We start from the raw sequence: 72,089 nt of genomic DNA, 5'->3' as shown, positions 1-72,089 counted from the left end.
ACGCGTTGAATGCGGCATCATGGGAGAGATTGTGGGTGGTTTCTTTATTCGGAAGGGCGAAACGTCCGCCCCCTCCCTCTTTATAAGCAGGGGAAACAGGGGCAGTTTGCCTACTTCGCCGGTTGCTACTTCATTCTCGAAAATCTCCGCCGCTCCCCCCTTCTTCCCGAAGCCGAAAGAGAGCAGCGCTCCGCCCCCCATTGCCACCGGCGCCACCAACGCCGTCGACCTCCCCCGCCACCTCCGCCATGGCTCCGAAAGCCGACAAGGGGAAGGGCGTGAAATCGGTCAAGGCGCAGCGGCTCGTGGCGTTGCGGAAGGAGCGGGCCGTCTTCCCCCCTCAGCTTGACGCAAAGGAGCTGAGAGAGTACTACTACCTTTTCTGGTCGACGGAGACGCGAGCACATCCGCGCACGAAGGTACTCCCGGCTACGGCTTCAAGATTGGCTCCGAACGGGTATCCCTTCTTCGTGTTGTTCTTCTACTGCGGGCTCTGCCCGCCCTTCTCTGAATTCTTCTGCGATATCATGAACACCTACGGGTTCCGCCTCCTTGATTTCACCCCCAATGGCGTTCTGACCATGGCAGTTTTTGCACATCTGTGCGAAAACTTTGTCGGAGTCCACCCAAACGTAGCCCTTTTCCGCCACTTCTTCATGCCTCGAGTCGAGAGAGGAGAGCCCCTTGCCGGAGGAATCGCTTGGATCTTGAGGGTCGGCAAGAAGGAAGCCTATCTGGAGGGAGAGCTCCGCAGCAAATGGGATGAATGGAGAGCAGAGTGGTGCTGGGTCGTCGAGGAGAACCCGCAGCCATTTACTGCCCTGCGCCAAGCCCCAATAGTACGCGGCAACGATTGGAGTAATGTGGCCCCGGAAGATGATAGGCTGAAGATTGCCGTCACCCGCATCCTTCGCCTCAGGCTTGCCGGGCTCACTGTAGGCGCTGTAGGCGCAGATTTCCTTCGCCGCCGCATCGCCCCCCTGCAGGAGAGGGGGAGACCCGCCTGGGAGTTCCAAAACTCGGCGGATATCATGAGGCTGCGCCCAGGCCTCAACTTCAACTTCACTGTTCTGGAGCTGGACGCGATGCTCCTGGAGCTGTTCAAGCGCGATCCCCAGCATCCATTCATGTTGCCGCGGGACGTCGTTCCGCTGTGCAACAATTCTTCGCTTGACCGCATCCGCGCAATGATGCCGCTGTGCGACTCTCACGGAATCGTTCCAACCTGGCAAGAGCCGGCAGACGCCATCGTGCAGGAGTTCTTCGACGGCTTGGTCGAAGTGCCGGTCCGCGCTGATGAGCAGAAGAGCCTCACCCGCGACACCACCGATGCGGAGATGCAGCGCATCGCCACCAGGCTGGAAGAGGCGGCAGCAGCCGCTGCCGCGGGCGTGTTTGGGTTCACCGTGGAGGAGGCAGAGGCAGCAGAGGCGGCAAGCCTTGCCGAGCGAGAGGAGTTCGCCGGCGAGGAAGAGCTCGCCGGGCCTGAAGCTGAGCCGAGCGAGCCCGGCGAGGAAGAGCTTGTCGGGCCCGAGCCTTCAGACAGCTTGCCGCAGGCGGAGCCCCCGGCCCCGCCAAGAAGGCGTCTTCGCAAGGCCAGGGACGTAGCGGGGCGGCAGACGAGCCAACAGCCGCCGAGCCGTGCGACACGCTCTACCGCGGCAAGCACTGTTGCCGCGGGAGCGCCTCACGCCGCTGCGGCAACTGGAGCGGGGTCTTCCCGGTCCACCGCCACTGCTCCTGCCAAGCGGGCGAGGGAGCCTACTCCTCCGCCTCGTCGCACCGGAGGCGAGCCGGACTTCGATCTCTCCGCGCTCAGCTCCGACGAGGAAGAAGAAGAGTAAAATCCCTTGCCGTTCTTGTTGTTCTTCGATCTTTGTTGGCTTTCGTCTTGTATCTGACTTGCTTCGATCTGAATCCATTCCTTTTCAGGACGCTGGCCCAGAGAGCGGCGAAGAGAGCCAAGGCCCCGGTGATTGTCATCGAAGATGATCCCACCGTGTCAGCAGGGGGTGTGTCTGAGACCACCTTGACGGACCCGGCAACTACTCCCCAAAGCAGCCCCAGCGCAGCCCCCAGCGTAAGTTTATAGTTTACTTCCTGCCGTCAGGCGTGCATGGGTGCTCTTTTCTCTACTGATATCTTGACTGTTGGATTTGTGTAGGAGCAGAGCAGCCTCACCAGGAGGGCCCGGAGGCCGCTCCCGAAGTGCTATCTGCTTCGACTACGCCGCCGAGGGAGAATTCCCCGGCAAGGGAGCGTTCTCCGGCAAGGGTGAATTCTCCGGCAAGGGGCAGTTCTCCGGCAAGGGACAGCGCCAGTGATCCTTCGGTGGTTGAGACCACGACTGTAGATCCTAGCACAGGTACCCCTTTTGCCTGAAAACTTCCCTTGGGTTCTTCTTCTTCTGATTTTCTTTTTGAATATTCGCTTGACCTTTCTCCCCTCTTCGGTCGTCAGATCCACTTGCCACGGAGCCCATGGAAACCGAGGCCGCCGGTGAGGAGAACATGCGTGGCAACAACGACGACGCCGCGGCCACCGAAGAAGAGGCCGATGATGATGATCCCGCCGGCGAAGAGGCCGCCAAGGCTGCCACCGCAGAAGCAGGCGAGGAATCCGGCGATCGCATTGACGGCCCCGAGGCCGCAGGAGTGCTAGGCGCTACGCCGACCGCCGATCCCTCCGCCGATGCTGCAGCGCCAGGCTCCGAAGAGCCCCAGTCCGGCGCCTACTTGAAGGCCAGCGACGGTATCTTCATCAAGCTCCCCTGGGCATCAAGCTCCAGGGCGCCGGTCGAGGGAGAAACCTTGGATGGAGAGGTGCTCGCCTCAGCAGGGTTGACGGTAGTCGACGCGCCAAGCAGCAGCAGCGACGAGCCTGAAGAGGAGCGGCTGCTGCGGAAGCTGACGTCGCTCTACCGTGCCCGACAAGCCAAGCTGGCCTCCCGAGAAGCGCTTGTCGCGAAGGCGGGAGTTGATATTGAGAAGCGCGCGGAGGAGCTCCGAGGCCTCAGGCAGGAAGCTCTCCGGTCCTTGGCGGAGGAGCGGGAGCAACTTCTCAAGGAGCGGAAAGCCTTCCTCCCCGAGAAGGTTGAAGCTGAAGAGAAGCAACGGCTTGTCGCCGAAAGCTTATTCGCGCAGGAAGGAGAGTTGGCGCAGTGCAAGGTCAATCTTGACAGCCACGAGGAGGAGCTTGCCGCGCGCGAGCAAGCGATTGGCGGGGCTCTCAAGGAGGCAAAGGATGCTGCCGCAGCTGCCGAGGCCGCCAAGAAGGAGCTGGAGACAAAGGTGGCGCAGCTGGAAGCCGATCTCCGGGCGAGCGGCGAGGAGCTTGCCGCTCTCAAGCGTGAGCGCGAGAAGGATGCTGCCGCTCATGGTGAGCTGCAAGGTCTCCTCGCAGAGAGGAGCAAGGAGCTTAGCGCCGCCAAGGACTCCAATGCGGATCTTGAGTTGAAGTTGGCTACTTTGACTCAGACGCTGGACGGCGCCAGGGAGCGGGAGGTGGCCTTGTCGGAGAAGATCAAGGCCGACGAGGCGCTGCTGGCGAATGCTGCTGCCGCCCACGACGCCTTCAGGGAGACTGTGGAGCACTGGACTGAGGGTCTGGTGAATATTGCCGCCGCCATCGACGGGGAGCTGGCGCAGCTGGGGATGGAGGAGCTCGGGTACTCCTCCGACGAGCACCTCCAACCCAGCGCCAAGCTCAGCCTGTTCTTCAAGGGCGTGGCGACGGCCCTCCAGCGACTCCGGGAGAAGATCCCAAAGCAGCTGGCCGACGAGTCGCGCAGGATCTGCGCGGGGGTTCTTCAGAAGGTGCTGGTGAAGGTGGCCTTCCGCAATCCAGGCCTCAACCTCACCAACGTCCTCAAATCCTTGCCGCCGGATGCTGATCTGGATGCGCTCAAGGCCCTTGTCGCACCCATTGTGGACAAGGTGAGCGAGATCAAGAGGGTTGAGGGCGATCGCGTAGATTAGGCCGCCCGTTTTCTCTTTGTCGCTGCTGGTCATGTTACGAGAACATCTATTAGAGCCGCGACAAGCTATCTTGTAATATAACTCTATTTTGGGTAGAGATTTGCTATGTTATTCCTTTTACTTGATTCCTTCCTTTGTATGTTTTTACCCTACGCTTTTAGGGAACTTGTCGGTGCAGGCACCTGGGCCGCGAGCGCTGAGTGCGGGACGTCAGCAGCCTGCTGGCGGTGCTGCTTCCGACAAGAAACCTTGTCGCAACTAGTCGCAGCTCACTTAAATTGTTGAGCGGACTCGAAACAAAGTAAGGGCGCAACTAGCTACGAGTTGGTTCCTTCGCGCACAGGTTTTCCATACAAAGTACGGTCGTTCGAGGAGATAACTTAAAAATTTAAAACTGATTGCTCAAACTTTGGCAACTTAGCTTTTCTGTCGTTTGCTTCCCGGTAAGGCGAAACTTCCTTGAACGATGCCTGGTCCACACCATTATCTTCTTCATTCCCCCCGGCAAACTTGTGTGCGAGGGAATCTTCCTTTCCTTTTTGAGAAAAAGAAAGAAGAGAAAATATAAAGGCATGGAGCCTTATGGCTCGTTATTGCTTACCAGGGGTAGGTGCTGCACAAAGTGTCAGATAACGCATGCAAATATAAAGTAAAAAACATGAAATTGACAAGATGTGCGGAGCACATGAGCTTTACTTATGCACGGGATCTGCGCCCGGCTTTGTACAAAGGATTACATGCAACATCGGCAAGACTTGTACAAAAGGTGGTTGCCGGAACGGGTTCCGGCAACCGCGCCCTACGGGTAAAACTTACGAAGATGCTCAATGTTCCAGGAGTTGCTCACCGGTACGCCATCTTCGGTCTCAAGGCGGACAGCGCCAGGCCTAGTGACTCGTTTCACCCGATAAGGGCCTTCCCACTTCGGCGTCAACTTGTTGGAATTCTTGGCGGACTGAACGCGCCGAAGAACAAGGTCGCCTTCCTCGAAACTTCTGGCGTTAACTTTGCGGCTATGGTAGCGGCGCAAAGCTTGCTGGTATCGAGCAGCTCGTACAGCAGCCTGAAGACGGTCCTCCTCAAGGAGCAGCGCGTCATCTTGTCGCAGCTGCTCTTGCTCAAGCTCATCATAAGCGAGCACTCGAGGTGACCCGTATACGAGTTCCATGGGGAGAACTGCCTCTGCTCCATAGACTAGAGCGAAAGGTGTCTGGCCAGTGGCTCGATTTGGCGTCGTCCTGATCGACCAAAGAACCACCGGCAGCTCCTCAATCCAGTTCCTTCCGCACTTGCGCAGCCTGTCGAAAGTTCTGGTCTTGAGCCCGCGCAGCACTTCAGCATTTGCCCTCTCCGCTTGACCGTTGCTTCTCGGATGAGCAACAGAAGCGAAGCAGACCTTGGCGCCAAGATCCTGGACGTACTGCATGAAGGTGCGGCTCGTAAATTGCGTGCCGTTGTCGGTGATGATCCTATTAGGGATCCCGAAACGGCAAACAATCGACTTGAAGAACTTGACTGCTGGCTGTGCTGTCACCTTCCTCACTGGTTCCACTTCTGGCCACTTCGTGAACTTGTCGATTGCAACGTACAAGTACTCAAAGCCCCCGACAGCTCGGGGGAAGGGGTCGAGGATATCGAGCCCCCAGACCGAAAATGGCCAGGATAAAGGGATCGTCTGGAGAGCTTGATCTGGCTAGTGTATCAGCATGGAATGGAACTAGCACGCTTCACACTTGGTTACTTGTGTAGTTGCATCCTGGAGGGCTGTCGGCCAAAAGAAACCTTGCCGGAACGCTTGCCGGCAAGTGCTCTTGCGCCAATGTGGTGACCACATATGCCTACATGTATCTCTGCCAACAGCTTTTGTCCGTCTTCCCGGTGAATACACTTCAATTTCACACCGTTGAGTCTTCTTCTGTACAGTATGTTGTCGACAAACTGGTACATACTTGACTGCCGGGCTACTCTTTCCGCTTCTTCTTGCTCTTCGGGAAGTTCTCCTGTCTGAAGGAAATGGACAATCTGCTGTGCCCATGCTGGAGCTTGTGGCTCGACAACAAGGACTAAAGGCACATCTACTGCTGCAGGAACATCCGCTTCTACGGCAAGAACTTGTGGCTCTACCGGAGCTTGATGTTCCCCGGCAAGCTTGCCGGAGCAAAACTTGTCAGGAGCGTCTGCTTCAACGGAACAAACCCTAAGGTTTGCCGGAGCAGACTGCTCCTCAGCACTCTTGGTGTTGATCCTGAGGAACTTCCTGGCGGCGGCTTCGGGAAGCTCTACCGGAAAATAGTCACCAGAAAACAACTTCCTCTTCTTGCTCTGTCCAGTTGATGGCGTTACGGATGGTTGAGTCAGCTTGAGCACAAAGATCCCTGGTTTCACAGGTAACTTAAGTGCGGCGTACTTTGACGGGCCGTCGGCAATGTCGTTCTGAGCTCTTGGAACATGCTCCATCTGCAGACTGTCAAAGTGCTCTTCTAGTTTTCTCACTTCATCAACGTAAGCTTCCATTAACGGACTCTGATAACTCTTGTTCACTTGGCGGACGACAAGCTGTGAGTCACCCCTGACAATGAGCTTCTTGATCCCAAGGTCTGCTGCGATCCTGAGGCCGGCAAGCAAACCTTCATACTCTGCAGTATTGTTCGTTGCTTGCTCCTTGGGAAAGTGCATCTGGACTACGTACTTGAGATGCTCTCCGGTGGGTGCAACAAGTAGCACGCCAGCACTGGCGCCTTGCAGCGAGAAGGCACCATCAAAGTACATCAGCCACTCTTTGCTTGCTTCCTTGATGGGGATGCTCGTCTCTGGAATTTCTTCATCTGGTGTTGGCGTCCACTCTGCTATGAACTCTGCCAATGCTCTGCTTTGGATAGTTGAAGTGCTCTCAAACTTGAGGCCAAAGCTTGACAGTTCTAGTGCTCACTCGACAATCCTGCCTGTTGCTTCTGGATTTTGCAGTATCCTCTTCAACGGAAAGCGAGTGACAACTATGATCTCATGTGCTTGGAAGTAATGGCACAGCTTTCTCGAGGCCATGAGGAGGCTGAAAAGCAATTTCTGCACACCAGAGTACCTTGACCTCCGCCCCCCGCCGAACCGAAAGGGGCTTGGTCCGCCGGTATGTTGAACCAGCATTCTTCAAACCGAAAGGCATCCGTACGAAACAGTATGTGCCACATGGGGTAATGAATGCGGTCTTCTCCTCATCCTCTTCTGCCATGAAGATCTGATGATATCCTGAGTATGCATCAAGAAATGAAAGCAAGTCACATCCGGCCGTGGAGTCAACAATCTGGTCGATGCGCGGCAAGGGAAATGGGTCTTTGGGACAAGCTTTATTAACATCGGTAAAATCAATAGAAAGCCTCCATTTCCCGTTTGCCTTGCGCAGGCTACATGATTAGCCAACCACGTAGGATGGAGCACTCCTCTAACAAGGCCTACTGCTTCCAATTTCTTGATCTCTTCTGCAATGAATTCTTGGCGCTCCAATGCCTGTTTCCTGACTTTCTGCTTGACGGGCCGCGCATGAGGATAGACAGCAAGATGGTGCTCGATTACTTTCCTGGGAACACCGGGGATGTCAGACAGTTGCCATGCAAACACGTCGACGTTCGCCCGCAGGAAAGCAACGAGCGCGCTTTCCTATTTAGGGTCGAGAGTGGCACTCATGGTGAAGGTACCACCAGTGCCGTCCTCCTTGGCGGACACCTTCTTGGTCTCTGGTGGAGCTGACATTGTCTTCTCACACTTGCCGGTGGAGCTCGATGGTGCGTCCTTGACGGTAGCGCAGCACTCTGAAGAGGTGCGCTTCCCGGAGTGGGCATCAGAGCTCTTGCCGGACTTGGTCTTCTTCTTCCCCCCGGGAGCTTCAGCGGCAAGTGAGTTGTGATCTGTTGCGGCTGCTGCTTCCCGATAGATCTTGTCGGCACAGATAAGAGCATCCTTCTTGTCGCCAGGGACAGAGATGACACTTATCGGGCCTCGCATCTTCAGTACGTTGTATGCATAATGAGAGGCTGCCATGAACTTGGCGAGTGCTGGACGGCCAAGTATCCCATTGTAAGGCAATGGAAAGTCAGCAACGTCAAAAGTGACCCTCTCAGTCCTGAAGTTTAGCTTGCTGCCAAATGTCACTGGCAATGTGATCTTTCCCTTCGGCTTGCTCCTTCCCGGATTGACTCCTTGGAACGTGCCGGTCTTTTTGAGCTCGCTATCAGGGATCTGGAGTTTCTGGAGTACCGCAGAGGAGATCAAGTTCAAGCCGTCCCCGCCGTCAACTAGCATGTTGGTGACCTTGAGGTTGTGGATAGTTGGTGAAACCAACATCGGCAAGCACCCGACCGCAGTTATGCGATCAGGGTGATCCTCAATATCAAAGATGATAGGCGTGCTGGACCATTTTAGAGGCTTGCATGACTCGATGGGTGGTTCTGCCGCATTAACTTCCCGCACCCACTGCTTGAGCTGGCAGTGTGAAGTATGCAGAGAAGCACCGCCGTCAACGCACAGGACCTCTGTGGCTTTCTGGAACTCCTGCTCATCGGCCTCGTCATCATCCATATCTTCATCGTCGTCGTCGTCTTCATCCTTGTCGCGGCCGCGGGGAGGTCTGTCTCCTTGCTGCTGCTTGGCCTTGCCGCCGCGTACTCCTCGGCCGGGACGTTTCTTGCTGGCTCCTCCAGCACCTTCATGGGCCTTCTCCTTGTCATGCCGCTCGTATTTAGCCTTTTGCTGTTCTACAAGCAGCTCGACCTTCTTGCAGCTCTGGAGATCATGGCCCTTCGTGCGGTGGATCTTGCAGTATTGCTTGTTGGTGCCGTCCTGCTTGTCGGCGACCGCCACATCTGCGGCAACCTCCTTGCCGGAGCTACCAGCTTTGGGCTTCTTGCCGGACTGCTCAACGACCAGCACCTCTTTGCCTCTTTTCTTCCTGTTGTTCCGCCGCCGGTTTTTCTTTGCCGGGGCAGTCTCCTCACTATCAGACCCTCCTGCTCCTGCATTCTCTCCGAGGAGTTTCCTCCCTTCCTCAGCACGCGCACACTTGTCGGCCAGGGCATATAGCTCACTGACGTCTCTGATCTTGCACATCGCCATCTCCTCCCGCATCCTGGGTTTCGCACGTTCTGATGGAACGCGCTAATTACCGCAGCAGGGTGGACATCTGGGATGTTGTGCTGTACACGGCTGAATCTCTGAATGTACTTGCGCAGGGGCTCTCCTTCCTTCTGGGCGAGCAGATGAAGGTCGCTCTCTTGGCCATGAGGCTTGTGGCCGCCCGTAAAGGCACCGACAAACTGATGGCACAGGTCAGCCCAGGAGGATATGGAGTTGTCCGGCAAGTGCATGAGCCAGGATCTGACATTGGACTTGAGTACCAGCGGGAAGTAGTTGGCAAGGATCTTGTCGTCCCGTCCCCCGGCAGCTTGCACCGTGATGGTGTAGATGATGAGAAACTCCGACGGATGCGTCTTGCCGTCGTACTTCTCTGGTACATCTGGTTTAAAATTCTTCGTGCTGGGCCACTGGACCTGCCGCAGCTCACGAGTGAACGCAGGGCAAGCTACCGCGTACGGCAAGTCGCCTGGTTCCCCTGGCGCATGCATGTCAATAGAGGGCCTAGCGCGCTTATCGGATTGACGTCGCGCTTCTCTTTGGCGCTCGATGCGAGTACGAGCGTCTTCTTGCTGTCGTTCGTGAAGAACTTGGCGCTGATCGCGACGAGCTCGTGGATTCGATGACGCAGTGGAGTCGCTGTCGAGGTGGATCCGGCGAGTTGGCGATCTTGACCTTCGGGGTGGAGAGTGCATGGTGGTTGCACCCCCACCGGTTTCGTCACCACCGGCTCGTGCCTGGCAGTCCTGCCGCGGCTGCGATGCAGTTGGCTGCCGCGGAGTGTCGCCGTTGGCAAAGCTGATGAGACTCTGAATGGTGGCCCTCCATTGGTCGATCTTGTCTTCCACTGGAGGGTAATCCAGGAGCAGCTGAGCTCGCGCCAAAGCTTCTGCTGGAGTGGTGGGCGACATTGGCGAACGGTGCGAGGAGCGGGATATGCTCGGACTTCTAACTATGTTAGAAGGAGCAGCATCCCGTCCAGGCGATCGTGTCTCGCTCGTGCCAGCACGTTGGCGTGCATGCTGGTCTTGAGCACCCCGAGATCCACCAGCTCGATCTTGTCCCAACGAATGTATGGTACTGCGAATACCATGACGCTGTCGGTCCTGCGCCTCCTGAGATGGGCGTGGGACATGTACGGACGCCGAGGTCTGTGCAGCCTTGTCCTTGGACCTGGCAGCATCGTGAGCTTCCTCGTCGACGTCCGTTCTTCCGCCAGCGTCTACTCCACCACCCGTTTGCTCCGGTGGTGGTGGAAGCGACGTGGACGGAGTAGCAGCCGCCGAAGTTTTCTTCTTCGGTGGCATGTCGATCAAGAAAATGAAGATCTAGCTCGTGTGAACGCCGGATCAGGTTCACGCAATCTCGACGCCCCCTACCTGGCGCGCCAAAGATGTCGGGGAAACTGATCCACGAACACCTATGGGACTGGCGGACCAAGCCCCTTTCGGTTCGGCGGGGGGCGGAGGTCACACGAAGAGCAGATCGAGGCGAAGCACATGAGCAGTTTACCCAGCTTCGGAGCTCTCCGGAGAGATAATACTCCTACTGCTGCTTGTCTGATTGTATTGTGTTCTTGCTCGGGAGCGCTGATTGCTACAGTACACTCTAGCTGCTAACGAAACCGAGCGTGTGTGATATTCTGGGCTCTAACCCCCCCCCCCCCTATGTCGCGCATGGGCCTCCTTTTATATGTTCAAGGGGTCACCCACAGGTGGCAACGCAGTCGAGGGTAAAAATGGAAAAGAAGTTGCGCTTGGTACAACCACCTGCACAGTGCATCCTACCTAACCCTGACGGCAGGGGACAAAGGCATTAAATGCCCGTCTGCGTCGCCCAAACAGTGTAAAAAGGGACCGTCAGGGGTGCTGTCACAGCCCTAGAATATTGTTTGTAAATAATTGCATCTTCATCCAGGCATCATGTTTAAATTCAAATGAAATTTGAATTGAGGAATTTTCAAAGCCTCAGAAACCTCTAAAAATAACCAACAATTAAATCTTCTCAAATGTGTCCAAGAAAATGTTCCTGATATCCTCTGGAAATATTGGCAAGAGGTAAAATCCAAACCAATATTTTTGGTGTCTCAGAAACATTTAATTTGGGCATTTGAATTAAATCAATAATTATTTGAATTGGATTTATATCTACTATTAAATAAATATAGGTCCAATAATTCTGAAATATTTTGTGGAGCATTGTTTTAATTCTTTTAGCTCCTAAAAATATTGTCAGAAGCAAAATAAATTGAATTGGTTTCAAAACCAAATTCAAAACAAACCTGCAAAATAGAAAACTGAAATAAAATAAAAAGAGCAAAGCCTACCTGACTTTACCTGGCAGCCCGCTGGCCGGCCCAGCACTGTGCTGGCCCGTGCCAGCCACCTGCTTCCTCCCGCCAGAGCAGGCAGGCAGCTGCCTGTCGGCCGCGCGCGCCGCCGTGCGCCACCTCCTGCCTGGTTGCCTCCCTCCTCGATGCGCCTGGAGACGCCACGACACCCCTGGCCTCTCTCTCACTCTCCCTGGAACCCCTCGCGCTCTTCCTCACTCCTCCCCCTCCTCTGCTCTCTCTCCCTCACGCGCCCGAGCGGAGCCCATCGCCGCCGACGCCGTTTACCGGGGCCACAGCCACCCCCTCGCTCCCACTATGCATCCCTGAGCTCCGCCCTGACCCCGTGGAGCTACACACGCGACGCACGCGACCAGAGGAGGCCGCAGTCGACCGGAGCGTCGTCGTCTTCATCTCCGGTGCCCGGAGATCGCCGTCGTCAATTCGCCGTTGCAGAGGCTTCCCCGAGCCCACCGAGCTTCTCTCCCGACCCCTCGTGAGCCCCTGTCCATTTCCCCTCTCTCCCCGTGTCCGTCCGTGCCTTCTAACCACCCCGACTGTCGGAGCCGACCGTTCCTCGCCGCCGGCGATGACGCAGACGGTGCTAGAGCCACCGTAGCTAACTCCCGAGCACGGCAACGTGCTCAGCACCCTTCCAGGAGCCGAGCGCGCCCACCCGTGCGACCTGCCGTGCCCCCAGCGCCAACCTCAACTTCGCCGTGCTCCGGCCGCCGCCTTTGAGCTCGCCGCCGTCGACATAGGTCGCCCCCGGCCTAACTGACCGCACCACTCGACGCGCGGGATCTTCAGCGTCACGTAGCTGCCCTCCGCCGGCCATTTGGTCGCCGGAGGAGGAATTCCGACCCCCTCCGCCGTCTCGGGCTTCACCGGCGACGAGCCGCCGGCGTATTAGCCTCGGCTGACCAGGGGTTTGACCTCCCCTGGGTCCATGACAGGTGGGCCCGGCCCCTGCTAACTTTGGTTAAGTTAATAACTACTTTTAGTTAAGCCACTGACCCACTGACAGTAGGCCCCACCCCTGGTCAAACCCCAGTCAGCGCTGGGTTTGACCGGGATTAACTCCTGTGACCCTGACATATGGGGCCCACAGGTCAGATTTGACCTGGACAACGGCCGTTGACTTGCTGACGTCATTGTGACGTCATGCTGACGCAACTAAATCATTTCTGGATTTAATTTAATTCTGAAATTCCAGAAAATAACTAAAACTTCAATAAATCATAGAAAATTAACCGTAACTCCAAATTTAATAAATTATATATGAAAAATTATCAGAAAAATTCAAGGAATCCATCTGTACCATTTTCATGCATGTTAGAACAACTTATCACTACTGTTTAGGACAAATGAAGTGAATGACATTTAAATAACCCCATATGGAGTTTGAATTTGAATCTTGGATTCAAACCAACTTCATTTAATCTGGTTTTAGGTGCATTAGCCCAAAACACATTCATATTGCCATGTCATAGCATGCATCATATTGTGCATTGCATTGATCGTGTCTTTTCTGTATTTGCCGGTAATTGTCCCCTCTCGATAGACGTGACACCGATGATGCGATCGTTGACACTGACGAAGACTCAATGTTATCTTCAGAAGTGCCAGGCAAGCAAAACCCCCTTGTTCATTCCGATACAATCCTACCCTCTCGCTCCTGCTCTCTTTTACTGCATTAGGACAACACCGATTCAACTGTTACATGCTGCGGTAGTTGAACCCCTTTATCCTTTGCATGACCTGTCATTGCCACAGTAAATAGATGAAACCCACTAGCATGAGTAGGAGTTGTTTGAGCCCTGTTGTGCCTACTCATTCATGCTTGTTTGTCATGCCTGCTACTGCTTAGAGTTGAGTCAGGTCTGATTCATCGGGGATGAATCAGAGGCGTGTGGACATGTCCTACTGTGTGAGAGCTAAGTGTGTGAACACGATTTGGTAAAGGTAGCGGTGAGAGGCCATGTAGGAGTACATGGTGGGTTGTCTCATTGCAGCCGTCCTCAGGAACTGAGTTCTGTGTTTGTGATCCATGATTCAGCTACTACCATACATTGGGCCCTGCAATATGACCCCGCTCGACTTCTTATTCACCCTAGCTCTCTGTCCAGGAGTTGCAAGTAGTTTCTGGTGTTTGTAGCCTACTGGAGGCCGTGGACAGCGCTGACCGTAGGGGTGGGCTGTGATGCGGTAGGTACGTGGCACGGTGTACTGAATACCCGTTAGGTATCTCGGGAACCCTGTTCACATCGTTCGGGGCCGTATGGGAAACCTCGGCCGGACTCCCTGCGGATGGAACCTGAATAGGCGATAAACCTGGACTAGAGGCTTGAGTGTTTAGGTAGGTCGTGGTCTACACCCACGTCGGCTTTCGCTTGAAGTCTGCCGAGCACATGTCGTGTGCAGACGCTAAGTGGTGGAAACATGTATGAAGAAGTACACCCCTGCAGGGTTAACATCATCTATTCGAATAGCCGTGTCCGCGGAAAAGGACTTCTGGGTTGCTTATATCAGTTCATAGACAAGTGAAAGTGGATACTCTAAAATACGCAAGATAAGCGTGAGTGCTATGGATGGCGTTCTCGTAGGGAGACGGGAGCGGATCCATAGTGGTGTATTGATATGGTGAATATGTGGACTCGTGTGCGCCACCTCAAAAAAGTTACTCGCAGTCGTAGTTCAGGATAGCCACCGAGTCAAAGCTGGCTTGCTGCAGTCAAACTCCACCATCCCTTTGTTGATAATGATGCATATGTAGTTAGTTCTGATGTAAGTCTTGCTGGGTACATTTGTACTCACGTTTGCCTATTTTATGTTTTTGCAGAGAGACTTCAGTCTCACTAGTAATTCCGCGTGGTCTTCGACGTTTAGCTTGATACCTCAGCTACGATCTTGTGCCCTCGGCAGGATCTGATAGATAGTCAGGCTTCTCAGCCTTTTTCATTTATAGATGTCTGTACTCAGACATGATAGCTTCCGCTTGTGCTTTGATTTGTATGCTCTGAGTGTTGGGTCGTGAGACCCCTGTTTGTAATATCTCGCTCCTCGGAGCCTATTGAATAAACTACTTGAGTCGTAGAGTCATTTTGTGATGCCATGTTGTATTGCACATATCGAGCATATTGTGTGTATGTTATTGAAATGCTTGGTATGTGTGGGATCTGACCATCTAGTTGTTTATCTTTAGTAGCCTCTCTTACCGGGAAATGTCTCCTAGTGTTACCGCTGAGCCATGGTAGCTTGCTACTGCTCTGGAACACTTAGGCTGGCCGGCATGTGTCCTTCTTCGTTCCTGTGTCTGTCCCTTCGGGGAAATGTCACGCTTTGAGTACCGGAGTCCTGTTAGCCCGCTACAGCCCGGTTTACCGGAGTCCTGCTAGCCCAGTGCTACAGCCCGGACCCACTTGCTGATGACCGACACGTTCGAAGCTGGGTCATGGATGCCTGTCCCTGTAAGTCTGTGCCACTTTGGGTTTACGACTAGTCATGTCAGCCCGGGCTCTTTATCATATGGATGCTAGCGACACTATCATATACGTGAGCCAAAAGGCGCAAACGGTCCCGGGCAAAGGTAAGGCGACACCCGTGGGAACACCGTGCGTGAGGCCGCAAAGTGATATGAAGTGTTACCGGCTAGATCGATGTGACATCAAGTCGGGGTCCTGACAGCGTTGGTATCAGAGCTTGACTGCCTGTAGGATTACCAAGCCAAACTGGTCGAAGTTGAGTTTAGAAATTCTTTAGTTATATAAGGGAATTGATTGTGGGATGGAACGTAAGGCTCTTTTTACTCCTTATACCTCATGCCCTTCTGATCTGAGTCATCTTATCTTTCCTGCGGGGATTAAGAAGTAGGCTATCTCTTCTTTCTATTAGGATCACGTGTTACTAATCAGTAGACTTATAAGATTGTTGGATTTAAGTCTCAGTTCAGTTCCTACTACTTCCGTATGTTAATTGTTGATCTCGGAACCTTGATATTGTGCTTCTGAGTGGTTATGCCACCATTTTTGTGATTGTCTCAAATCTTTTTGAGCAATTATAGCCGTTATGTTGTCCGAGTCATCCCAGGTTTCTATACAATCTGATGCAATTTGCAAATCCTTTCTTCCCGTTTCGATGTTCCTTTGGGCCAGATTAGCCACACTAGTCAGTGAGTTGAGATACTTTATTGCCTTGACATATATGTTGGAGCTAGTATTATGACCCTAGGTATCTTAGGGGATCATCTAGTAATTTAGCCATGATTTGTGCTCCCAGTGTGAGGATTCTGGCCATCATTCTCGAAAGCATTCCGTGATGCTACTTAGTAGTAGGTATTCTATTCCTGGGTTCTTGAACCCGAGATTCACTCTACTTACTTCATGTCGATAGTAATTGCTAGCTCCCTTAGGTTATTAGTAACCTTTGCGATAGTCCTTGAAGCCCGTGGTATCTTCTTCTTCCAGGTACCATGAACTACTTATGGCAGAAGTTCCTCGTTGAACTGAAATATCACAACAGGATTATTCTTGAGGAGTTCTCCATTCATAAATCGTGACTCTGCCAGTTTTACCTTTCTGCATGGGTTATCCGGAAGAAATATGTTGAACTTGGTTCTACATACTAATCTATGCATCCACAACTCAGAAAGTTATATGTTCCTTTGAGTTGTTCTCTTTAGTTGCATTCTGACCCTCGTCTATCAATTGATATCAAGAGTATGCATGCATTCGTTTATCGATGCCTATTACTCTTGTGATCCGTCAAGCCATTCTATTGCGGAATGACTAGGAGAAACAAACTCCAGTACCTCATCCATATCTAGGATTGGGTCAAAGTAGTTGTATTCCGCAGATCAAATGCCAATCCAGCTTTTGGTTCTGCTCTACCTTGGAGTATTACATATTTGATATCGAGATTATTATAGGAATTGCACACCATCCCATGAACTCTTGGTACAGTGATACTTCTTGCCATCACTGTTCATTCCTCGGCCCTCGTGTTGATGCAACCGGAATACCGACAAATGAATTGTGATGTGTGAAATCAATACTGCTAGCAACTCTGTTGCTTGGTAGTTAAAGGATAATAATTTCATTCTTAGTATGTTGGTTTTCGAATCATCCTTCTAAGACTGATCGTGCTACCTAGTCCTTATTTCGGTGCACCCTTCGATTGATGAGTTAGGATCTTGTCAAGTCCTCACTCATTTGATCATATCGTCTTGCCCTCAAAAGCAAGATTGTTCTCGAGCTTAGTAACATACCGGTGGTTCGTGACTTTCCAAATATCTTCTTGGAGGTGTTACCAGGTTGTCACCCGACCGCTATGTTGAGCTCGTGATCAAGTTGGTTTCTTGTGAACCACCCTTTCTCCAAGAATCGGTGTTAGATATCCCTGAGCTAGTTGGTTAAGCTAGACAACAACTTGGAGAGTTGGAAGATAAAAGCTTGCCTGACTTAGTTCGTTCCAAAGGGATATTCTTGTGTAGTGTGTGTTGAAGAAAGATGATATCTTCATCGATTGGTCCCTGTGATCAGTTGCTGGACCTATTGTCTTATCAATCCTTTGATTTGAGTGTGGGCTATCGTCAAATCAAGTCAGAACCAACGATGTTCGTAATGTTGTCTTACTCGTGGTTGATCCCTCGAGCATACACCATTATATCTTTGGGGCTGACCAATGCTATCACCGTGTTCACACGATGGTGGAAGTCCAGTGATATGGAAATTCTGATGAGTTGTTGTTGAGCCCATTGACAACATTCTTATCTCCTCCATGATGTTGTTGAACATTAAGTTAGTGTAGGAAACTTTTGAAAGCATTTACTTCATGCCCCGTTCATGAAGTATATGTTTGGATAAAAGAAGTGACTTCCTTTAATTCATGTGCATCTGATGCAAGTTGCCGCCGTGGATTCGAGAAAGTCAATGTTGCTTTCTTTGGAATCATTCCAAATCAGTCATGCACACGTGCGAAGAATGTTGTGGTTTGAAGACTTGCAACCTTCAATCTATATGTATCCCTAGCACACCAAGCCACTGATTGATTTGTTCAAGGAGAAGGAGTTCCTCCATAAGAGCTAATCCGGACTTATGAAAGAACTTCGATATCCTCGCTGATGGTTCCCAACCTGAACTCGGTAGTGTTTTATTATAAGACTACCACGTGGTCATGCTTGTCTGGGACAACGTGTTCACATGTTTGTAGCAGAACCAGCTCATGTTTTGGAGCTTGCTATCATAGTTCATCTCCCGAGAATCCCGCAACGTCATTTCGTCGATTTGTGTTGCAAACTTTCGTTTTTCTTCCTAGACTCGATGAGTCTAGAATATCCTGACACCAACCAGATCTGAATCTCAGGCAGACTTGATGGTTGGAACATTCCCAAGAACTATAATATTGGCCCCTCGATAACCGGTAAGGTGGATGTCGTGGCCAACACACCCAGCCGGAAGACCTATTATTGTAGTATCTTGATTGATGAAGTTGGCCACCTTCCCATAAGGACTTCGTAGGATTTACTCTCTAGTTGTGCCTTATGATTTGTTGTGTTCCCGAAGTCCGACCTTTACTTGATGTTCTAGTTATCAAACCGTATCTATGAATGGGATACACTAGCACATCAAGGAGAACATTAGAAGCGGAGTGCTAAATGTCTCTCGGTCGATCATCCAGATTTTGTTCCTTGGCTTCGCTAAGGTGTAATCTGAGAAGGTGTTATCTTCCTTTGCATCTGCATCCTCCATCACCATTCATCATGGTAGTAAGTTGTGTTACCGGACCCTTGACACGGATGTTGGTAAAACCTTGATGAATATGGAAATGCTCAAGTTCTTGAGAGCACGCACAAGCGCTACGTGTTATCATTGGCACTAACCGGGATTGCTCCTAGTCTCTTCGGTTATGCTATAACCATTCCAATAGTGGAATAACTCCCTATTGTTGAGCCTCTCCCCAGTTACTAGAATCATTCCCAGCATTTGCATTTTGTTCCCAGCTTGCACCGCCAATGTGTCATTCTACCATGGGTCCCTTCCATTTCCGGTGATAAGCAAGAATCATCCATTACGTTGTCTTCAACAAGGTAATCCACATCATCCAAGTTTGAGTATGCCATTCTACCGACCCCCTCCAAACGATCGCTCGAGAATTGTCTTAGGCTGGTTTAAAGAGTTTCAATGATCTCTGAATCAAAAGTAATTCTTTTTGCCACTTAAGGGGATATCTCTGCGAGTCACCTTCCTTAAGGTGTATCGTTATGGTATTATGGCAACTCAACTCCTCGCTACGTTGACAATCGTTTAACATCTTCTTAAGTGTGGAATTGTTGTCCACCTAGTGAACCTTCGTCATCCGTTTCTTTCCACCCCTCTTGATGAGTATCTCGTGTCTCAACCCGAGAGATGGTCCTATGTCTCATTCCGTGAGTTGTTCGATCTTCAAGAAGATCGACCCTTCTAGAGTCTCCTTCTTCCCTCCATGTCATGTTGGCAGGATTTCCCAAAACAAGACATCAAGACAATGATGGTGAATGAATCAACGTTCAACTGAAGTGCACCCTGGATCGTGAAGATTGTACTAGTTTGCGCTCCCCCTTCACCTTACCCTACGCCTGAATCTCGGGACGAGATTTTTGTTTAGTGGGGGTGAGTTGTCACAGCCCTAGAATATTGTTTGTAAATAATTGCATCTTCATCCAGGCATCATGTTTAAATTCAAATGAAATTTGAATTGAGGAATTTTCAAAGCCTCAGAAACCTCTAAAAATAACCAACAATTAAATCTTCTCAAATGTGTCCAAGAAAATGTTCCTGATATCCTCTGGAAATATTGGCAAGAGGTAAAATCCAAACCAATATTTTTGGTGTCTCAGAAACATTTAATTTGGGCATTTGAATTAAATCAATAATTATTTGAATTGGATTTATATCTACTATTAAATAAATATAGGTCCAATAATTCTGAAATATTTTGTGGAGCATTGTTTTAATTCTTTTAGCTCCTAAAAATATTGTCAGAAGCAAAATAAATTGAATTGGTTTCAAAACCAAATTCAAAACAAACCTGCAAAATAGAAAACTGAAATAAAATAAAAAGAGCAAAGCCTACCTGACTTTACCTGGCAGCCCGCTGGCCGGCCCAGCACTGTGCTGGCCCGTGCCAGCCACCTGCTTCCTCCCGCCAGAGCAGGCAGGCAGCTGCCTATCGGCCGCGCGCGCCGCCGTGCGCCACCTCCTGCCTGGTTGCCTCCCTCCTCGATGCGCCTGGAGACGCCACGACACCCCTGGCCTCTCTCTCACTCTCCCTGGAACCCCTCACGCTCTTCCTCACTCCTCCCCCTCCTCTGCTCTCTCTCCCTCACGTGCCCGAGCGGAGCCCATCGCCGCCGACGCCGTTTACCGGGGCCACAGCCACCCCCTCGCTCCCACTATGCATCCCTGAGCTCCGCCCTGACCCCGTGGAGCTACACACGCGACGCACGCGACCAGAGGAGGCCGCAGTCGACTGGAGCGTCGTCGTCTTCATCTCCGGTGCCCGGAGATCGCCGTCGTCAATTCGCCGTTGCAGAGGCTTCCCCGAGCCCACCGAGCTTCTCTCCCGACCCCTCGTGAGCCCCTGTCCATTTCCCCTCTCTCCCCATGTCCGTCCGTGCCTTCTAACCACCCCGACTGTCGGAGCCGACCGTTCCTCGCCGCCGGCGATGATGCAGACGGTGCTAGAGCCACCGTAGCTAACTCCCGAGCACGGCAACGTGCTCAGCACCCTTCCAGGAGCCGAGCGCGCCCACCCGTGCGACCTGCCGTGCCCCCTAGCGCCAACCCCGACTTTGCCGTGCTCCGGCCGCCGCCTTTGAGCTCGCCGCCGTCGACATAGGTCGCCCCCGGCCTAACTGACCGCACCACTCGACGCGCGGGATCTTCAGCGTCACGTAGCTGCCCTCCGCCGGCCATTTGGTCGCCGGAGGAGGAATTCCGACCCCCTCCGCCGTCTCGGGCTTCACCGGCGACGAGCCGCCGGCGTATTAGCCTCGGCTGACTAGGGGTTTGACCTCCCCTGGGTCCATGACAGGTGGGCCCGGCCCCTGCTAACTTTGGTTAAGTTAATAACTACTTTTAGTTAAGCCACTGACCCACTGACAGTAGGCCCCACCCCTGGTCAAACCCCAGTCAGCGCTGGGTTTGACCGTGATTAACTCCTGTGACACTGACATATGGGGCCCACAGGTCAGATTTGACCTGGACAACGGCCGTTGACTTGCTGACGTCACTGTGACGTCATGCTGACGCAACTAAATCATTTCTGGATTTAATTTAATTCTGAAATTCCAGAAAATAACTAAAACTTCAATAAATCATAGAAAATTAACCGTAACTCCAAATTTAATAAATTATATATGAAAAATTATCAGAAAAATTCAAGGAATCCATCTGTACCATTTTCATGCATGTTAGAGCAACTTATCACTACTGTTTAGGACAAATGAAGTGAATGACATTTAAATAACCCCATATGGAGTTTGAATTTGAATCTTGGATTCAAACCAACTTCATTTAATCTGGTTTTAGGTGCATTAGCCCAAAACACATTCATATTGCCATGTCATAGCATGCATCATATTGTGCATTGCATTGATCGTGTCTTTTCTGTATTTGCCGGTAATTGTCCCCTCTCGATAGACGTGACACCGATGATGCGATCGTTGACACTGACGAAGACTCAATGTTATCTTCAGAAGTGCCAGGCAAGCAAAACCCCCTTGTTCATTCCGATACAATCCTACCCTCTCGCTCCTGCTCTCTTTTACTGCATTAGGACAACACCGATTCAACTGTTACATGCTGCGGTAGTTGAACCCCTTTATCCTTTGCATGACCTGTCATTGCCACAGTAAATAGATGAAACCCACTAGCATGAGTAGGAGTTGTTTGAGCCCTGTTGTGCCTACTCATTCATGCTTGTTTGTCATGCCTGCTACTGCTTAGAGTTGAGTCAGGTCTGATTCATCGGGGATGAATCAGAGGCGTGTGGACATGTCCTACTGTGTGAGAGCTAAGTGTGTGAACACGATTTGGTAAAGGTAGCGGTGAGAGGCCATGTAGGAGTACATGGTGGGTTGTCTCATTGCAGCCGTCCTCAGGAACTGAGTTCTGTGTTTGTGATCCATGATTCAGCTACTACCATACATTGGGCCCTGCAATATGACCCCGCTCGACTTCTTATTCACCCTAGCTCTCTGTCCAGGAGTTGCAAGTAGTTTCTGGTGTTTGTAGCCTACTGGAGGCCGTGGACAGCGCTGACCGTAGGGGTGGGCTGTGATGCGGTAGGTACGTGGCACGGTGTACTGAATACCCGTTAGGTATCTCGGGAACCCTGTTCACATCGTTCGGGGCCGTATGGGAAACCTCGGCCGGACTCCCTGCGGATGGAACCTGAATAGGCGATAAACCTGGACTAGAGGCTTGAGTGTTTAGGTAGGTCGTGGTCTACACCCACGTCGGCTTTCGCTTGAAGTCTGCCGAGCACATGTCGTGTGCAGACGCTAAGTGGTGGAAACATGTATGAAGAAGTACACCCCTGCAGGGTTAACATCATCTATTCGAATAGCCGTGTCCGCGGAAAAGGACTTCTGGGTTGCTTATATCAGTTCATAGACAAGTGAAAGTGGATACTCTAAAATACGCAAGATAAGCGTGAGTGCTATGGATGGCGTTCTCGTAGGGAGACGGGAGCGGATCCATAGTGGTGTATTGATATGGTGAATATGTGGACTCGTGTGCGCCACCTCAAAAAAGTTACTCGCAGTCGTAGTTCAGGATAGCCACCGAGTCAAAGCTGGCTTGCTGCAGTCAAACTCCACCATCCCCTTTGTTGATAATGATGCATATGTAGTTAGTTCTGATGTAAGTCTTGCTGGGTACATTTGTACTCACGTTTGCCTATTTTATGTTTTTGCAGAGAGACTTCAGTCTCACTAGTAATTCCGCGTGGTCTTCGACGTTTAGCTTGATACCTCAGCTACGATCTTGTGCCCTCGGCAGGATCTGATAGATAGTCAGGCTTCTCAGCCTTTTTCATTTATAGATGTCTGTACTCAGACATGATAGCTTCCGCTTGTGCTTTGATTTGTATGCTCTGAGTGTTGGGTCGTGAGACCCCTGTTTGTAATATCTCGCTCCTCGGAGCCTATTGAATAAACTACTTGAGTCGTAGAGTCATTTTGTGATGCCATGTTGTATTGCACATATCGAGCATATTGTGTGTATGTTATTGAAATGCTTGGTATGTGTGGGATCTGACCATCTAGTTGTTTATCTTTAGTAGCCTCTCTTACCGGGAAATGTCTCCTAGTGTTACCGCTGAGCCATGGTAGCTTGCTACTGCTCTGGAACACTTAGGCTGGCCGGCATGTGTCCTTCTTCGTTCCTGTGTCTGTCCCTTCGGGGAAATGTCACACTTTGAGTACCGGAGTCCTGTTAGCCCGCTACAGCCCGGTTTACCGGAGTCCTGCTAGCCCAGTGCTACAGCCCGGACCCACTTGCTGATGACCGACACGTTCGAAGCTGGGTCATGGATGCCTGTCCCTGTAAGTCTGTGCCACTTTGGGTTTACGACTAGTCATGTCAGCCCGGGCTCTTTATCATATGGATGCTAGCGACACTATCATATACGTGAGCCAAAAGGCGCAAACGGTCCCGGGCAAAGGTAAGGCGACACCCGTGGGAACACCGTGCGTGAGGCCGCAAAGTGATATGAAGTGTTACCGGCTAGATCGATGTGACATCGAGTCGGGGTCCTGACAGGTGCCACCGCTCGCCATGATGGCAGTCTTGTCAGCTTCGCATGCCACCGCGCACCGCTGGCTGCACAGCCTCTCACCATGCGCGCCTGGAAAGGCCCCCAGAGCGACACGTTGGTGGATGTGCTGGAGCGTGGGTACAGAGTGGTAGCCTGCCGCGGCAAGCGCCTTGCCGCGGCTGTTGTCTTGTCGGGTCCGGAAGCTTGTCGCTCACCGGGCCTTGCCGGGACGCGCGGCGCGGCGCGGCAAGTTCCTTGAAATGCCTTGGTTGGCCTTCCCGGCAAGCTCCTCTTGCCGGGACCTTGTCTCCTGAGCTTACATACTTTGTGCCTGAATGGCTCCAAAGGAACCATGGAGGGCCTCGGCGGTTATCCGGCAAGCCTTGCCGCGGGGCGCTGCAACTGCCCATGCACAAGTTCGGGATACTAGGGTACCCCTACTCTAGTACACCGACAATGTTCAAGCTGGACCTGCCTCCTTGCTATGATGACAGCCCCGACCCTGCGGAGTTCTTGCAGCTCTACGAGCTGAGCATCAAGGCGGCCAACATAGATGAGAAGGTCATGGCAAACTGGTTTCCCATGGCGCTCAAGGACGGCGCCCGCTCGTGGCTCTTGAACCTTCCTCCCGGCTCGATCTCCTCTTGGGATGAGATGCGCAGCCGCTTCATCACTAACTTCTAGGGCACTGCCGATCGCCCCCCCGGCCACGGGTGACCTGCGCCGCATCAAGCAACAGCCTGGGAGACCCTACGAAAATACATCCAGCGCTTCAACAGCGTCCGCCTCAAGATCCCCAAGGTGACGGACGAGGCCATCATCTCAACGTTCTCTGGTGGTGTCTGTGACATTACGATAAAGGAGGAGCTCGCCATCCACGAAAAGTTATACACATCCCTGGAGCTGTTCAACCTGGCGACCAAGTGCGCAAGAGCTGAGGAGGGATGCCTCTCCCTCCTCGAGCTCCCAGCTGCCGACCCAAAAGAAAAGAAGACCAAGGCCAAGGACGTGAAGCACAAGGGAGCAGCCGTGCTCGCAGCGAAGCCAGACATGAAGCACGGCAGGGACCAGCCGGAGTCGTCCAAGGGCAGCCGACCATTCTGTGCCTACCATAATCTCCAAACCCACAACACCAATGATTGCCAGGAGCTTAGGGCCGTTTGAGAAGGACGCTTCGATCGACGCCCCGAGTGCAACGACCGGGGCTATGACCGAGGAGGAGGACATGGCGGAGGATGATGGGACGACTGTGGCCCTCGCCAGGAGTGGCATGACTGACCTCGTGAGGATCGTAGGCCGGACTAGCCTCGCAAGGGCTCCTGGAGGGACCAGCCTCCTGAGGGCGCCTGGAGGGATCAGTCTCGCAACGACCGCCCCAGGGCAACGCAGGCCTTCCTCCGCTGCCGCCGCCAAGAAGGAATGACGACCATCACCAGGATGAGAGTGCTGGGGGCTTCCAGGAACCACGTGCTATCGCTTGCATCTTGGGCGGAACCCAGGACCCAGCCTCTCAGTGCATCTTTAAGGAGTTTTCTCGCGAGGTGAACGTAGTCCTCCACAAGCTCGAGGCCACGCGCCCGCTCAGGTTGTCCAAGTGCGCCATCACCTTCAGCTCGGCAGATCAATTCAAGTTCGCGGCTACTTCTGGCGTCCTCCCGATGCTCTGTTCACCAGTCATCAGCAATGTGCAAGTCACCAGGACCCTCATCGATGGTGGCGCAGGGCTTAACATCCTGTCCGTCGAGATGTTTGACAACCTTCAAGTGCCATATGATCTGCTCCAGCCTACCAAGCCTTTCTCGGGAGTTACCGACGGTTCCACCACCCCGATAGGGCAGGTTCGCCTCCCTGTCACCTTCAGACATCACGACAACTACCGCACTGAGCTCATCGACTTTGACGTCGCCCACATCCACCTGCCGTACAATGCCATCCTTGGGTATCCAGCCCTGGCCAAGTTCATGGCGGTGACCCACCACGGTTACAACGTCCTCAAGATGCCAGGAAGCGGCGGAATCATCACAGTCCCCTGTGAAGAGAGAGATGCGGTGTGCTCCCTCGAGTGTGCCTTCCAAGCTGCAGCAATCGAGGACCCGGACAGCAAAGGCGAGAACTCTCCTGAGGCCATCCCCAAGAAGAAGAAGCAACCGCTCCGCTCAAGGCCTCATGAGGTCAGCATCTCGGGTGGCCCCGTGTCAGGATCAGCTCTCGCACTTGGGGCACCTCCTTCCATCGCATAGGAAGGCGCGCCCGGCGCCCTCCTCAGGCAGGGCTTGGGGGCTCTCTTTTGGAGGGCCTCAGACCTCGCCAATATCACGAGGGAGGCGCTCGAGCACGACTTGGAGGCGTGCTTTGCTGCACGTTTCCCTCAGGAAGGCACAGGGCGTGGAACGCCCAACGTTCAAGAGTTCATTGCCAAGACCACTCAGGACCTTCAGGAAGCAAGGACCATGTGCGGCGACCACCGCCTACCTGGTGCAACTCTTCGTCAAGGCGAGGCTGGTGGGCTGCGGATCTGCGTTGACATCCCAGGGATCAACCGAGCCGCATCTCAGGAGCGGCTCTGGCCTTCGCACGTGGGATGCTACAAGGGTCCGCTACACGACTACGTTCGCATGCCCTTCGGCCTGCCGAACGCGGCTGCCACCTACCAGCATCACCTGCGGAGCATTCTGGCGGCTCAGGAGGCCAGGCACAACGCGGTCCTAGCGAAGTTGGAGACGGTCCTCAAGGAACCACCCGGACCCCCAGAGCCTCCCGAGGCTCAGGGCCTCGGTGGCTCATGAGGGTTGGCCCCTTCGCCGTGCATCTTCAGCTACTCCAACACCTCCTCTACAACGGAACCAGGTGACATCTTCCAAGTTCATTTCAGCTGGAAGCACCCTCAGGGCTGCACTATTCCCAGGCCATGTTGGTCCATCCCTGTGGCATGTATCTCTTTTATGTTTTTAGCTTACCTTGCTGGGGGCGCCCCTTGGGCTGCATCATCCCCAAGCCGCTTGGGTCCGACCTAGTGGCATGTATCCTTCCTACATTTACCTAAGCTAATTTTCCTTTCATGCCTAATCTACCTATGATCATCACGTGCTTGATTGCCACCTACCACGTGAGACGCCCATGCTGGCACGGTGCTTGTGCACGGGTCCGTCCCTGCAACACCGACAAATCTGAGTGGCCGAGCTCTAGCCCACGGCAGCCCCGCGCGCTTCACCTCACCAGGCCCTTAGTTCCCTCACCCTTCTCTCGGAGCAACCAATAGCCGGCCGGCAATCATAATGGCAACCCGTGCCCTTCTCATGCTAATTTGCAGTAACCTCCCGAGGACTACAGCAGGCGGCACCGCGAGCTCCCTCTCTTTCCCATGTGATCCGCTTGCGCGTTAAAAGGGGGGCTCCTGAGCATCGTAACTTAGGAGCTGTTACTGGCTCTCCAGCCCTCACCCCCTGGCCTTGACCACGGCATCGCGACCTAGCATACCAGCGCGGCTGAGCTTGCTCGAGGGCCGGGAACTGAGGACGTTGAGCACGAAGGAGAGTGCGGGGAAGAAAGGGGAGGCTCGCACGGGCCTAACCTAGCTGCACCACGGCTGCTGATGCATAAGTCTGGCGCAACGGAGGGAAACGACTCCAGATCACCGAGATAAGTTCCACGATGGGAACAGCTAATCGATATGACATGGAATTCTCACTTGATGCGGCTCTGTGACGGCAATGTTGCCTTCCTTTCTCACCTCTCGGCTGCTGCTTGCATGCTAAAGGGGACCTCCTGACCATCGCGCCTCAGGGGCTCTTACTGGACCTCAGGCCGCTCACCTCCTGGCCTTGACCACGGCATCGCGACCTGGCATACCAGTGACTCCTGCAGCCTGCCTGGGGACCGAGACCTGTCAACGTAGAGCGGCAAGTCATCACGTGGTTAGAAAGGGGGAACCAAGCCAGGATAGGACAAGCACTCGCCTGATTTCATAATAAGGATAACATCGACAAAAGACATCACAGACCCTTTACACGCCCCTGCGGGGTGTTTTCTAGATTCCTTGCAGGGAACAAAAGATGAGAACTCTGAGGATCCCTAACTACACGCGCCTCCGTGGCCGACACCATCATCAATAGTAGGCCATGGGCGACCGGCGCCAACCCCATCCAGATCAGCAGCGGCGACGGCCCGATGCTGCCGCCTTGCTTCGGGCACGGCGAGAGCTCGGGGGTACATAGCTGTTGTCGCTCGTCTCCGAAGTCTCGAAGAGTTCAGGAGAGTCGCTGGACTCCCGAGCGTCACTGCTGCTGCCTAAGGAGACGATGGAGGAGCGGACGGCAGGCCCAGCCCTTGCCGCGTCGATGTCTTGACTACCTCCTCCGGGGTAACACTCCAGGCGGCCTTCCGTGTCGAAGACCTTGAAGGAAAATAAGGAGGCGCCATCGTATTCAAAATGGATCACGAGGGCGCTGCCCCATTCGGCAGACTCGGGCGACCTCGCACCAGGCTCGGGTCATAAAGATCTTGCCCGGGGAAACGACCTCAACCTCCGCTCCGGTCGCCGGGGCACCATAGTCGGCGTGCTGCAGCCAAAGCGCGAGGGGCCCCCTCGGCGGCACCTCGGTGGAAAAGAACAAAGGGAAACGGATCCAGGTGCTCGGAGGCATCACTAGCTCACAAGAGGAATCCACGACATGGATTCCAGGAGCGACGGCGCGCGCCACCACGGCACGCCGACCGTGGCTGCGGTGCAGGCGGTGCTGCTCGCCGCCCCTTTCTCGAGAGCCCTTGGTTGGGGCGTATTGGAGTAGCGGGAACCGACGAGGTGGCCGCTCGCACCAAGGCCTTGTTATCTCCAGCCTCGCGGCCTCGCCACGGCGGTGGACGGGCCTCTTCTTCGGCGTGAGCGGATCGGGTCCATCCCGGGGAGCCTTCCGACGTCCAATGAGTCATCACGTGTCGACCAAGGCAGCAGGCTGTTGGGGCCCGCGGCGCTCCGCACTTCCCTTTGGCTTCGCTGCTAAGCCAAGTCTGAGCGCACCTTGGGCCCGGGGGCTACTATCGGCGTTCTGGGAACGGGGCTCCCCATAATTGCCTACCTGCGGCCCGCGGCGTGGCTCCACCAGTGGCCCAGTACGGCCCGACTTCATCAACCAACACTCAAGACCCTCGCGAGGGTCCAAGCCTCAAGGGGCGCATGACACGAGGCTTCCTCAGGGGGGCTCACCAGGAAAGCTCGCGAGGCAGGCAGAGAGATCAAGGCAAAGGGTACCTCATGAGGTTCCTGTGACGCAAGCCATGACGACCAAGGCTAGGCGGGCGCCAGCCTGCACAGTGTCCTTGTTTCCTCTTTGGTGCTAAGGGGGCAAGCGCAGGCGTGGAGTACCGAGGCATCATGCAAAGGATCCCATATCAGTGCAACAAGACCAAGACCAGCAGGACGGCAGGAAGGAGGTCATCGTGGAGCCCAAGACGGCGTCATCACCAGCGCCTTTGGCAGGCAAAGACCACCTTTAGTGAAGATAGCTCGTACTAGCTGTCCCCTTTCAAATTGGCTGTTGTGGAATCCCTTCCCGCTCAATATTTGGGAAGAGGACTGGGGCCTCTATAAATAGGGCTAGCCACCACAGTAGAAGAAAAACTGGGCAACTGATCGGAGATCGATTCCTCCTCAAGAAAACCACCCACCAAGCACAAGAACACCTCTCCTCAGGAGGCTGTTCTTCCCTTGTGTTGTTCATCAACAGCCCAAGAGGCAATCCACCACCACCACATAGGAATAGGGTATTACACCACAACGGTGGCCCGAACCTGTATAAATCTTGTGTTTCTTGCATTGTGAGTTCATCTAGCTAGCTTAGGGATCGCGGAAAGGCTGAGAGCAAGGTTCGGTAGGGGGGAATCTTCGTGCGCACCCCAGTGTTCGAACCTCAAGGGTTTTGCTAGAACCCGATATCCGACATGGGTCCCATCACCCAACATTCAGGGCATACAAGCTAAAAGCACATGCATAAGATTAATATGTCTGAGTATAGACAACTACAAAAGAAAAGGGCTGAGAAGCCTGACTATCTACAAGATCCTGCAGAGGGCACAAGATCATAGCTGAGCTAACAACCTAAAGGTCGAAGCCCACGTGGAACTACTACCGAGACTGAAGTCTCTCTGCAAAAACATAAATTAAGCAAACGTGAGTACAAATGTACCCAGCAAGACTTACATCAAAACTAGCTACATATTCATCATTATCAACAAAGGGATGGTGGGGTTTAACTGCAGCAAGCCATCTTTGACTCGGTGGCTATCCTGAACTACGATGACAAGTAACTCTATTGAGGTGGCGCACATGAGTCCACATATTCACCATATCAATACACCACTATGGATCCGCTCCGATCTCCCTATGAGAACGCCATCCATAGTAGTAATGCTTATCTTGAGCATTTTAGAGTCTCCACTTTCACTTGTCTATGAACTGTATAGGCAACCCAGAGGTCCTTTACCACGGACGCGGCTATTCGAATAGATGATGTTAACCCTGCAGGGGTGTACTTCTTCACACACGCTCTGACCACTTATCACCATTTACACGACATGTATTCGGCAACCTTCAAGCGGAAGCCTAGCGAGGTTGTTGGGCACAACCTGACTAACCACACAATTCTCTAGTCCAGGTTTATCGCCTATTCAGGTTCCATTCGCAGGGAGTCCGGCCGAGGTTTCCACATACGACCCTGAATGATGTGTACAGGGTTCCGCGACACCAAACGGGCGCCCGACATACCCGGCCACGTGCCTACCGCATCAAAACCCACCCCTAGGGTCAGCGCTGCGCACGACCTCCACCATACTACAAACACCAGAAACAACTTGCAACTCCTGGACAGAGGATAGGGGTGTTAATAAGTCGAAAGGGGCACTTAAGCATTCCAATGTGTGGTAGTAGTTGTTCATGGATCACAAACACAGAACTCAGTTCCTGAGGACGGTTTCAATGAGACAAGCTGCCATGTACTCCTACATGGCCTCTCACCGCTATCTTTACCAAATCGTGTTCACACACTTAGCTCTCAATAGTAGGACATGTTCACACCATTCCAATTCATTCCCGATGAATCAGACCTAACTCAACTCTAAGAAGTAGCAGGCATGACAACAAGCATGAATGAGTAGGCACATCAGGGCTCAAACAACTCCTACTCATGCTAGTGGGTTTCATCTATTTACTGTGGCAATGAGAGGTCATGCAGAGGAAAAGGGGTTCAACTACTGCATCATGTAATAGTTGAATCATTGTTGTCCTAATGCAGTAAAAGAGAGCAGAAGCGAGAGAGTGGGATTGTATCAGAACGAACAAGGGGGTTTTGCTTGCCTGGCACTTCTGAAGATTGTATAGCTCTTCATTGGTGTCATTGAACTCATCGTCGGAAGCAAGTTTATCAAGAGGGGAGAAATACTGGCAAACAAGGAAGAACACAATTAATGCAATGCACAATATGATGCATGATCATGACATGTTAATAAGCTATGATTTGAGCTAATGCATCTAGCAATGATTTGAATGAAGTTGGTTTGAATCAAAGATTCAAATTCAAACTCCATATGTGATTTCTTAAATGCCATTTAATTGAATTGTCCTAAACAGTAGTCATAAGTTGTTCCAACATGCATGAAAATGGTATAGATGTATAGACTAGATTTTTCTGATCATTTTTCATTTATAACTTATTTCATTTGGAGTTACGATTAAATTTCTATGATTTTTAGAAGTTTATAGCATTTTCTAGAATTTCTAAATTATTTAAAGATTAAGCTAAATTCCAAGAAAGGAATATTGTGACAGCATTGCATCAGCTCTACGTCAGCAGGTCAATAGTGGTTAGTCGGGTCAAATCTGACTAGTGGGTCCCACTGGTCAGTGACTCAGGGCTGGTTAGGGTCATTGACAGGTGGGCCTGGTCAACGCTGACTAGGCAAAAGTCAGAGCTGACACATGGGGTCCATGGGATTAGCATTAAACTAACGGGGAGGTTAGGCTAACCTAAACAGGCACATGGGACCACTTGGCAGTGGCTCAAGGGGGTGATTAGTGTGGCCATTAGCAGCTAATGACGACGCCACGTCATCTCATCGGAGTTGAACGCCAGCGAGCACATTCGATGTCGTATGTTCATTGGCATCGACCTACGGGCAACCATTTGCCTCGTTGTTTGTTTCTACGGGTTCCTCAGGTTCGCGCGCATCCAGAGGAGCAGGAGATAGAAGCTGGGGTGAGCTGTGGCATCGGCAGTGGCGTGCGAGGCGGCGGCCGAAGCTCGGGTTTGAGCAGGCGCAGGGCTGCGATGCGCTAGGGGGGCAGCAGAGGGGCTGGAAGGCTCCCTGTGAGTGCCCTGAGCACAAGTGCATGCTCGGCTTCGAGATGCAGCGCCTGTGGCCACGGCGGCGACTTGGCCAGTGACGGCATCCTTCGGGAACGATGGGGATCGATGGCCGCGGCATGAATTCGACGAGGGGAGCAGGGGAAAAGTGGTCAGGTGCTCACGACGGAGACGACGGGATGGTCCGCGTGCTCGGGGAAGGCCTGGAGGCGACGGGACAATGACGGCAATCTCGGTCGGCCATGGTTGAAGATGATAGCAGTGCCGGCGAAGTAGGCCTCCCGACGACCTGTAGCACGATGGAGAGGGCGAGGGCTTCGAGGCGGAGGCTTTGGTCACTCTTGTGGAGCGGAACGACGGTGGTGGCTACGACTGCGACGAGCAGCGGCGACGAGCTCCGCTCGGGTTGTCACGGGAGAGAGGCAGCAAAGGGGGAAGAGGCCCAGAGAGAGAGGGGAAAGCAGAGGGGGTCGAGGGCGGCTGGGACACGTCGAAGCAGGAGGTGGCGGCTGGCGATTCACGCTCTGCGACGACTTGTCCTCCTCGTGAGGGGTTGAACATAAACCTGCCCCTCACTAGGTTGGGTTGGGCCGGCTCTGGTGGACTGGGCTGCTAGTGGGCTGCCAGGTAAATTTCTTTCTTCTTTTCTCTTTCTTTCTGTTTTTTTCCTGTTTGTTTTATTTTGCCACTGTTTAAATTCAAAATAGAGATTCAAATCAGTGCCAAACTTACTGTAAATATTCATGTGACTTATATGGACTTTTCGAAATGCACACCAATATTTCTTAGACATTTGAAAATATATTCTATATATATGAATATAAATTCAAATTCAAATAGCATAATGATTTAAACTCAATGTGCCAAAATATTCCATAAAAATGTTCATCATTTTTAGTTGGGCTCAAAACCCTTGCCAAAATATAACCAACATTATTTAGGGCCATTTTGGAAATATTTGAATGCACTTTCAGGGTTCTTGCCCTTTACTTAATATTTCTGAGGCTTGGCAAATTCCTCAATTCAAATTTCATTTGAATTTAAACATGATGCTCACATGGAAGCTAACCTGGGTCAGACCAGAACTAGGGATGTGACACACTATCTTGTCTTCCTCGGCTCCGCGTCGTCCCCTTCCTAGGCCTCGCCATCGTCGACCGCCTTGGTGCTCTCGGCGCAGCATGGTCAATGGGTCATGGAATGACTTCCATCTGAGGAGTATTGTACGTGGAGAGGCTGATAGCTGGGTCCACGGCCGCGACAAGGAAGTGCAACCTTATTATGTGTAAAATAATTATTCCTCCACCTGACAGCAGGGACCCACCGGACAGGCCGCTGTATTTCACGAAAAAATAGTTTCCCCCCTGACTGCTGGGACCCACCAGCTACATCTTCGCACGCAAGGAAGTGCGGCCCTATTACGGGCAAAAAATGATTCTCCCCCTGACAGCTAGGACCCACTACCAACATCTTCATACGCAAGGAAGTGACTTATCCTCCTTGACGGTCGGGACCCACCTGGTCAAGGCATACATAGCATTGTCATTCTAGTCGCGAACGTGTACATAGATACTAGTCTATCAGTCTATCTGCAGGCTGTAGCGATGAACCGTGGCTGAGTAAGTAAGGGCTATGTCGTAGTAGAGTTGCAGACGTAGCATGTCACGCAGTCCCGTCAATATGGCGTACACGTACGTACAGCCAGGGTGCAAGAAAGTAAATACAGCCACATACGTACATACGGGCGGGGTCTCGAACGCCTACTCGCGCATACATACGGCCAGGGCTCATGTACATGGAGAGGCAGTGGAGAGCAGCGACTGTGTCCTATTCATCGACAGCCAACCGGGTGGGTCAGAACGGAGAAACTGCGTCGTCGTGTTCATCGGGAGGCAAGGGAATGCATCGTGTTCTTCAGGAGCCAACCGGCTTGGAAGGAACAGCCGAAACAAGGCATCGCGTACCACAGAACGGAGGAAACGGCCTTCTGTTCGACCTCCTGCGGTCGAAACGGGATCCTGTTCACCGGAAGGGATGTGGCATACCACAAAATGGAGGAAACGGACTTGTGTTCGAGCTCCTACGGTCGAAATGGGGTGCTGCTAATCATGAGGGGTGTGGCGTACCGCAAAATGGAGGAAACAGACTTTTCTTCGACCTCCTACGGTCGAAACGGGGGTCTTGTTCATCGAGACGGGTGTGGCGTACCACAAAACGGGACTCCATGGGCTACTGTTCATCGATCGTCTACTGCCTCGCTCCAGCCTCCACGGGCTACTATTTAATCACCGTCGACCTCCTCCAGCCTCCACCTGCGACTGTTCATCCACGGCATCTCCCTCCTGCCTCCACCAGCTACTAGTCATCCAACCTCCACCGGCTACTGTTCAACCATCCCTCCATGGGCTACTATTCATCCAACCCTCCATCGGCTATTGTTCAACCATCCCACCACGGGGTCCTGTTCATCCACCCCCAACTGGCTCGATCGGGGTCCTGTTCATCCAGCGGCAATGACCTCTACCCCCACGGGGTCCTGTTCATCCAACCCCCATCAAGAACTATTCATCCAACCCCCAACAACGCTCACTGTTCATCAACAGGAAGCAGGTTCGATCGGCTTTAGTAGCAGCATAGGAATCACTCGATCGGGTTCAGTTAACAGCCAGGGATCGATCGATCGCTCGGTTTCAGTAACGCGTATCCAGTGCAATCGCTCGGGTTCAGTAGGTGAACGCCTCACTCGGGTTCAGTTAGATCCCAACGCCTCGCACCCATGCGCGTACGTGTATGAGAGAAACGCGCGATCCCTCCGTGCATCACTCAGCCCCAAACATCCACCATAACCGGGAACTCCTCGATATTTTCCTCGCCCTCGCTTCTACCATGGTTTTTTCCATCATGGATGGCCCAAAGAATGTCATGCAGCTGCGTCTCTGGCCCGCCCAAGACGAAAAGCACATTTTCTGTCTTGATTTTTTCTCATAGAAGTAAGATCCCACCACATCTATGATGATACTGGGTTTTGTCACAATTATCATCATAGAAGTGTTATAAGCATGACAGAAAAAAATTCGTTCGGCCCAAAATGTCATGGATGTGTCTTTTTTTCGTAGTGTGCCCTGTAGAGCGCAGAATTAATTATCGCACTCGAGTGTCCATCACCACCCTTTTTGTGTAACTTTGACCTCATCACCCACGGGTAAACTTATGACCGAAGTCATTCCACACACTTCGTTTTTACAAAGCTTTTTGCCAATAAATGCCCACAATTTGTCCCTCTTCTAACTGATGAATGGCCAAACTAGTCGGGTGGGAAGTTTGCGTGGTAAACTGCCTAGTAGCATGAGAACAAGCTCACCGATGATACATTTGGCGCCTCTTCTAGCCCACGCGTGGTCAAATGAAACCCGTGCAGTGCGGTGTTCTCAAGCATGCACTAGAATCCTCCGCTATGAATGCCATGACAATACATGACGATTACAGGCCGGCCGGCCCCCATTTATTATCGCGGCCATTTAACCCTTGTGTCTCTTCAACCTTTCGATCATTCCCCGCCATTGCAAGAAGCACACCCACCACGACAAATTCTTAAAGGGTATTGAGGGAGTCCCGGATTAGGGGGTCCTCGGACAGCCGGACTATATGCTTATGTCGAACTGTTGGACTATGAAGATACAAGATTGAAGACTTCGTCCCGTGTCCGGTTGGGACTCTCCTTTGCATGGAAGGCAAGCTCGGCAATTTGGATATGTAGATTTCCTTCTCTGTAACCGACTCTATGTAACCCTAGCCCCCTCCGGTGTCTATATAAACTAGAGTTTTTAGTCCGTAGGACAACAACAATCATAATCATAGGCTAGCTTCTAGGGTTAGCCTCTATGATCTCGTGGTAGATCAACTCTTGTAATACTCATATCATCAAGATCAATCAAGCAGGAAGTAGGGTATTACCTCCATCGAGAGGGCCCGAACTTGGGTAAAACATTGTGTCCCCCGCCTCCTGTTACCATTAGCCTTAGACGCATAGTTTGGGACCCCCTACCCGAGATCCGCCGGTTTTGACACCGACATTGGTGCTTTCATTGAGAGTTCCACTGTGTCATCACCATAAGGTTTGATGGCTCCTTCAATCGTCTACAATGATGTGGTCCAGGGTGAGGTTTTCCTCCCCAGACAGATCTTCGTATGCGGCGGCTTCGCAATACGGGCCAACTCGCTTCGCCGTCTGGAGCAGATAGATAGCTATGCCCCTAGCCATCAGGTCAGGTTCGGAAGCCTGAATTACACTACCGACATCCGCGGAGACTTGATCCTCGACGAATTCGAGCCCATAACAGGTGCACCCTACAGTCACGATGAGCATGAGCTAGATCTGCCATCGGACAGTGTTCGGGAGATCGCACCTGCAGCTGCCCTGGCTTTAAATCTGGAGCAGATCGTGCCATCCGAGGACGGGTGGATGTACCCCACCACAGAGGCCGCACACTCAGCAACGATAGAGCCAAACGTAGACTTCGCCTCCAATGAGGTCTGTATCATCGGACCCACGGACTCGTCCCTGGCCATAGGCTCCGAACCGAGTGCATCCGTGCCCATCGAACCTGACTGGGCACCGATCATGGAGTTTAGTTCCGCGGATATCTTTCAGCACTCGCCCTTGGGCGATGTGCTAAATTCATTAAAATCTCTCTCCCTGTCAGGAGACTCTTGGCCGAACTATGTCCGTCTTGAGTGGGAAGCGGACGATGAAGAAATTCGTTACCCACCCACCACCCACTTAATAGCCACTGTCGACGACTTAACCAACATGCTTGATTTCAACTCCGAAGATACTGACGACATGGACGACGATGCCGGAGAAGAAAAGGAACCACCACCCACAGGGCGTTGGAGAGCCACCTCATCATATGATATATACATGGTGGACACACCCAAAGAAAGCAATGGCGATGAGGCAACGGAGGACAATCCCCTTGAGAAGCAATCTAAGCGCCGGCGTCAGCGGCGCCGCTCTAAGCCCCGCCATAGCAAAAATAGTGATACCGGCACAAGTGACAATAGCATGCCGGATGATGCCGAAGACGAAAACAATCCCGCCCAGCCAAGCTTCGAGCAAGCCGGACGAGAGGATGGGCAAGCTAGCCCTGATGAACAGGCAATGGATGGATGACAATTACATGCCCCTCTCCGAAGATGAGGTGAGCCTCGGCGATGAAGAATTTATCGTGCCTGAGGATCCCGTCGAGGAGGAGCGCTTCAAGCGCCAGCTTATAGCCACTGCAAAGAGCCTGAAGAAAAAACAGCAGCAGCTTCAAGCTGATCAAGATCTGCTCATTGATAGATGGACTAAGGTCCTGGCGGCCGAGGAATACAGACTCGACCGCCCAACCAAAAGCTACCCGGGGCGCATGTTGTTACCTCAATTCGAGGACAAGGCACTGGAGCCTATGCTACCAACGCAGGATGTGGCTGACTGACCACCTCGTGGCCGAGACAAAGCGGCATATCAGCCCGAACACCAGCCCACCCCTTCACCAATCAAACAAAAACACAAAGGCTTGGAGCTACACACAGGACCTGCGAGACGAATTGGAAAATAAAGCAGGACAGTCAAGATCAATCTACGGATCACGGGGGGGGGGGGGGGGGCCCAACGTGTGACGATGACTGCCATGCCAGATATACTCAATACAAATCCAGCCGGGCCGAATACAGCAGACCAGACTCCTCTGAACTGCGTCGTGATGTAGCCCGTCATACAGGCGCCGCACACCCCCTATGCTTCACTAACGAAGTAATGGAGCATGAATTCCCAGAAGGGTTTAAGCCCATGAACATCGAGCCATATGATGGGACTATAGACCCCGCAGTATGGATAGAAGATTTCCTTCTCCACATTCACATGGCCCGCGGCGACGATCTACACGCCATCAAGTACCTCCCACTAAAACTCAAAGGACAGCTCGGCATTGGCTGAATAGTCTGCCGGTAAACTCTATCGGCAGTTGGGAGAACCTGGAAGACGCATTCCTCGACAACTCCAGGGCACTTATGTGCGACCACCAGACGCTGATGACTTGAGTCACATAACCCAACAGCCCGGAGAGTCAGCCAGGAAATTCTGGACTCGGTTCCTAACAAAAAAGAACCAAATTGTCAACTGTTCGGACGCTGAAGCCCTAGCGGCCTCTAAGCAAGACATCCATGACAAGTGGCTTGTCCGACACCTCGGCCAAGAGAAGCCGAAATCCATGGTAGCTCTTACGGCACTTATGACCCGCTTTTGTGCGGGCGAGGATAGCCGGTTCGCTCGTAGCAACAGCACATCAAGAAATCTTGGCACTTCAGACGCCCGAGATAGCAACGGCAAGCCCCGGCACAACAGACACAAGCATCACAATAAAGGCAATAACACCGAAGACACGGCCGCCAATGCCGGATTCAGTGGCTCCAAGTATGGTCAACGGAAAAAGGCATTTAAAAGAAACAATCTGGGCCCGTCCAGTCTGGACCGCATACTCGATCGCTCATGTCAAATCCACGGCACCCCCGATAAACCAGCCAACCACACCAACAGAGAATGTTGGGTATTCAAACAGCCGGCAAGTTGAATGCCGAAAGCAAGGAAAAGGGGCCGCTTAGTGATGACGACGAGGAGCCCCGGCCGCCGAACAGAGGAGGACAGAAGAAATTTCCTCCCCAAGTAAAAACGGTAAATATGATATACGCCACCCATATCCCCAAGGGGGAGCGGAAGCGTGCACTAAGGGACGGCTACACGATGGAGCCACTCACCCCAAAGTTCAACCCATGGTCTTCTTGTCCGATCACCTTTGATCGCAGGGACCATCCGACTAGTATCCGTCATGGCAGTTCGGCTGCACTGGTCCTTGACCCTATCATTGACGGATTCCACCTCGCACGAGTCATCATGGACGGTGGTAGCAGCTTGAACCTGCTCTATTAGGATACAGTGTGCAAAATGGGCATCGATCCCTCACGGATCAAACCCACCAAAACCACCTTTAAAGGTGGCATACCAGGTGTAGAGGCATGTTGCACAGGCTCAATCACACTGGCAGTAGTCTTCGGATCTCCAGATAACTTCCGAAGTGAGGAGTCATTACAAAAAAAAGACACATCCGTGACATTTTGGGCCGAACAATTATTTTTCTGTCATACATATGACACTTCTATGACGATAACTGTGACAAAACCCGTTATCATCATAGATGTGGTCGGCTCCTACTTGTATGACAAAAAATCATGACAGAAAATGGGCTTTTCATCCTAGGCGGGCCGGAGACGCAGCTACATGACATTCTCTGGGCCGTCCATGACGGAATAAACCGTGGTAGAAGCAAGGGAGAGGAAAATTTCAGGGAGTTCCCGGTTACGGTGGGAGGTCGGGGGCCGAGCGATGCGCGTTTCTCTCGTACACGTATGCGTGTGTGTGTGTGTGAGGCGTTGGCTCTAACTGAACCCAAGTGAGGCGTTGGGCTCTAACTGAACCCGAGCGATTACACTGCAGGCTATGCATTACTGAACCCGAGCGATCGATCGATGGCTGTTAATTGAACCCGATCGAGCGATTCCTTCGTTGCTACTGCTAACTGAAGCCGGTCGATTAGATGAACAGTGAGCGTTGCGGGGGGGTGGATGAACAGTGAGTTGTGGCGTTGCCTTTGAATGAACAGGACCCCATGGTGTGGAGGGCTGGATGAACAATAGACGATGGAGGGGTGCCCGTGGAGGTGTGGTTGAACAGTAGCCGGTGGAGTAGCGCGCGGTGGAGGCTGGATGAACAGGAGCCCATGGAGGCTGGAGGAGGTCGACGGTAGCCCGTGCAGGCTGGAGGAGGTCGATGGTGGAGATGAACAGTATCCCGTGGAGTCCCGTTTTGCGGTACGCCACACCCCTCCCGATGAACAGGACCCCCGTTTCGACCGTAGCGCTCCAACAGAAGTCCGTTTCATCCGTTTTGCGGTATGCCCCACCCCTCTCGATCAACAGGACCCCCGTTTCGACCGTAGGAGGTCCATTTCCTCCGTTTTGTGGTACGCCACACCCCTCCCGATCAACAGGACCCCCGTTTCGACCGTAGGAGGTCTGTTTCGTCCGTTTTGCGGTATGCCACACACCTCACGATCAACTGGATCCCCATTTAGACGTAGGAGATCCGTTTCCTCCGTTTTGCGGTAGGCCATACCCCTCCCGATCAACCGGACCCCCATTTCAAACGTGGTCAGTCGAACACAAGGTCGTTTCCTCTGTTCTGCGGTACGCCAGGCCTCGTTTCCATCGCCTGCTTCGTCCAAGCCCTCCCGATGAACATGACGACACATTCTGTTCCGACCCAACCGATTGGCTCCCACGCATTCCGTTGCCTCTCGATGAACATGACGCATTTTGTTGCCTCTCGATGAACATGATGCATTTCGTTGCCTCCCCATGAACACGACTCATTTCCTTGCCTCCCCATGAACATGACGCATTCCGTTGCCTCCGCATGAACACGACGACGACGCTGTTTCTCCTTTCCGACACAGCCATGTACACGAGCCCTGGTCGTACGTATGCGCGAGTTGGCGTTCGAGACCCCGCCCGTATGTACACCTACGTGGCCGTATTTTCTTTCTTGCACCATGGCCACTGTACGTACGTGTATATGCTACGTGCTCACCTCTACTACGACACGTCTGCGCCCCTACATCCACTAGTATATATATACGTACACGTTCGCGACCAGAATGACAACGCTACATACGCTTTGACCAGGTGGGTCTCGACTGGCAGGCAACTCCTTGCGTGTGAAGATGTAGCTGGTGGGTCCCAGCAGTCAGGGGGGCGAATCGTTTTGTGTTTTTTTTGCCCGGACGCACTTCCTTGCGTGCGAAGGTGTAGCTTCTAGGTCCCAGCAGTCAGGGGGCGAATCTTTTTTTTGCCCGGACGCACTTCCTTGCGTGCGAAGGTGTAGCTGGTGGGTCCCAGCAGTCGGGTGGCGAATCATTTTTTCGGACGCACTTCCTTGCGTGCGAAGATGTAGCTGGTGGGTCCAAGCAGTCAGGGGGGCGAATCATTTTTTTTGGACGCACTTCCTTGCGTGCGAAGATGTAGCTCGTGGGTCCCAGCAGTCAGGGGGCAAATCATTTTTTTCGCGAAATACGGTGGCCCGTCCGGTGTGTCCCCGCTGTCAGGTGGAGGAATAATTATTTTGCGCGTAATAAGGAGGCACTTCCTTGTGGCTGTTGTGGACCCAGCTGTCAGCCTCTCCACATACAGTCCACGTCCGATGGAAGTCGTTCCTTGACCATGTTGACCATGCCGCGCCAAGAGCACCATGGCGGTGGACGACGGCGAGGCCTAGGAAGGGGACGACATGGAGCCGAGGAAGACGCGGCATTGGATACACATGCGGAGAGGAGTACGAGGGTTCACTGGTTCGGCTGCGTTGTCATCGCTGCAGAATAATAGGGGGTATGGGTGAGTGGAGGGATGGCCTGGCCAGCGGTGGGAGTAGTAGGGGGCGGTGAGGCCTCCGCGGCAGCACAGCCGGCCACGGGAGGCAGGAGCAGGCATGAAAGTGCAACTATCCCTAGGTGGTTTTGGTAATTCCTAACAACATATAGCTCATTGAGCTTACATCATTCCAAGATGAATATTTCAGAAAAAGCTCAATGAATGGCATGGCATGGATGAGAAAAGTGGACCCCTCAAAATGCTAAGGATAAAAGGATTGGCTCAAACTCAAAAGCTCAAGACTCTACATTTTATATTTTAGTGATCCAAGATCACATTGAGTCTATAGGAAAAGACAATACTATCAAGGAGGGATGAGGTGTTGCTTAATGAGTTTCTTGCTCCATAGTGCTTAGTGATATGCTCCAAAGCCCTCAACTACTTTCTCACATCCACATATGACCTAAACCAAAAGTCAAACTCGGCACTACTGATTCTTTCTATCCGGCGCCATCGAGTTCAGATGTCAAAGCCACTGCCACAAACCCTAGGCAACTCGGTCTCACCGATAGGGATCTCGGTCTCACCGAGATGGGATTGTAATCTCTTTGTTTCCCTTCGTAACATTTCGGTACCACCGAGATGAGCGATCGGTCCCACCGAGATTGCAATGTAAACTCCCTGTTTCCTTTTCGTAACATTTTGGTCTAACCGAGATGAGCAAATCGGTCCCACCGAGATTACCTGACTAACTCTCTGGTTAGCTTATTACCAAAATCGGTCCCACCAAGTTTGTGTAATCGGTCTCACCGAGATTACGTTAAGCCCTAAACCCTGACCATATCGGTCCTACCGAGTTGCATGTCGGTCCCACCAAAAATCCTAACGGTCACTAGATTTGTTGAATCGGTCCAACCGAGTTTACCAATTCAGTCCCACCGAGTTTGGCAAGTTGTGTGTAACGGTTAGATTTTGTGTGGAGGCTATATATACCCCTCCACCTCCTCTTCATTCATGGAGAGAGCCATCAGAATGAACCTACACTTCTAACTTGCTGTTTCTGAGAGAGAACCACCTACTCATGTGTTGAGGCCAAGATATTCCATTCCTACCATATGAATCTTGATCTCTAGCCTTCCCCAAGTTGCTTTCCACTCAAATCTTCTTTCCACCAAATCCATATCCTGTGAGAGAGAGTTGAGTGTTGGGGAGACTATCATTTGAAGAACAAGAGCAAGGAGTTCATCATCAACACACCATTTGTTACTTCTTGGAGAGTGGTGTCTCCTAGATTGGCTAGGTGTCACTTGGGAGCCTCCGACAAGATTGTGGAGTTGAACCAAGGAGTTTTTTAGGGCAAGGAGATCTCCTACTTCGTGAAGATCTACCGCTAGTGAGGCAAGTCCTTCATGGGCGACGACCATGGTGGGATAGACAAGGTTGCTTCTTCGTGGACCCTTCGTGGGTGGAGCCCTCCATGGACTCGCGCAACCGTTACCCTTCGTGGGTTGAAGTCTCCATCAACGTGGATGTACGATAGCACCACCTATCAGAACCACGACAAAAACATATGTGTCTCCAATTGCGTTTGAATCCTCCAAACCCCTCCATTTACATTCTTGCAAGTTGCATGCTTTACTTTCCGCTACTCATATACTCTTTGCATGCTTGCTTGAATTGTGTTGAGATTGCTTGACTTGTGCTAAGATAGCTAAAATCTGCCAAAGACTAAAATTGGAAAAAGGATAAGCTTTTATTTGGTCAAGTAGTCTAATCACCCCCCCCCCCCCCTCTAGACATACTTCCGATCCTACAAGTGGTATCAGAGATTTAGTCTCCATTTGCTTTGATTTCCATAGCTTTTGGTGGTCATAGCCTTGGTTTCACAACCTAGGAGAGTTTGGCGTCTAGTGAGGGAAATTATCACCGTAGAGGTCCTTACTTTGACGGTACTAATTTTGCTAGTTGGAAGCATAAGATGAAAATGCATATTCTTGGACATAACCCCGCCATTTGGGATATTGTGTGTATTGGCTTGCAGGGTGAATTCTTTGATGGGAGAGAACCAAACCGTGAAGCTAGTGCGGAAGAGTTGAACATGCTGCAATACAACGCTCAAGCTTGTGATATCCTCTTCAACAGATTGTGCCCCGAAGAATTCAAAAAAATGAGCCGTCTTGAGAATGCAAAGGAAATTTGGGACACTTTAATTGACATGCATGAAGGTACCAACTCCGTCAAGGAATCCAAGTTGGATGTGCTCCAAAGTCAACTTGACAAGTTCAAAATGAAGGATGGTGAAGGTGTCGCTGAAATGTACTCTAGGCTTGTTCTTATCACAAATGAGATTGCCGGCTTAGGTAGTGAAGAGATGACCGACAAATTAATCATCAAGAAGATCCTAAGAGCTTTGGACGGAAAATATGATACTGTGTGCACATTGATCCAAATGATGCCAAATTACAAAGATCTCAAGCCAACGGAAGTCATTGGAAGAATTGTTGCTCATGAGATGTCACTGAAGGATAAGGAGGAACTTCACAACAAGTCAAGTGGTGCTTACAAAGCCTCATGTGAAGCCCCTACATCATCAAGTGAGAAACAAACCTTCAGTGAAGAATTGAGCTTAATGGTGAATAACTTCAACAAGTTCTACAAGAATAGAAGCAAAGAGAGAAGCTAACTTCAACAAGTTCTACAAGAATAGAAGCAAAGAGAGAAGCTCCAAGTCAAGGTCCTACAATGACAAAAGATGTTCTAGTCGAGAGCGCAATTGATACAATTGTGGGAGACCCAGACACTATTCCGATGAGTGTACGACACCTACAAAAGAAGAGAAGAATCACCCAAGATAAGAAGTAGAAGGGAACAATCACCACCAAGAGAGAGAAGGAGTAGAGATGATCGTTATGAACGAAGAACATCACGGAGAAGCAATGATTCGGAAAGGAAGGACAAGTCATCAAGGATCTACACAAAACAAAGACATCAAGCTCATGTTGGTGAATGGGTATCCGGCTCCGACTCCAACAATCACTCTGAGAGAAGCTATCACTCCGACTCTGAATATACTCAAGATGAAGGTGTTGCCGGTCTAGCACTTGTGTCAACCAACTCATATGACATATTTGATTCAGCAAATGAAGGACTTGGAACATGCTTCATAGCTAAAGGCCCAAAGGTAACACACCCCGATTATGTTGATTTCAATAGTGATGAAGATGACTTGTTTGGTGATGATGATTTACTTGTTGACAACTCTAGTGATGAAAACTATGATAAAACGTCAATTAATCATGCTAATCAAGATAAAACGAATGACAATGATAAGGAGAAGATTGAGCTTCTAACTAAAGAACTAAACACTCTTAAGTTAGCTCATGAAACTATCTTAGAAGGTCATCGACAACTTTTAAGGACTCATGAGAAGTTACGCTTTGAAAAGCTCAACCTTGAGCAAGAGCATGAGTTCTTAAAGGCAATCAATGATTATCTCCGTAAGAGAAGTTCTTCTTACATTGCCAAGCGTTTACTCTTATCTACTTACATGCCTCAAGTCAAGTCTATTAACAAGAACAAGAAGGATTCTTCCTCTAGTAGTAACAATAATCATGCTAAATGCAATATTGTTGCTTCTAGTAGTTCTCTTGATTCCACTAATGATTCTCTTAGCCAAGTTACACTTGAGCAAGAAAATAGCTTATTGAAGGAAATTATAGAGGAAGGTGTTTACAAAAGCCTTGCCGGGAGTAAGCAATTTGAGGAAATTGTACGCAAGCAAGGAAGGCACCAGAAGAATCAAGGTGTTGGTTTTGAAAGAAAGTTCAATGCCAATGGAGTTGAGTGGGAAGAAGATCAATACCCCAAGCCGAAGTTTGTTCCTCAACAAGAGAAGTATGATCCTACTTCCTTCAAGGGGACACAAGCTCAAGATGATCTTCCACCACAAGACCACAAGCAAAAAGGCAAGGATAAGCTTCAAGAGGAGATTGATGCATTTGAAGAAGCTCCAAAGGCCTTGGTCAAGTGGATTCCCAAGACTACATCAAGCTCTACTTCATCAAGTACAACTACAACTCCAAGGATTCCCATCAAGATGATGTGGATACCAAAGAATAAGAACTAGAGAGTTCTTAAGGGTGACTCCGCCAACATATTCCACTCATATAATTTTGGCAATAACAAGTGCAATCAACTTCCACATCTTGCACTAGGTCAAGGAGTCACAAACCCTCTTGTTGGTAAGACAAGGGACAAGGTAACCTAATGCTTTCATAGACATCATCTTGTGTGTGCATAACTCTATGTCTATGGATATCCTTGTTTGTTCCTTGTGGGACTAACCCGTGTAGGTATTGAAAGTGCAACTCACTCCAAAGGATTGCTCCAAATGATCTACATCAACATTGAGCACACACATCTTCGACACCTACATGAAGTCCTCATCGACAAAACCCAAGGTTAGTTCATCCCTCTAAGGGGGGATCTCACATCTAGGGGGAGCTTTACTCTAAGAATTGAGCTAAAGCAACTCTAATGGTGTGAACACAACAATGCATTATGTAAAAGTGGTAACCCCACTTGAGCTTAAACGATGAGTATGACCTATGATCAAATGTTCTCATTTGACTCCTAAGTCAATATACTCATATATAGATGACCTAGTCAATGCCAATTGCTTGATAGATGCTAGAATTGGTTGTGCATGCTTTGCCACATATTTCACTTGCCATTTTATTGTCTGAGCATGTTGTTTGCATATTTTACTCATTCAAGGACATCCACTTGTTGTTTTGATTGATTTAGTTATTTTTCTTTTGCCAAGTGGACGGACAAGAATGCCTAAGAACCTTATCTAGCTATCTATGCTTTTCTTGTCTCATGCTACATCACAAAATTTGATCAAGTCAGATTCAAACCACTCTATGTGAGGAGCACTCGGAGTCCCCGATTTGTCATAGACTTAAACTTCCAAAACTTCTTTATGCATTTCGGTCTGACCGATTCTTCCATTTCGGTCATACCGAGATCACTAAGTCGATTTAGGTTTCCAATCTCGGTGCAACCGATTTGAACTTTTCCGTCACACCGAGTTGCTGTAACTGTCAGCAGATATGCATCTCGGTGCCACCGAGTTGTTCCACTCGGTCACACTGACAGGGTCGGGCTATATATACCCAAGGGAAAAAATTTGGAAACTTTCTCCAAACTCATTCACCCGCGCGTAGCCTGCTCTGCCTCCAGGGTCTCCGGATCGTCCTCCTCATCGCCAGCCGCCTCCTGTCGCTGGTCTCCGCCGCCGTCAACAGAAATCATCCCCACTGTTGCCGCCATAGCGAGTTCATCGCTGAACTAGGGTATGGACTTAATCATTGTGCTATCCCCATCCGATTCCTAGCACATTGTGTTCGCCATGAATCTTGTCACGATTGAAATAATCCTGTCTAGTCAAAACACTCCGTAGATTAGAGATGAATTGAAAATTTAGGGTTAGGTTTCCGCCGAAACCATCTCGGACCCACCGGGTTGTAGAACTCGGATGCACCGATTCGGCTAAGGCCATTGCACATGTGATTCTCGGTCTGACCGAAAATTGCAAATCGGTGTGACCGAGTTCACGACTTTGTGAAACCCTAGCAGTCTCGGTACCACCAAACTGTGACTCGGTCTGACCGAGTTCACTAGTTTAGGTTCCAAAAGCTGCTTCGGTATCACCGAGTTTACAAATCGGTTGATCCAAAATGCTTTCTGTTGAAAACTAAAACTAAGTTTTTGACTCATTCTTTTGCAAAAACCTCTGTATTTTGTGATGCTCATCCACTCTATCTCATCAATATCTATTCAAAGGGTCTGCAGTCAGTGTTTGCACTATGTCTGATCAAAGTGATAGCCAAAACAAGTCAGAGGAGCATGTTCAAATGAGTGAGGGAACTAGTCCCTCTAGCACCTCTGATGATGGTAGCAGGAGCACCCCAAGCAACTTACCCAAAGCTGCCACCAGGGCTAGAAAGAAGAAAACCTCAGAATCTGAGGATGAAGACTATGTGGCAGTTGAGGATGAGGCCACTTCCAGATAGGAAGTGCTCAAAAAGGAGTATGGCACAACTACTGCCATTAAGCCTGGTATGAAGACCAAAGTACCTGCAAAGAGAACTCCCATGTCTAAAGCCAGAGCCTCTACTCAAGTGCCTTTGGAATCTGGACCCAAAGAGGCTGCTGCAGAAGGGAAGAAGAGGAAGGAAAGGGTCAAGAAGACCATGGCCAGAGTTGTTGGAAAGCCTTCCGTGATGGAAGAGGAAGAAGAAGAAGAGGTTGCTCCACTAGCACCCAAGGCTCAGAAGCTTATGGGTGATGCTATCAGGTCAGGGGCTGCATCATCAAAGCCCAAAGAAGCACCCAAAGTTGCCTCCAAGCCCAAGATTGCACATCAGAGGAATACCAGAAACATATCTGCTACTGAGAAGAACAAGGCCCCAGTGCCTGAGACTGTTGCTGAAGAGGAAGATGATGAAGAGCATGTCTTGAGAAAGTTGAAGCCAAAGATTCCAGATCATAATGATGCTCATCCTGTTGCTGAGAACATGAAGCTGAGAAAGGATGCAGGCCTCAGACAATGAAGGTTGTCTGATCCTTATGAAGCCAGGAGAAGGACTGCTGTTGACTACAGGTTCCATACTAAGGAACAGTAGGATTTCTATGAGACAGTGTTGCTGGACAAGAAGCCTATAATGTGTGACATGAGGTGGGTGGACTGGACCTACATGAAGGAGAATGAGGAACACTATCCTGGTGTGTATGACAGTTTCAGTGCTTGTGGAGTGGCAGACTTTGTTGGGCAGAAGCTCACAAAGTGGAATGATGAGCTCATAATGCAATTCTACTCCATAGCACACTTCTATCCAGATGGCAGGATAGTATGGATGTCTGAAGGTACTAGGTACCAATCATCTATTGAAGAATGGGCTAATCTGATCAATGCACCTAAGGAGAAAGAGGATGACTTGGATGTCTATGCCATGAAGAAGATGGATCACAACACTATGGCACATATGTACAAGGAGATCCCAGATGCTGCAGTTGAAACACATAAGTTTGGATCAGTACATTACCTTCTGTCAGGACTACCAACCATGAACTGGATCCTCAGGCACACTCTCTTGCCCAAGTCAGGTGATCACAACATGATCAGAGGCCATGCAATAAACTTGCTACACTTATTTGATGTGCCACAGAAGTTCAAGGTCATGAGCCTCATAGTTGAGACTATCAAGAGGACAGCAGCGGACCAAAAGAGAAGTTGTGGGTATGCCCCACAGATTCAGGAGCTGATTAACTCCAAGATGGGCACTGGCACATACTTCTTGGACAAGGATCACATTCCTATCTATCCAGACTTTGAGGACAACCAAGTGGTTATGGATGAAGATGAACCATCTTCTGTGCATACTCAAGCAAAGAAGGAGAAGGCAAGGACAGAGAAGGCTACCAAGATGCCAACAATGGAAGAGGCATCTTAGTACTTTTTGAAGAGCAAACAAGATCAGCTAGGCTACTTGATTGCATCCACTCTGAGGATTGAGAAGAGCCTGGAGAGCATCATGGAGCAGAAGTTCTATGACTTGGATGTGAAGGTAACTGAGATCCAGTCCGTTGTTGAGCAGCTTAAGGATGATATGCATGCGAGGAAGGGAAAGACAACCACTGATGCATTTGCCAGAGTGCCTAGAGCTCAGAGATCAGCTACAGTGCCAGTGATAGTCACCAGAGCCACTTCATCTGCACCAGCTATAGCTCCTACAACTCCAGTGCAACCAGCTCCAGCACCTCACCTCCAGCTCCATCCACATCTACTGAAGTCTTTGTCCAAGGAGCCATCTCTACACCACCACCTGAAGATCAAGCTTGAGAGACGATTTAGTGCTATGCATTTTCTATGAACTTTTTGGTAACTTGTTGCCAAAGGGGGAGAAAAATGTATAGATCATAGGCTTCGAGAGAGTGTTGCTTTTTATTCTCTCTTGCTTTGATGGTTAAACTTTATTTGCTTTTTTGAGATACTTCATGTCTGTGTGATACCTGGATGATGATGTGTTTGATCATATGCTACATTTATGTTTGTTGGATGACATTATCCCGTTTATCTCTATATGATCATTCACTTTGCTTCGTGATGAGTGCATGTATTCAATTATTATCATTTTGAGCGCTCCACCAAGATGTATGTGACATGGAAGAGTAACCCACACTACTAGGGAAAAGGCTAGCAGCAGCGCGGGTTTTAGATGTATTAGTAGCGCGGGGACAGGCGCTACTAATAAGGTGCTACAGCTAACATATAGCAGTAGCGCGTGCTCACCGGCGCTACTGCTACACAAGTGTAGCAGCAATGCTGTTTGCGGAAGCTCGCTACTGCTAGTAGCTCTAGCGCATTTTACCTTGACGCGCTACTGCTACCCCGGCGCTGCTGGTAACTTTTGTACACTCGCTACTGCTAATTTAAGTAGGTTTTTTGTTATTTTTTTGGCATATTTGTTTTGTATTTGAAAAGGCTTTATAGAAGAATCTTTAGCACATAGAAATGTCATCATGATACACATACAAATGTCTGCGAGACCAGAAATGTAATCATAGCATGTACATACAAATAGTCTCATCATAATCATCATCCAACACAAAGTGATATCTTGTCATCATCTCGAAAATAGCGATACATGCAAGTCTCGAATACTTGCAACTACAACAATGTCATCCATATAAACAAAGGTATACGCAAGAAGTGCTATCACTATGAGTGAGAGCAGAACTATGCAGTACATGAGGTGGCGGTTACGAGTCCTCTCTCGCGCTAGCGTGAACCTCAAGTAACTAGCTTCTCCTTCTTGTCTGCTTTTGAAGCCTTTATGGTTGGTGCCCATGAACCCATTCACTTGCGCCTGACACTCATGCCACTCCTTATACACCCCCGGAACCTTCCCTTTGTACACGACATAGCAATTCTATCTCGCCATCAAGAAACTAGGTACCTGTTAGAGATGCATGTTCATGAAGAGGATGTACAATCATATATATGCAACAAAATATACTAGAGCAACACCGAAAAAGAAAGGGTTAGCAACTAGATGCAACATACAGTACGAAAATTAATTAACTAGAGGTACGCAGGTCATCGTACGCAAACTAACAAAGTAGTGTTACGCAAGTTCGGCATGGACCATGGACATCACAAAGTTTCATCGCTAAAAGAAGTATACAAGTTCAACCGACACATATCATCATCATCGGCATCATAAATCACTAGAAGTTCCATCCTTCCATATCATCGAGGACGAACCCTAGCTTCTTGAATGGCGTGAGGTCTAGACGTTGCATGCCTATGCGAGTTCGGACGTCAGCTCGCGATATAGGGCCGTGGTGGAACATCCCCTTCTCATCAATGACTTCTTTCATGATGATCGTTGCAATGTCACTTTGGATGCGAAAGAAGTCATCTCTAAGTTTATAATCCGCTTCTCCATGAGATTCTAGCCACTTGTGGATACGATCATCATTTCTGCTGTTAATGCGAAGCTTTTGGTGATCCGTGTTGAACTGAATCATGAGATGGATGATGTAGAATATTCTTGCTTGGTTTTGGGACATGGATGCAGGAGAAGTTAGTTTTATGCGCGAAACCCATCTTATTGTTCCTTTGTTTCTTGATCTGCACGTGGCTACCTCTAAAGCTGAAGCCTTGGAGAGCATCATCTAGAATATTCATTATGTGGGTGTAGTCTTTTTTCTCGTAGTCTCTGGAAGGGTCAAAATACACGGCGTGGGAGACTTGCGGGTAAAGAACGATAAGGACGGCACGCCCGTTGCTGCGGGGAAAAGACACCTCAAATTATTCCCCATATGAGAGAGAAGGAATGATTGAAATGTACGAAAGGGTTGTCCGGAACTGACTTACTTTGGATGATAAGGCACGAGGACAATTTCTCGGTCCTTATTCTGTACCATGAAGTTTTGGAGGTACTCCCTAGCAGTTTCACACTCAAAGTCGCCGAGACTCAAGAAAGACTCGTGCATGTAGTACGGATCTGCCACACAGATTTGCGAGACTTCTTCACTCTTCATGACGGAGCTCATATGTAGCGCAAAAAGGCGGACGATAGTAAAATCAAGCTGCCTTGTTAGAAACATCTCAAAGATATGGTCAAACCATAGGAAGAACACCTCCGCGGGCCGTGTGTCGATGTAGCACTTCCCCTCAGGCACACGAGCCGCGTATGTCGGATATCCTGGATCCTTTGAGGCTAGTAGGCTTTTCTCAGTCGACAGCACATGGTCGTGCAGTCTCGTGAGATCCCCTGATAGTGCCTCCAGCGGTTTCGGCGGTAGCATCGGCTCGCCCGTGAGATGGAACATGACCGCACTTTTCACGGGTACACGCTCTTCAGAATGCATCGTCTGGCTGCTATATGCTCTGGCTTGTTTGGAGACAGTTACCTTCCCCGATCTCTTCCTCTCCTTTTTCTTGGGCACACCTTCCAGACCCTTCCTTAACCCCTGCCCTAGTGTTCCCGGGCTAAGTACTGTACGACCCTCGCGCCCGGCTAGTTGAGCCTGTGTTGAGGCGGCATCTTCAGGCGTGTCCTGTGAGGATTTCATGAAGAGAGACTTTTTGCAATCCATGGTACGACCCTACCCGGGCATATCATCCACATCCTCATTAGCAAGCTGATAGCTTGATTCGTCATATGGTTGACTCATCATATCTATGTCACAGTCATACGCGTTTGTATTGAGGTAATCCATAGGGTTGACCTCCGTCTCATCATCCATTTTGTGTTCTACAGGAGAAATTACATCAGCCAGTACTATTGCACCCCCTTCATCATGTCGTCCGCCGCTCTCACCCGGCACTACAGGAGCTGGTAATTGCATAGGCGGGGTGGTGGTCTTCGCACATCCTTGTTGATGTGTGGTAGTTATTGGTGTGCTCTCGACCGGCTCCAGACGAATAAGATTCTTTGGCCATAGCAGCACCCAATTCTTGCAGCTTCCAATCCACGGTGGGGTCTTGTCGTCCGCTCCCACATGCTGTACTGGAGGAGGCAAATCCTCGTGCCCCGATTTCACACTAGTCAAGCTAACCCAGAATTGCCCAGCGGGGATCGGCTGGTTGTGGAACGTGCGTTGAGAGGGGTCCATTATCATCCCCTTTCCCACGTCCACCTTCTGGCCTTTGATCAAGTAGAGTATGGTGCACGGGGTTTCTTTCGCCTGCAAACACATATGTCTGTGGCGTAAAACAACCGAAAGGCAACAAAAATGGAATATTATATATATATATATATATATATATATATATATATATATATATATATATATATGTTGGTGCGACATGTAATTACCGTGACGGCTTCGAGCTCAGCCAAAGACGAAGGCCCACCTAGCGCGCCTGAGACTGAGGACGTGCTGCTATGAGTGGGAGCGGCTGCGAGAGGAGGCCCGGTTGCGTGAGCAAGTGATGGTGCGATGGTGTTGTTGTTCATGGAGTTGCTCCCGACGAAACTAGGCATCGGGAAATCATGTACCGTCTTGTCTGGATTTTCCTTCGCCTAGTTGATGATAACTGGAACCAAGTTAGTAGCAAAATCATTTCTGCAGGCAATTACAGCTGCATTGACTGCCTGCTGTAGCAACTCATATTTGTCCTCGGCTGCTTTTTTCACGTCCTCGGCTGCTTTTTTTCTCGACCGCAAGCTTCACCTTCGCGTCGATGTCTGCCTGACTAAACTTTGTTTTCAGCTTCTTGGCCTCCGGGCCCTTGTTGTAAAACACCTTCCACGTGGCGCCGTCTCCAGCGCCGTGCACACGACCATATTGAGGCCGCTGATCCAAAGGGAGTCCCTTAAGTTCGTTCAAGGCCCGGTTGAGAGGGGTGTCCCACTTGGGCCTCATCGGAGAAGTAGGGCTTTCGGCTGCAAGCTGGTGTTGCTTCTCCAGTAGTCTAATCAATTTCCTCGTGATCTTGTCCGTGTAAAAAAACTTTTTCTCCTTGTCCCACTTGTAGCGGGCCCTGATGAAGTCATGCTCCAAGGGGTTGGTGAACTTCGCGAAGGGGTCTGGGAGACCCGCGGCTTCATGTTATGCGTCCTCCTTATCCCATATGGGCCTTTTACCGAGTTAGCCACGGCTTCCGAGGCGATGCTTCCCCATGTTCCTTTGCTGAAGGCTCTTGAATTTTGTTAGGAGCAACTGCGTCAAATGTTCTTTACTCCTTAAGTCATCATCGTTGATGCTCGCGCATTCCCATAGGATGCATCCTACTTAGTTCCCATAGCACTTGCGAGGTTCTTCCGGCTCTAACGGCTCAAACTTGCCAAGTGCCATCTTTGTGATCACAGTCGTCCAATCCCTAGTTTGTTAGGTTTTCGTATCCTCTGCTTCTTATGCTTCCTCTTTTCGGTAGCGGCATCGGGGCCGGTACCTTCCCCGCCGGTACCTTCCCCACCAGTCTCGGTGTCGGCGCTGTCGGTGTCGATGTCGGCGTCAGTACCATCATCGAGGCCGACCTGCAAACCTTGCTTAGCAGTCAAATAGTCGAGGTACTCTTGTTCACCCTCATAATCCATCTCGTCTGCATCTTGGTTAGAAGGCCCAGTTTCTTCGTTGTTCGACATGTTTCCTATGATTAAGTGTCCTCATTTATTTCTAAAATTATGAATAAATGAGAAATGACATAAAAAGAAATCTATGTGCCAGCACTCGATATGCCAACTATGTAGCACAAAATCATGCCTTTATTCACGGGAAATTTCGGCATGACCTTTGCTAAAAAATGGACATATCGAGCGCCTGAAATTCACCGGAACGGAAATGAATCAACATTCCGGCATAACATAGGCCACTCGGATCATTTTCCAAACATGACATGTCCAAAACATGACATATGCACATATCACATGTCCAGTTCAAATTTGCACATATCACATGTCCAGTTCAAATTTTGAAACCTAGCTAAATTCATAACTAAATAGATAACCTAATTAACATAATGCCCTAACTAAAACCTAATTAAATTAACCGAAGAACCCTAGCAGAGAGAGAGGGGGGGTTTACAGAGGGTGCAGGGGTGAGGAGGCAGGCCCGACGACGGCCGGGAGGGGAGAGGAGGGAGGCGAGGGCCGACGGGTCGGGGGCGAGCGCGCCAGGGTCGGGGGCGAGCGCCGGCGCCTGGGTCGGGGGCGAGGGCCGGGTCGGGGGCGAGCGCCGGGGTCGGGGTCGGGGGCGAGGGCTGGGTCGGGGGTGAGCGCCGGGGCCGGGGGCTAGCGCCCGCGCCGGAGTCAGGGGCGAGCGTCGGCACCGGGTCGGGCGCGGCGGTGCGATGGGGGAGAGTGGGGATTTTTGGGGGGGAAAAGGCGGGATGAAGCAGGGCGGGTGAGAATTTTGGGTTAAGTGGACATAGCAGTAGCGCATTTGGACAAAACGCGCTGCTACTACCTTCAGTAGCTGTAGCGCTTTATACGAAATTCGCTTCTACTAACTTCAGTATCTTTAGCGGTTTAGGCAAAATGCGCTGCTACTACCTTCGCTACTGCCAGTTTTCCTTTTTCTTTTCCTTTATTTTATCCCACTTTTATTTCCCGAGGGCAGTGAACGAACGGAGGGCGATATATATTGCATCATTTGACGGTTAAATATGTATGCAAAATAGGAACATATATATTACACATCATTGGACCCATGCATAATAATGGCTAAGCGTGTATACAAAATAGGAACATATATATATATTACATCATTTGACCGATAACATAAGTTTCTCAGTGCTGACGTTTTCGTTTTTGAGTCAGCTTCTTTCCCTTCTTGTTCGTCAAAGAATAATTGAGCCCCTCATTGTGACTTTGCCTTTTCCATGGAGTACGATTTTTCTTAGGTAATGTAGTATTGATTCTTCTTTTGACGTATACTTCATCATCATCGTCATCTTCCCTCATTGGGTTGCCGTACTGATCATAGTCTTCCTCGTTGGCGACTCCATCCATTCCAATGATGTTCCTTTTGCCTCTCCTCAGGACAACACGCCTGGGATTGCGTGGGTCAGTTATGAAGAAGCATTGTGTCACATGCTTAGCGTGTACCCATGGCTCATTTTTTGTGATAGCGTTCACGGTAGTGCTCTTGGCGTCGGGTATAGTCATGGTAGTGAAAATCCGGCTTTCTCTTTCGATATTCTTAGCCCATCTGACATGGAACATCATCGTGTTGTGCCGTCCAGAGTAGTCAAGCTCCCAGATCTCCTCGACCCTTCCATAAAATCGTTCAGTTGCGCTGTTGTCGCTGCCGGTCATGCATTCCATTGTCACCCCTGAGTTCTGATCATCACTGTCCATATATTTGGCCTCTGTGTAGAACGTGTATCCGTTGATATCATATGCCTGATAGGTTACAAGGTTGGGTGAGGTGCCATGTGCTAAGGCGTATATGAGCAATCCGTCCTTAGAGCCCTCCTCCAGAGGATTAGCAATAATATGCTCTTTGAACCAATGCAGGAAAGTGGAGTTGTGCTCTCTAGTAACTTCGCCGTCCGTCCTGCATACCCCCCGGTCACGATACTTCTTTGCGATAATTTCTTTGTGCAGTGCCACGAAAGGATCTACCTCATCTAGGTGTTGTAGTACTACCAAGTTTGCTCTGTCAAAGTCGCTGCGTCGATCTGAGTATGCCACGTGCAGTTCCCTGCGACTGTTGCAGTGACCATCTCCTTCGAGCCTCCCATCGTGCTTGTTAACGGGCAAACCAACACTAACACCAGGCGGCTGGTCTGCGCCATATAGAAAATTCTCACAGAAAGGGATGCACTCTTGTGCCAAATAGCCCTGGACGATGCTTCCATCCGGACGGGGCATGTTACGAACGAATCCTTTGATGATCCCATTCATCCTCTCAAATGGCATCATGTTGTGCAGGAATGATGGCCCCAGGTCTATTATGTCATCCACAATATGGACGCACAGATGCACCATCACGTCAAAGAACGCGGGCAGGAAGTACATCTCAAGCTCATTCAGTATCAGAACGATCTCTTCCTGTAGCCTTTGGAGCTGCTTCACACTGATCAACTTTCGGGAGATGACGTCGAAAAAGTTGCAGAGACCAATAAGCGTGTCACGGACATGCTTGTCCATTATCCCTCTAAGGGAACAGGTAGTATTTGCGTCATCATCACATGACAGTCATGAGACTTCATCCCGCTGAACCTTTTCTTGTCCGTGTCTAGATATCTGCTTATCTTGCCACAGTAACCGGAACTAACTTTCACTCCGGTAAGGCACTTAAAGAAGGCATTGATCTCAGCCTGACTTAAGGTGAAGCAAGAAGGGGGGCAATAATCCTCTTTCTTTATTTTCTTGCCCTTCTTCTCCCGTGCCTCTGTCTCCGTCTCTGTCTCGTTTGACATTTTACGGGGCGGCATGTGCAGATCTTCCCTAATTTTCAAGTCTTGCAAGTCTTTTCTTGCCTTCGGCCCATCCTTGGTCTTATCCGGCATGTTCATCAATGTTGCGAGCAAGCTCTCAAGGACATTCTTACAAATATGCATTTGATCAAGGCAATGAGGTGTATCGAGTTTGTGCCAGTACTCCAAGTTCCAGAACACAGACCTCGTCTTCCATACCTTCAGCAGCGGCTCCGGCGCCTTTCTCATCGTCTTTCCCGGCGTGGGGCACACCTTCCATTTTTTCAACAGCTCATCAATTTCGGCACCGCTCCGCTTACGTGGAGGTCCTCGATGCTCAGCGTGACCATTGAATAGATCTCCACGGTTTCTCCACGGGTCGTCCTATTCAAGCCATCTTCGATGCCCCATGTACACGATTTTCCCAGAACCACCATCTTTCCTTGACGTTAGCTGTTGAGACATCGTATCATCCATGCACCGCGTGCATCCGCAATATCCATGGCACACCTGGCCTGCCACATATCTGTAACCGAGATAGTCCTGCACTGTCGTGATCAGCGCGGCTCTCATGTTGAAATACTCACCTTTGCTGGCGTCCCATGTCTTGGCCGGTGTTTTCCATAACGTGTCTAACTCCTCTTGAAGTAGTCCCAGATACATATTAATATTATTTCCTGGTTGTTTCGGCCCTTGAATAAGCATGCTCATGTGAATGTACTTCGATTTCATGCACAACCAGGGGGGAGGTTGTACATCCATACAAACACGGGCCATGTGCTATGGTTGGTGTTCTGGTTGCCAAACGGATTCATGCCATCAGTACACGCGCCGAGAACGATGTTCCTTGCATCACATTCAAAATGTCGATAGAAGTTGTTCAACGCTCTCCACTGGCTTCCATCCTTCACGTGTCTCAGCTTCGGATCATCTCCATCGTCGGGCTTCTTCCTCTCTGCGTGCCAGCACATTAGCTTTGCTTCCTTGGGATCTACAAAATACCTCTGCAGACGGGGAGTGATTGGTAAGTACCATACAACTTTCTAGGGACATTTCTTCCCGGCCTTCTTGTATCGAGAAGCATTGCACACCGGACAGCTTGTTTTTTCCGCGTGCTCCTTCAGATAAATTATGCAATCGTTGATGCATGCATGGTATCTAACGTGTGGCAGATCAAGAGGGCACACGATCTTCTTGGCCTCATCAACAATAGTAGGACATAGATTACCCGCGGGAAGAACATCCTTTAGGTACTTGAGATGCTCATCGAGGCTAGTGTCGGTCCATTTGTTTTTAGCCTTCGTCTTCAGGAATTGGAGCATGAAACTCAAGCGGGTCACCTCAGGATTGCAACCATCATACAATGGAGTGTTCGAGTATACCACCAGTTGCTCCAGCTTAGCCTCCTCTCTAGAAGCAGCTCTCTCAGTACTCGTCTCCTTGCGAAGCAATGCTTGAACATGAGGGTCCCGCACGATTGAACTTAGTACCGACGAACTCTGCTGCATGGAGTCCATGTTGTTCTCTCTGCCGCCATGTCCGGCCCCTTCTCCTCCGCCATGTCCGGCCCTTTCTCCGCCGCCATGTCCGGCCTCTTCCCCGCCGCCATTATCGATCATCTCTTCGTCTTGCCCCGTGTCATCATTGCCTGCCCCGTCGGCATCCTCAACATCGTCATCCTCATCTTCAGTTATCCACCGCGTATAGCCATCCATGAAACCAGTCATGAGCAGGTGCGCTTCGACACGACCATCGTCATGGTGGTCGAGCCAAACTATTCCTTTGCATTTTTGACACGGACATAAAACCTCTGTCCGGTTATTTTCTTTCATGTCCTGCACCGCCGACCGCAACCACCTGTCCACCATCGTTCCACTGACCATCGTCAACTCTGCACGGTAATAATAAACAAATTGATTATAAAAATGCATGCATGCATCAAAGTCATAAAAACATTTGGCATGACCTTCCCTAAAAATAGGACATATATGGATCTAGAGTTTGCCCGGAATTCGCCGAAACAGAAATAAATCGACATTTCGGCAAAACATAGGCAACTCAAAGGCACAATTTGGCATGCCACACACACAATTTCCACAAACATATCACACACACATAAACATATTTTCATTTTGCAAAAGCATGAAATTTTCATCACCTCTATCTCGATCGAGATCGAGCACACGGTGGAGATGATGTTGTAGGGAGATCAAAAGTGCATAAAGCTCTTCTTGACAAAGATAGATCTAGTTAGGGGGCAAATAGGTCACTTAACTAAGTGCTACATCTATCTAGCTAGCTAATTTGGGAGGAGACAACTTCAACTATGGAGGGGAAAGGAAAAAGAGAAAGGAGATGCATTAATGGAGGTGGTGTAGTTAGGTAGGAGTAATGAAGAGAGAGAAAGGTGGATAGAAGAGAAAGAGTAATGGGGGAGAAGTATTTAGGAAGAAGAAGAGTGAGAGTGGGAGCATGTGGGGGAGGTAGGGGAAGGGAAGAGAGGAGGGGGAGTGGAGGCATGGGTGCGGAAAGGTGGTGGGTTGGTGCGGGTTAGCAGTAGCGCGGGAGTAGAAACGCGCTGCTGCTAAATAATTAGCAGCAGCGCGCTTCGGGCAACGGCGCTACTGCTAACAGTGACAAAAAAATTTGGCAATTTGAAATGTAGCAGCAGCGATCCCAGTAAAAGGGCGCTACTACTACATCCGTAGTAGTAGCGCGGTTCAGGCCACGGCGCTACTGCTAAATGGAGCTCGGTGAACACCACCGGTGGATATTTGTAGCAGCGCGGTTTACACAGAGCGCGCTACTGCTAAAAACTTATCAGCAGCGAGTTTCCCGCACACTCGCTACTACTAATTAGCAGCAGCGCTCCTTTTTGACACGCGCTGCTGCTAAGATTCTGTGTATAGGCTTTTCCCTAGTAGTGCCATGAGCCTAACTCTTTGTGCACAGTCCAAAGCAAATCTTAAACTATGCACAAATTTAGGGGGAGCTCTTGCTTATCACATACTTCTCAAAGCGACAATGTTTTTCAATCTTATTATCATTTGTCGAAGCTTTGATCTATATGTTGTCATCAATTACCAAAAAGGGGGAGATAGAAAGTGTAACTATCCCGAGGTGGTTTTTGTAATTCCTAACAACATATAGCTCACTGAGCTAACATCATTCCAAGATGAATATTTCAGGAAAAGCTCAATGAATGGCATGGCATGGATGAGAAAAGTGGACCCCTCAAAATGCTAAGGATAAAAGGATTGGCTCAAGCTCAAAAGCTCAAGACTCTACATTTTATATTTTAGTGATCCAAGATGACATTGAGTCTATAGGAAAAGCCAATACTATCAAGGAGGGATGAGGTCTTGCTTAATGAGTTTCTTGCTCCATAGTGCTTAGTGATATGCTCCAAAGCCCTCAACTACTTTCTCACATTCACATATGACCTAAACCAAAATTCAAACTCGGCACTACCAATTCTTTCTACCCGGCGCCACCGAGTTCAGATGTCATAGCCACTGCCACAAACCCTAGGAAAACCGGTCTCACCGATAGGGATCTCCGTCTCCCCGAGATGGGATTCTAATCTCTCTGTTTCCCTTCGTAACGTTTCGGTACCACCGAGATGAGTGATCCGTCACACTGAGATTGCAATGTAAACTCCTTGTTTCCTTTTTGTAACATTTCGGTCTAACCGAGATGAGCGAATCGGTCCCACTGAGTTTACCTGACCAACTCTCTGGTTAGCTTATTACCAAAATCGGTCCCACCGAGTTTGTGTAATCGGTCTCACCGAGATTATGTTAAGCCCTAAACCATAACCATATCGGTCCTACCGACTTGCATGTCAGTCCCACCGAAAATCCTAACGGTCACTAGATTTGATGAATCGGTCCGACCGAGTTTACCAATTCGGTCCCACCAAGTTTGGCAAGTTGTGTGTAAGGTCAGATTTTGTGTGGAGGCTATATATACCCCTCCACCTCCTCTTCATTCATGGAGAGAGCCATCAGAATGAACCTACACTTCCAACTTGTTGTTTCTGAGAGAGAGCCACCTACTCATGTGTTGAGGCCAAGATATTCCATTCCTACCATATGAATCTTGATCTCTAGCCTTCCCCAAGTTGCTTTCCACTCAAATCTTCTTTCCACCAAATCCATATCCTGTGAGAGAGAGTTGAGTGTTGGGGAGACTATCATTTGAAGCACAAGAGCAAGGAGTTCATCATCAACACACCATTTGTTACTTCTTGGAGAGTGGTGTCTCCTAGATTGGCTAGGTGTCACTTGGGAGCCTCCGACAAGATTGTGGAGTTGAACCAAGGAGTTTGTACGGGCAAGGAGATCGCCTACTTCGTGAAGATCTACCGCTAGTGAGGCAAGTCCTTTGTGGGCGACGACCATGGTGGGATAGACAAGGTTGCTTCTTCGTGGACCCTTCGTGGGTGGAGCCCTCCGTGGACTCGCGCAATCGTTAACCTTCGTGGGTTGAAGTCTCCATCAACGTGGATGTACGATAGCACCACCTATCAGAACCACGACAAAAACATCCGTGTCTCCAATTGCGTTTGAATCCTCCAAACCCCTCCCTTTACATTCTTGCAAGTTGCATGATTTACTTTCCGCTGCTCATATACTCTTTGCATGCTTGCTTGAATTGTGTTGAGATTGCTTGACTTGTGCTAAGATAGCTAAAATCTTCCAAAGACTAAAATTGGGAAAAGGATAAGCTTTTATTTGGTTAAGTAGTCTAATCACCCCCCCCCCCTCTAGACATACTTTCGATCCTACAAGGCGGCACGACCAGCGCTGCTTTGGGAGGCTGGAGCAAGAAGACGAGAGGTTGAAGAAGCACGACGGCCGTTGGATGGACATCGTACGGTCACTCCAGCTAGAATCGTTTATATTGACTAAGTTGACAAAGCCCTTGGTACGTCAACTTAGTAGGCCCACAGGCCAGCTTCCGAAATGGTGCGCCCTAGATGTTAGGGGGAGGAATCATTTTTCGGGCGGGTGAAGCTAGAATATCCGAGATTGAAGAAGAAGCATGGCATCCGTTGGATGGACATCCAGCAACCACTGCTGCTAGAACCGTGTGTTGACTATAAGTTGACAAAGCCTTGCATACGCGTCAACTCTGTTTTTTTAGGGGACGCGTTAACTTAGTAAGGCCAGAAGTGTGTGGCAGATAACTTATAGCCCATTTGAGATTTGTAAGAATGTGTAGCCCATTTTTGAATTCTAATGGAATTTACTACAGCCCATTTATAGTTTGTTAAAAGTACATCCCATTTCAACCAACCGTTCAAAACAGAATTCAATAAAATTTCCCACATTTTGATGGGATCCGAAATAATTTTATCCCGAAATTTCTAGTCAGATTAAATACAATTTCAATATAAATTTATATTACGTAAAAATCCAACGAAACATTGCGCTCGCAACAATTAATGAAATCAAAATTTTCAATATCCAAAAATAATATTTTATAAAGTAATTACGTGTTTGGTGCATGTTTTGATAGTTACTGCCCAATTTTTATAATTACATCCCATTTATTATTTCTTAAAGTCCATTTTCTTGTTAAGCCTAATGCATCCCTCCTAGGAAAGACTTGCAGCCCAGCAGGGTGGAGAATAACAACTTGACCTTGCCTGGGTATTCCTAAAAAAAGTATAGCTGGGCTAGCCATTTTCAGCTTGAAAAAAATTAATATCTGGGCTAAACATCGGAAAACTCTGAAGTGCTCACACCTCAAAAACACAAATACTGCTCGAGCTGCTTGGTCGCAGCTGTCCGCCGCTTCTTGTGCAATTCTCTCGTTTATTGACTACTCCTAACATCTCGGAGTACATAGGTTGACAATGGTGTGGGACCGTGATGTTAGGAAACCAGGAGGAAGCAAAATAAATTAGAGTTATATATATATATATATATATATATGTATATATATATATATATATATATATAAAATAAGGAGGCACTTGCGTATGTGAGGCTATGGCCATGGTGTGTCCCCATTGTCATCCTCTCCAAGTAAAGTCATCTCCTCGCCTGCGCGCGCTTTCCGCCCGAAACAGTCAGCGCCGCCCGTGTCGCTTCCCGGTGCAGGCGATTGCTCCGCCTTCAAATGACACAAGTGTCGTCCGTTCGTCCATCTGCCGACCACATTAATGATACGCGGTTGCCGAGGCGGCTACTCCGGCGCCACACGTCCGTCCCTCCGCCCGCCCACCATTGCTATATAAACTGCTGCGCTGGCCATAGCCGCAGTTATCCGCATCCGTTCCCTTTCTCCTATCCACACCACTACTGCCCACCATGGCTTCCTCATGCTCTAGCGCTCTTTGGGACAGGCGGATGACGGACCACAAGGAGATGGCAGCCATTGCTGCCGACCGGCTGGCCGGCAGGCAGCCGGAGGACCCCGACGTCCCAATGGAGAACATGGTAGTCGACGATCCGGCGCCAACCCTCTCCTCCGTGCCATCCTCGCCGGTGCATTGCACCATGACCATCGGCGAGGCTCGTGCCCAATATATGGACACGGTGAGGCAGATGCGTGAGGAGCAGTTCTAGGAGGCGCAGGCCGACACCGCCTACAACCACCATCTCCTCCAGGAGCACCTGCAATCGGAGGAGCAGATCACCGCGGAGCGGGCGGAGCAGGAGGTGTTGCCTGACTCATACCACTCCACCCGCAAGGGCCACCTCGAGCGCTGGCAGTACCGCATGCGGGTGGCAGAGGCTGCGGCCGCCTACAAAGAGGCTAGCAAAGAGGGCGATGAAGCAGGCGAGGCACTGTTTGGAGAGACTGAGGACGAGGCAGACGACAATGCCGGCTCCTACGAGTCCCCGCTCCACTAGCGTCGACGAGGCCCTGCTCCGCCGAGGCCGCGCGGCCCCAACAACGAGGCAGAGGACACCACCGGCTCCGCCGAGGCCCCTCCCCGCCAACAATGAGGTAGAGGACATCGCCAGCTCAGCCGAGACCCCACCCTGCCTTCAACGTGGGGGAGGATTTCCACGGCTCCGCTGAGGCACCACCCGCCAGCAACGAGACAAAGGACATCGCCGGCTCCCCCGAGGCCCCGCCCCGCTATCAACGAGGTCGCGCCACACAGAAAATGAGGAAGAGTAGAACACGGTAGGTCGCCGCCGCTCGGGTCCAAGTAAGGCCACCGCTGCTACCCTCCGGTTGAAGCCAAGCTAGGAGGGTTGACCATTGACGGTCGGTTAGCTTCTTGGTGGCGACGTGGAGTCGGAGAGCTGTGCTGGAGAAGAACGCTGCTTCTACTTAACTGTTGGTGCAGTTGGCTGACTGACACATGGGCCCAACAGGCCACATGTCAGTTACGCAGCTGCACCTGCAGTTAAGTCACTGAAGCTTCTGTTCGGCTCAGCGGGACACAGGTGGGTAGCTTCGGTTAATTAATTATACCTCCAGCGCACCCCATTTTAGTTGAAGAATGTATGAAATGTAAAGAAATCCGGCATGTTTATATGAAATCCGACTGTGTATGAATGAATTTATTTTGATTAGTTCAAATTCATGTATCACTGGCATTGGATGAACATGCAAAACAATACGTACTAGCATTATTCCCAGGGTGATCACCTCGTTTGCAGCAGTTTCACATGTACTCCCTCTGGTCATTTCTAGTCTACATACAACTTTTATCTGCAGTCAAAGTATCTCTACTTTGACCAATCTTATACTAAAAAGTATGCACTTTCACAATGTGCGAAGTAAAAAAGAACAGAAGGAGTACAAATAGTTTGAGCAGGTTTTTAGCATTTCTGTACATTGCAATCAAACACACAGGCCTGGCAATTCATAGAGAACATTCAAAACTATCGATGATTATGCATCTCAGCGACTCACATGTCAGAGGCAATATTTACTTCACAACTAAAGAATAAAGAAAAAATTGATCGATGCTGCTGACAGCAAAGGGCGTCCCATTCGAAAATATCAAATGCATCTCTTGCTAAAATCAATGAGCAAAATTTGATAAGGTTGTCCCATTCCAAAATATCAAATGCCTACGATTGTGGAAATGGGCAGGATTTGCCATCAGTTCGGACATTGACATGGCACCTCGTGCTAAATAAACCAGCTGTTCTTTTCGTGCAGTTCCACCAAAATCATCCAAATTCGCATGTAGCTTGTATGATTTCGCCCTTATATGTTGCAACGCCTTGAACCTATCGGCACCTCCTTTCTTGTGGTGGGAATGAATGATTCGATGTATTCATGAACATTTTGTGCAATTCCCATTGAAATCAAGTTGAGCACCCTTGTTTGCACAAATACAAAAAAGTGATTAGTATAAAGCAAACTGTACTATGAATTGAGAGTTTCAACAGGCACCTACATGGTCCATGTAGAGCACATTTTTAGAAAAATGGAACTCACCAGAAAGAATCCTAGAACAACATTGTACTCGCGCATCACAGCAAAAAAATGGAGATTTGTCAGTCCTTCTGAGCTGAAGTTAGTTTGGTTTTGTGGGGAGTAATGTAACCATCCTTCAACTGATCATTCTGATGAGAAGATACATAGGGCTTCTTCATCCTGGCATAATCGGAACTAGTCACTTCACGTACACCATATTCTTCTTCAGAGGAAGATGATCCTGTTGTCCAAAGACAAGAGGACTACTAAATGCTAGCATCCCTGTTTGCTCGAAAAAAAGGAAAGGAAATATTTAAAACAGCAAAGATGAAGCACTTCTCAAGACAATACCACTTTTTCATGATAGTATCTAAATAGTAGCACAACACCAATAGAGATGATAAAGCTCAATCATATGGATGAAATCAGTGGGCGAGTACCAACCTTTGTCAGGAGGCTTATTGTGTAGAGCATACAGATGAAGCACTTCTCCGGAACCATCTGTAGCTATCTACGGTGGTGGCCATGCTTACTATATACTCCTCGATTAGTTTAATGTTTCCAACATCTTCTTGTGCAGTTCCACTAAAATATATGGTATCTTCAAAGAAGATCCCTGTTTGCATAAGTAGAGATAATTACATATTACATTAAGAGTGTAATCAAATCAGTGGCAAAACAATTGCTCGTTCCAGCCATAACAATAAATTAAGATGCAAAACTATATCATTACTTGGGTCATCACAGTTCCAGTGCTTCATTAAAGCACCGGGAGTTCATTTTTGTTTTTCTTCCGCTTGTTCTTCCCCTTCATCACTTGGTTCAATAACAAACAAGCTTCGCCTTCAATGTAAGATTTGGCATGTCAATTGGGGAGCACAAGTATGGGTGGACCGGTGCTTGGGTAATGCCCTTACTTGGACAAGCATCCCACTTATGATTAACCCCTATTGCAAGCATCCGCAACTACAAAAGAAGTATGAAGGTAAACCTAACCACAGCATTAAACATATGGATCCAAATCAGCCCCTTACGAAGCAACACATAAACTAGGGTTTAAGCTTCGGTCACTCTAGCAACCCATCATCTACTTATTACTTCCCAATGCCTTCCTCTCGGCCCAAATAATGGTGAAGTGTCATGTAGTCAACGTTCACATAACACCACTAGAGGAGAGACAACATACGTCTCATCAAAATATCAAACGAATACCAAATTCACATGACTAGTAATAGCAAGACTTCACCCATGTCCTCAGGAACAAACGTAAATACTCACAAAGCATATTCATGTTCATAATCAGAGGAGTATTAATATGCATTAAGGATCTGAACATATGATCTTCCACCAAGTAAACCAATTAGCATCAACTACAAGGAGTAATCAACACTACTAGCAACCCATAGGTACCAATTTGTGGTTTTGATACAAGATTGGATACAAGAGATGAACTAGGGTTTTGAGAGGAGATGGTGCTGGTGAAGATGCTGATGAAGATTGACCCCCTCCCGATGAGAGGATCATTGGTGATGATTTTCCCCTCCCAGAGGGAAGTTTCCCCGGCAGAACAGCTCTGCCGGAGCTCTAGATTGGTTCCGCCAAGGTTCCGCCTCGTGGCGGCGGAGTTTCTTCCCGTAAGCTTGGCCACGATTTTTTCCAGGATAAAAGCCTTCATATAGCAGAAGATGGAAACCGGAGGGCCAACAGGGGGCCCAGGAGACAGGGGGCACGCCCAGTAGGGGTGGGCGCGCCCCCCACCCTCCTGGCCAGGGTGTGGGCCCCCTCAGGTGTTTCTTTTGCTCAATAATTCTTATTAATTCCAAAAATAAGTTCCATGGAGTTTCAGGATTTTTGGACCAGCGTAGATAGGTTTCCAATGTTTGCTCCTTTTCCAGCCAAAATTCTAGTTGCCGACATTCCCCCTCTTCATGGTAAACCTTGTAAAATAAGAGAGAATAGCCATAAGTATTGATATATAATGTGTAATAACAGCCCATAATGCAATAAATATTGATATAAAAGCATGATGCAAAATGGACGTATCAACTCCCCCAAGCTTAGACCTCGCTTGTCCTCAAGCGGAAGCCGATATCGAAAAATATGTCCACATGTTTAGAGATACAGGTGTCGATAAAAATAAAATACGGACATGAGGGCATCATGATCATTCTGATAACAGCAACATATATAGATTTTGTCATATGATTTATCATTCTCAGGTAACAATCAATTCACAATGTCAAGTATGGTTCAGAAACTTCATTGGGAACTAACAAACTATAATCTTAGTCATTGAAGCAAATGCAATTTATCATAACATCAGAAAGAGTCAAGAATAGAGCTTTTCAGCAAGTCCACATACTCGACTATCATGTAGTCTTCTACAATTGCTAACACTCACGCAGTACATGTGGTTATGGAGTTTCAACCGGACACTGAGAAAGATAGGGGCTTATTGTGTTGCCTCCCAACGTATCCACCTTTAGGTGATGTCAACAATAATAGTCCATGCTAACTTACATCCAATTGGATATATATATCATGATCTTTCAAACACGAGGAGCATGCCAAAGGATAAAATAAAAAGGGAAAGGTGAAGATCACCTTGACTCAAGCATAAAGTAAAAACATAAAGTAAAAGATAGGCCCTTCGCAGAGGGAAGCAGAGGTTGTCATGTGCGTTTTAGGGTTGGATGCATGAAATCTTAATGCAAAAGAATGTCACTTTATATTGCCACTTGTATGTGGACCTTTATTATGCAGTTCGTCGCTTTTATTGCTTCCACAACAAGATCATATAAAGATTATTTTCTCTTCACTAATAAGTCATACATATTTAGAGAGTAATTTTTATTGCCTGCAACATGACAATTTACTTGAAGGATCTTACTCAATCCATAGGTAGGTCTGGTGGACTCTCATGGCAAAACTGGGTTTAAGGATATTTGGAAGCACAAGTAGTATCTCTACTTGGTGCAAGGAATTTGGCTAGCATGAGGGGGAAAGGAAAGCTCAACATGTTTGGAAGGTCAATGACAATATACTTTAACTGAGATGTGAGAAAACATAAACCATTACATTGTCTTCCTTGTCCAACATCAACTCTTTTAGCATGTCATACTTAATGAGTGCTTCACAATCATAAAAGATGTCCAAGATAGTATATTTGTATGTGAAACCTCTGTTTCCTTATTACTTCCTATTAATCGCAACGATGACCAAAACTACGTTTGTCAACTCTCAACAACTTTTATGCCTCATACTTTCTATGTGCGAAGTTATTACTATCTATAAGATCAATATGAACTCTTTTATTCTTTATACTTTCTCAAGATCATAGCAAGATAGCAAAGCCCTTGACTCAACACTAATCTTTATTATAGATAGCTCACGGACTCGATTACATAAAGAGATCACAAAGCAAAACTCAAAACCACTTGATACTAAAACATCAATCTACTAGATCAAGATACTACTAAAAGGATCGAACTAAATAAAACGGTAAATATAGGAGTGACGGCAAAGAGGCTGAAGAAGAAGCAGTAGCAACTTCAAGCTGATCAAGATCTGCTCACTGATAGATGGACTGAGGTCCTGGTAGCCGAGGAATACGGACTCGAACGCCCAACAAAAAGTTATCCGAAGCACAAATTGCTACCTCAATTCGATGACGAGGCGCCGGAGCTAGCACTACCAACGCATACTGCGGCTGACTGACCACCGCGTGGCCGAGATAAAATGGCAATACAACCCGAGCACCATCCGGCACTGCCTCGCCAAACAAATAGAAACACAATAGCTCGGGGATACACACATGACCTGCGGTATGATTTGGAAAACAAAGCAGGACAAACCAGATAGATCTATGGATCGCGGGGTGCGCCCCAACGTGCAACGATGACCACCAGGCCAGATAAAACAAGCACAAACCTGTCCGGGCCAAATATCGTAGACCGGCTCCATCCGAGTTGCGTCCCAACATAAGCCCGACACAGAGGTGCCGCACACCCCCTCTGCTTCACTGATGAAGTAATGGAGCATCAATTCCTAGAAGGGTTTGAACCAATAAACATTGAATCATATGATGGAACAATAGATCCCGCGGTATGGATCGAGGACTTCCTTCTCCATATACATATGGCCCACGGCGATGACCTCCATGCCATCAAGTATCTCCCGCTAAAACTCAAGGGACCAGCTAGGCACTGGTTGAACAGTCTGCCCGAAGAGAACCTGGAAGATGCATTCCTTGGCAACTTCCAGGGCACTTATGTCCGACCTCCGGATGCCGATGACTTTCGTCATATAATCCAACAGCCCGGAGAGTCAGCCAGGAAATTCTGGACTCGGTTCTTAACTAAAAAGAACCAAATCATTGACTGTTGCTACGTCTTGAGCTTGCGTTGGTTTTCCTAGAAGAGGAAAAGGTGATGCAGCAATAGTAGCGTAAGTATTTCCCTCAGTCTTTGAGCACCAAGATATCAATCTAATAGGAGGCTCCTCAAAAGTCTCACGCACCTACACAAACAAACAAAGAACTCGCAACCAACGCAATAAAGGGGTTGTCAATCACTTCACGGCCACTTGCGAAAGTGAGATCTAATAGAGATAGTATGATAAGATAAATATATTTTTGGTATTTTGTAATATAGATGCAAAAAATAAAGATGCAAAAAAAAGTAGATTGGAAGCAAATATGATAAGAGATAGACCCGCGGACCATCGGTTTTACTAGAGGCTTCTCTCAAGATAGCATAAGTATTACGATGGGTGAACAAATTACTGTCGAGCAATTGATAGAAAAGCGAATAATTATGAGATTATCTAGGCATGATCATGTATATAGGCGTCACGTCCTTGACAAGTAGACCGACTCTTGCCTGCATCTACTACTATTACTCCACACATCGACCGACTCCTCCCTGCATCTAGAGTATTAAGTTCATAAGAACAGAGTAATGCCTTAAGCAAGATGACATGATGTAGAGGGATAAACTCATGCAATATGATATGAACCCCATATTTTTATCCTCGATGGCAACAATACAATACGTGCCTTGCAACCCCTGCTGTCACTTGGTAAGGACACCGCAAGATTGAACACAAAGCTAAGCACTTCTCCCATGGCAGGAAAGATCAATCTAGTAGGCCAAACCAAACTGATAATTCAAAGAGACTTGCAAAGATAACTCAATCATACATAAAAGAATTCAGAGGAGATTCAAATATTTCTCATAGATAAACTTGATCATAAACTGACAATTCATCGGATCTCGACAAACACACCGCAAAAAGAGTTTACATCGAATAGATCTCCACAAGAGAGGGGGAGAACATTGTATTGAGATCCAAAAAGAGAGAAGAAGCCATCTAGCTAATAACTATGGACCCCTAGGTCTGTGGTAAACTACTCACAACTCATCGGAGGGGCTATGGTGTTGATGTAGAAGCCATCCATGGTCGATTCCCCCTCCAGCAGAGCGCCGGTGAAGGCTCCAAGATGGGATCTCGCGAATACAGAAGATTACGGCAGTGGAAATTGTCTTTCTTTGGCTCCCTGGATGTTTTCGGGGTACGTAGGCTTATATAGGAGGAAGAAGTACGTCAGTGGCCGCCCGAGGGGCCCACGAGACAGGGGGCGCGCCCTACAGGGGGGGCTACGCTCTCGTGGTTGCCTCAGCTGCTTCTTGACTTGCACTCCAAGTCCTCTGGATCACGTTCGTTCCAAAAATCACGCTCCCGTAGGGTTCATTCCGTTTGGACTCCGTTTGTTATTCCTTTTCTTCAAAATACTGAAATAGGCAAAAAAAACAACAATACGGGCTGGGCCTCCGGTTAGTAGGTTAGTCCCAAAAATGATATAAATGTGTAAAATAAAGCCCATAAACATTCTAAAGGGGTAATATAATAGCATGGAACAATCAAAAATTATAGATACGTTGGAGACGTATCAAGCATCCCCAAGCTTAATTCCTGCTCGTCCTCGAGTAGGTAAATGATAAAAAAGGAATTTTCGATGTGGAATGCTACCCAGCATAATTCTCAATGTAATTTTCTTTATTGTGGCATGAATGTTCAGATCCAAATGATACAAAATAAAAGTGCATATTAACATGAAAATGGTGATACTTCAAGCATACTAATCAAAGTAATCATGTCTTCTCAAAATAACATTGCCAAAGAAAGTTATCCCTACAAAATCATATAGTCTGACTGTTGCTCTATCTTCATCACACAAAGTATTTAATCATGCACAACCCCGATGACAAGCCAAGCAATTGTTTCATACTGTAATAATCTCAAACTCTTTCAACTTTCATGCAATACATGAGCATGAGCCATGGACATATCACTATATGTGGAATAGAATGGTGGTTGTGGAGAAGACAAAAAGGAGAAGATAGCCTCACATCAACTAGGCGTATCAACGGGCTATGGAGATGCCCATTAATAGATATCAATGTGAGTGAGTAGGGATCGCCATGCAACGGATGCACTAGAGCTATAAATATATGAAAGCTCAACAAAAGAAACTAAGTGGGTGTGCATCCAACTCGCTTGCTCACGAAGACCTAGGGCATTTTGAGGAAGCCCATCATTGGAATATACAAGCCAAGTTTTATAATGAAAAATTCCCACTAGTATGTGAAAGTGACAACATATGAGACTCTCTATCATGAAGATCATGGTGCTACTTTGGAGCATAAGTGTGGAAAAAGAGATAGTAGCATTGTCCCATCTCTCTTTTTCTCTCATTTTCTTTTTTTTCTTTTTCTCTTTTTTCGTTTTTTTCTGTGGCCTTCTTTTTTTTTCTTTTTGGCCTTCCCCTTTTTTTCTCTTTTTTTTCTTTTTTCTTTTTGTAAAGTCCAAAGTCTCATCCCGACTTATGGGGGAATCATAGTCTTCATCATCCTTTCCTCACTAGGTCAATGCTCTAATAATGAAGATCATCACACTTTTATGGATTTACAACTCAAGAATTACAACTCAAAGCTAGAACAAGATATGACTCTATACGAATGCCTCCAGTGGTGTACCGGGATATGCAATGAATCAAGAGTGACATGTATGAAAATTATGAAGGTGGCTTTGCCACAAATAAGATGTCAACTACATGATCATGCAAAAAGCAATATGACAAAAGTAATGCGTGTCATATGAACTGAACGGTGGAAAGTTGCATGGCAATATATCTCGGAATGGCTATG

This window comes from Triticum aestivum, chromosome 2B, assembly GCF_018294505.1.
Source record: "Triticum aestivum cultivar Chinese Spring chromosome 2B, IWGSC CS RefSeq v2.1, whole genome shotgun sequence".
NCBI classification, from domain to species: domain Eukaryota; kingdom Viridiplantae; phylum Streptophyta; class Magnoliopsida; order Poales; family Poaceae; genus Triticum; species Triticum aestivum.
The sequence above is the reverse complement of the archived record's forward strand: the minus strand, read 5'-3'. Positions refer to the sequence as shown.